At 44.8% G+C, this 70,125-nt stretch overlaps 4 protein-coding genes across 14 annotated transcripts in view; 3 read left to right on the forward strand and 1 right to left on the reverse strand.

The window, feature by feature from the left end:
- The first annotated feature begins 6,117 nt into the window (after positions 1 to 6,117).
- GLIPR2 (GLI pathogenesis related 2) lies at positions 6,118 to 25,314 on the forward strand. 3 transcript variants are annotated; one of them, XM_019729092.2, is made up of 5 exons: positions 6,118 to 6,249; positions 14,837 to 14,945; positions 15,293 to 15,396; positions 17,226 to 17,303; positions 23,809 to 25,314. In XM_019729092.2, the coding sequence occupies exons 1-5, from the start codon at positions 6,237 to 6,239 to the stop codon at positions 23,967 to 23,969; spliced, it is 465 nt and encodes a 154-aa protein (XP_019584651.1). In that variant the 5' UTR covers positions 6,118 to 6,236; the 3' UTR covers positions 23,970 to 25,314. The 3 variants fall into 3 exon arrangements, with proteins under 3 accessions (XP_019584651.1, XP_019584652.1, XP_019584650.1); XM_019729091.2 differs by lacking the exon at positions 6,118 to 6,249 and adding an exon at positions 12,155 to 12,240 and having other exon boundaries at positions 23,809 to 24,055; XM_019729093.2 differs by lacking the exons at positions 15,293 to 15,396; positions 17,226 to 17,303 and having other exon boundaries at positions 23,809 to 24,020.
- A 4,072-nt stretch (positions 25,315 to 29,386) lies between these two features.
- Positions 29,387 to 31,165, forward strand: CCIN (calicin). The gene has a single exon (XM_019729276.2). The coding sequence runs from the start codon at positions 29,387 to 29,389 to the stop codon at positions 31,163 to 31,165; it is 1,779 nt and encodes a 592-aa protein (XP_019584835.1).
- Positions 31,166 to 42,545: 11,380 nt separating this feature from the next.
- Positions 42,546 to 61,136, forward strand: CLTA (clathrin light chain A). Of its 7 annotated transcripts, none has more exons than XM_074330716.1 (7): positions 42,546 to 42,899; positions 48,498 to 48,535; positions 50,006 to 50,123; positions 54,113 to 54,224; positions 58,534 to 58,587; positions 59,728 to 59,763; positions 60,461 to 60,650. In XM_074330716.1, exons 1-7 carry the CDS (start codon positions 42,683 to 42,685, stop codon positions 60,564 to 60,566), a joined length of 681 nt encoding a protein of 226 aa, XP_074186817.1. In that variant the 5' UTR covers positions 42,546 to 42,682; the 3' UTR covers positions 60,567 to 60,650. The 7 variants fall into 7 exon arrangements, with proteins under 7 accessions (XP_074186817.1, XP_074186818.1, XP_019584664.1 ...); XM_019729105.2 differs by lacking the exon at positions 60,461 to 60,650 and adding an exon at positions 60,685 to 61,136 and having other exon boundaries at positions 42,547 to 42,899; XM_074330717.1 differs by lacking the exon at positions 58,534 to 58,587 and having other exon boundaries at positions 60,461 to 60,648.
- Positions 61,137 to 65,460: 4,324 nt separating this feature from the next.
- GNE (glucosamine (UDP-N-acetyl)-2-epimerase/N-acetylmannosamine kinase) overlaps positions 65,461 to 70,125 on the reverse strand; it is a 38,376-nt gene continuing 33,711 nt past the window's right edge. For all 3 annotated transcript variants that reach the window (XM_074330707.1, XM_019729094.2, XM_074330708.1), the window contains exons 11-12: positions 68,670 to 68,786; positions 65,461 to 68,107 (exon numbers count right to left, since the gene is read on the reverse strand). In XM_074330707.1, the coding sequence (XP_074186808.1) occupies positions 67,872 to 68,107; positions 68,670 to 68,786 (353 nt within the window). In that variant the 3' untranslated portion in view covers positions 65,461 to 67,871. The remainder of the gene's footprint in view (positions 68,108 to 68,669; positions 68,787 to 70,125) is intronic.

Raw genomic sequence — 70,125 nt, forward strand, 5'->3', positions numbered from 1 at the left:
TGAAATAAACAGGGGAGGTTTTCTACACTTTAGAGCATGTAAATAGTACCAGAATCATCTGTCTCTCTAAGGTTTGATAGAACTTGCCTGCAAACCTATCTGGGTCCAACTCTACTTAGGTAAGCAGTGATATTTTCCTTTTTTTATTTTTTTATTTTATGGCTATATCTGTTCATTTAGATTTTTTTCATCTTAAATAAATCTTAGTAATTTGTACTTCCCTAGAAAATTGCCCAATTCAGAAAAACTACTAGTAGAGAGTTGCAATACTTTCCTGAACACTCCTAAAAAGAGATTATATCCCTTTTTTATTACTAATGTGGTATATTTGAGTTTTCTCTCCTTTTAGACATTTTTTATTGATTTGATTTTGTAGAGATTTATCTACTTGATATGTCTTCCAACTCTAGGATGTATTTTTCAATTCTGCTCTTTTCTGTTTTCTAATGTATAATTTTCTGGTTTTATCTATATTAATTTCTTTATTCAAATAATTTTCTTTATTTCTTTTTTTCTTTTAATTTTCAAACACTTTATTATGGAAATTTCAAACCTACATACAATTTTAAAGTGACAATCCATATACTCACCTTCTAGATTCTACAATGAACATTTTGCTGTTTGCTTTGTCACTTTTACCCATCTCTCCTTCTACTATCCATCCATCTTACATGTGTTTCAAAGAAAGTTGAATTCATTTTTTTACGCATATCAAAGTAAGTTGTAAACATCAATACATTTCACCCCTAAACACTTGGGCATTCATTCATTAACTACAGTTCAATATTTGTTTATGGTTCTTTAATTTATGTTTTGTAATTTGTCTAGCTCCTTAAATCCAACACTTAGTTTCTTTTTCCCTTTTAACATAAGTAGTATAACAATATTTAAGATATATTGACTATCAATCGTGTTTCAAGCCACTTTAGGGTTTTGTTTTGTTTTTAATCAAAGATCAGGGACAGTCTTCTCCCTCCAGGCCCAAAATTGGGAAATAGATTATTTTTATTATGTCAGTACAGGTAAGATTTAGAATTCTAAGATATATGTCTTAGTCAGTTTGGGTTGCTATAACAAAATACAATAGACTGAGTGGCTTATAAATAGCAGAAATTTATGTCTCACAATTCTAGAGTCTAGAAGTCTGCGATGAGGATGCCCGCATGGTCAGGTTCTGGTGAGAACCCCCTTCTGGGTTGTAGACTGCCAACTTCTAGTTGTGTCCGCCCATGGTGGAAGGGGAGAGCGAGCTCTCTGGGGCCTCTTTTATAAGAGCACTAATCCCATTCATGAGGGCTCCATCCTCATGACCTAATCACCTCCTAAAGGCCCCATATCCAAAGACCATCATATTGGGGATTAGACTTCAACATGTGAATTTTAGGGGGACACAAACATTCAGTCTATAGCAATACACATACCAGTAAGAAGGGATTTTCATTAAAGTCCTTTATTTTCAAATCAAGGAAGTATTAAGTAATAATAAGTCACTATCTACACATTTTAACGGCCCTCTGATAGTGAAACTTCTGTCCTTACTGGTTTCTGAGCTCTGGGCGGAGTCAGATAAGCCTCCTTTCTTAGGAAGGGAACAATAAAAGGCTTATCGACAGTTCAGCTCTGTGTTCATGACCTCATGACAAGTTCTTTCCCTTCTACCTCTTGCTTATCCAAGATTAACAGTGATGTCACCTAACTACAGCTTTTATTTCTTATTTAGAGCTCTGAGAGATGAAGTTGGTCTGTACACTAACAGGAATAGTATACTACAAATCATCAAAATGTGACAGCTAGCAAACACTCCATGCTCAGTTATATCTGACATCTATTATCTCATGGGATTAGAACAGGCTGAACCTTGTGTTTCATTCTCTTTTACTGACAGCTCCCACTGGAACAATTGTCATGTGACAAATGGCCAATAATGACCAAGAAAGTTCCTGGACCACTTTTTCATGATAGTCCAAGGTTTCCTTTCATATAAGCATAGTATCAAGTTCTTTAAAAGCTCTGTCTCATGTAATTCTCACAACCTCTGTATGAAGCAAATAGTATTAACACTGTTTACAGTTGATGTAACTAAGTCTTAAAGAGATTAAATAATTTCTCCAAGGTTACATGGCTGATAAGTAGTAGAGCAGGGACAGTTTGAACCCAGGTCTAACTCAAAGCTTATGTTCATATTTATTATACAGTGTATTTGCCTCTGAGTACAGCTTTGGCTTCATCCCATATATTTTCCAACAACAGTAATAAAGAGAGCATAACCTGGTAAAATAAGGATATTTCTGCCAAGATTTTTTTCTCTTGCTTTTCTAGTCCTTCCATGTCCTTCTACTCATTGAGCTATTATGAATTTTTTTTATTCCAAAAAAACATCTGCAGATCAAGAGCGAGAACCTGAAGGGCTTCAAGCATACTTTGTACCTTAAACCATACTTTGGGGAAGAATTCGTAACGATAGAAGAGCTTAGAACATTCTGGGGAAATAGATACAGAATAGAAACAAAATTTCCCCTTCTGAAAAGGAAGACATGGTAAACATTTGCTGTGTTTTGGCTGTTCAGCATGTAGAGAAATCTGTATACAAGTGTAAAAGATCTTGTACCTAACTATGGATGGTGAAGGGGTGCAGACAGTCCTCTGTTCTCTTTCTGAAAGCTTATGTGACCCAGGATCAGCCAAACAGATGCTCCTACCCAAGAATCTGAGTCTGGAGGAGTTGACCCAGGGGTGTGGAGAGGAGCCGAGAAAGACTGTAGAATGCTTGAATATTTATCCCCAAGAGACTAAAGTAGATTTAATTGAGTTTCCTTCAATATGCAAGTTTAAGTTTTCTACCATCGGCCGAATTTTGCCTTGATCTATACAGAGGAACAAAGACAACTTTTTACATATATAAATTGTAACCGTGAAATATTACACAGACAAAAATAAGTGACATTTAAAGAGTGCTTTTTAAGTGTCATCTCATTTAATCTGAAAAAATATATATATCCTCCTCTAAGATAGGTACTACTGTCTTCATTTCAAGCACCTGGATCAGAATCACAGTTGGTAGACACCAGAGCCAGTACTTGGACCAGAGTCACATGACTTCAAGTCCATGCCCCATGCTCTTAACCGAGTATTCTAATTGTCGTGTAGTTCTGAATATCTGTTTCAACTTTGCCTTCATTTACATTGTTGATTCATGAACATTGGACTCAGGGCCAGCAGCACTATAACTCATGCCTGAACGAAGCTTATCTAACATATGTTTTCTCCAGAAGGCATACCTCAGGCTTCTTGCACTGAGGAACACGAAACAGCACTTCACTTGGGGGCCACTTTAAACAGTAAAATCACCACCACCACCACCACCACCAATAAAAAGCAAAATGCATGGCACTAGACTGTGAAGAGGACATTTATTTACAATATGAGAGCTAAAACAAGAAGAGTGTCTCCCTGTTCAGCTTCACCTGGGAACTTGTGTGTTGGGCAGCTGAAATTTTTTACTGCTCTGCACATGTCCTCAAATGACCGTGAAAGCATTGCAAGTGTTGATTTTAGGGTTACTAATAAATCTTAGTCAGTAGGTGGATTCGTAAATACAGAATACGTAAATAATGAGGAGCAATTGTATTGATTAGCCTCTAGAAGACGTAAATTACCAATACAGACAACAAAAGGATAACAAAATATTATCAAAAACTTTATGCCTATAAATTCCACCACTTAAATGAATGAAATGGACACATTCTTTATAAGATACAAGTTACCAAAGCTCACTCAAGAAGAAATAGATGATCTAAATGGTTCTGTATCTATTAATAAAGTTGAATCTGTAATTTAAAACCTTCCATCTCCCCCAAAAAATGAAAAACAAAAACACCTCAATGCCTAGATGAATTTGTTGATAATTTGTAGCAAATATTTAATAAAGAAATAATACTAATTTTATACAAACTCTTCCAGAAAATAGAGGAGAGAACCCTCCCCAACTTCTTTTATAAGACCAGCATCACCCTGTTGCTAAATCTGAGACATCATAAGAATAGAAAACTAAAAAAGAGCAACACCCCAAAAAACATACCTGAGAGAGATTAAAGGAAATTTAGATAAAAACAAAGATACACCATGCTGATGGGTCAGCAAACTCACTTTTGTTAGGAGATCAGTTCTCCCCAGATTTATTTATAAATTCCAGGCAATGCTAATGAAAATCCCAGCAGGCTTTTTGTTTGTTTTACAGTAATCAACAAGCTGATTCTAAAATTTACATGGAAATGCAAAGAATACAAAATGGACAAAACAACTTTGAAAAGAAAAAAAAGAGCAGGAGGATTTACACTACCTGATTTTAAGACTAACATAAAGCTGCAGTAATCTAGACAGTGTAGTACAAGTGTAAAAATACATGTGCAGATCAATGGAATGGAATAGACAGCCCACATATATTGGGCCAACTGGGAAAGAAAAATATTTTCAAGAAACAATACTGGATCAACTGGATAGTCATATGCCAAATAAGAAAAGAAAGAGAGTGTCAATCCTGACTTCATACCACACACTGTAACCAAAATGAATGTAAGAGCTAAAACTGTAAAACTTCTAGAAGAAAACAGAGAACCTTTTCATCATCTTGGAATAGGTAAAGAGTTCTTAAATAGGACATACAGCAAAGAAGAAATGATAACTTAGGTCAAATGCTCTTTGTGTCTGATCTTTGTTGCCGTCACTCTTGTCTTGGTCTGCTGCTTGGGCACCGGCTATGACCATCTGGGCAGTGACGCCCCCTCCAACCAGCCCACTGCCCTGTCGGGGGCAACTTTGACACTACCCTAACTCCATTCAGGACACTATACCTGCCATGTGCTGGCTGCGAAGGCCAGCTCTACGGCCCACAGACTCCAAAGATGCCACTAAGTTCAGATTTTGTCCTGCACCCACTCTGGGGCCTTCTCTCACCTCAGCCCTCACCTCTGTACAAGGAGATGTAAGTGCAACTTGGTTCCCAGATGGGCTTCCCTCTGCATGCAGTGAGTGGCTCCACTGTGCTCAGCTGTCTCCACCCATGCATGGCCTTGAAGTTTTGATTAAGTGGAAACTGCTTTCTAGAGATTCTAGAGGTGGTATGGAATTCTTCCACCTTGGTTCATTTGGTCATTTCAATAGGGATTTGTTGGCAAAATGGGAGAGGGAATTGAATATAAGGGGTTAGATCCCCACCCAGCACCAGAAGTTCCTTCTGATTCAGGATGGGCCACTCTTTCTAACCCTCTAACACTGAAAGTACTAAAATCTAGTAAGTGTGTTTGCCTGATGTAGTGGGAGGGAGTAGGCAGGGCAGTACCTAGCCTTACTGTTGCTTATAATCAGCAGGTCAGTTCACTTTGGTACCCATTTATTGAAAGGTCTTAAAATTAGCTTCCTCTAATAACCGTTTACTGAGCCCCTTTGCCGGTAAGGAGTTATTCTGAGGGTAACCCCACAGGTGACCCAGGCTATGCCTTCATGCCAGTGTTCTGCTCACACAGGGGCCAGACCATGACTGAGACCAAGTCTCCCCAGTGCCTGGTGTGTACTGACCACTGCCCCCAAGGTCAGGAAAGGCCAGGGCCTCTGTAGGTCGAGGATTCCAAGGCCTTGAGGGATGGGTGGGACTTCAAAGGGCAGAGATGAACCAGCATTCCATGTCCAACCTAGACTCGCACCAGAGGGTGTGTCCTGGGACATGCCCTTTGGAGCCCGGTATCACTGGGGAGGGGAAGGCGACACACTCGGGGCTGAGGCCGGGAGAGCACCGACCCCTGGTGATGGGGGGCGGAACTGTCTATCCGGCCGCCACACAGAAACTGCTGTCCGAGCAGTGCGTCAGCCGCTAAGTAGCTACTGGGAACATGATGGGAGGCGCGGGAAGGACACTGCTCCGGACTGAGATCGGACCTGGATCTGATCCCCGGCACCTGGAGATCCCCGGACAATCGCTGGGGTCCCTACACCGGCGAGTTCTCTGGAGCTGGGAGGGGAGGCTCGCCTAGCGCGGGATGCGCGGCGCCTCCTCCGGGTAGCCGGAGGGGTGGCTCCGGGCGCCTCTGCCAGCAGCTGCTGCTGCCTTATAAGGCGGGGGCCGGGCCGCTCCGGGGGAGGGGCTGCGGCCGCCCGGCCTCCTCCGCTATCCTAGCGGCGCGGGGCCGGCCAGAGAGCGCAGCGCAGCAGCAGCCGGAGCCGACGAGCGTGCGGAGCCGGCCATGGGCAAGTCAGGTGAGCCCACTGGGTCGGCGGAGTCGGGGTGCAGGGATGGCTCGGGAGCCCCGGGGCCTGGGATGCTCTCTGTCATCCTCCCGCGCGGCGGGCTGGATCCCCGGAGGAGGGGGGTGCCGCCGTTGCGCGAGGACAAGGCTCCCGGGGCGCTGCGGGACCCCGGGAGCAGGATGGAGCGGCGCACGGGGCGAAGCGCCAGGAGGCGCAGCGCGGGCAGTTTCCGGGGCAGCCAGGAAGCAGGGGTGGCCGTCGTGCCACCCGGGGAGAGGGAGGGAAGGCAAGACAGAGGGAGGGTCCCCCTGTCTGCGAGCCAGAGATTGCGTCAGGGAGGGCTTCCAGGCGCTGATGGGATTAGCGCTCGGCGTCCTGCCAAGGCGCGTCTTTTGCATTGTTTCAGGGCAGAGTTAGGAGTTGGAAAAAGCCACCAAACTGTGACAGCATCTCTCGCTGCAAAGTGGTGTGCTCCAATCGGCCTTCCTCAGGACACGTCGAGCATCCTTTTGTCGTTGTCCCATCGTTGTCCAGCGCCCCGTCTGTATGCCAGGCTGTCCGGTTCCACCCGTGTACAGACGCCCGCTTCCCCTTATCTCTAAACTTTGGAGGCTCATCCTCACCACTGTTGTCCCGAGTGAACTTTCTAAAATGCAGATGGTATCCTGTCACTCCCTAACACCTTCAGTTCCATTGTCTGCAGGGGGAAAAGTACACATGCTTCAGCCCCACCTTGGGTCCTCTGGGAGTTGGTCATCACACCTTATCTCCCCCTGCACTCACCGATCCTGAAGCTGGCACGCTGGTCCCTTCCCCTGGGCTCCCTTTCCCAGCACCCACTCTGCCTCTCTCACTTCTCTGAAGTTGAAAATCCTCCTGGTACTTCTAGGTTCAACTTCTGGGCTGGGAGCCCATCTCTGATTTCTATCCTCTGCCTCCCAGGGACGCTTCACCCAGTGTCTTCTTTGTTGTAGCCCTCCCAGCAGTCAGTTTGGGACTCTACCCAACCATAAACTTGTTTCCCACAGACACATCACTTCTGGTGGCCAGGAGCCATGTCTATCTCAACATAGTACCTGCTCACAGGAGGCTCTTAATGAATAGCTGTTGAACAGAGCTCAGAAGTCTTGATTCATGGGAAGTTGGGGTTGTTAGCCTCAGGTATGTGAGGCTGGGTCCCTTCTTGAATCTGTTCTCAAGATCTGGACTCATGAGGTACCAGTGCTGGGAGTAAGTGACTTTCCTTGGCATTGGTCTTAACCTGCCATAACTGTACTGATAGATAGGTCTGGCTTTCAGCCCTGGTTCTGTTAATCACTTGCTGTGTGATCTTGAGCAAGGCTCTTTCCCTCTCTGTGCCTTGGTTTTCCCATCTATACAATGAGGGTGGCCCATATGATCCCCATGATTCTTCACAGTATGGAAAGGTGACACAAGGAGTTGTCATAAAGTTAAAGAACAGGATGGTAGGTGGTGATGGGGCAAGAGCATGGCAGATGTGAGTGCATTTTGAGAAGTCAACTTCTTTTTCTATAAACAGATAATCCACAAATTCTCTGAAGCTATATTTTAGTCAGTTGTTTCTGGCTTCTTCCCTAAGAAACAGTTTTCCCGAACTGCTAATATTCAGCTTTGAACCCATTCTTCTGTCTGTTCATCCATCTATCCATTCATCCCTCCCTCCTTTCTTACTTCCTTCTCTTCCTTCCTTTCTTCCCTCCATTTCACCGTCTGTCAGCTCTGTATCATGCTGTTGACCCCGTGCTGTGGAGGACATGGCCCCTGTCCTGAGGAGTGTTCATTTGAATTGTGAAATGAATCAAAGCTGATCAGGGGTGGGTGGAGGCGGATAGACAGGCACCACATGGCTCCAATGAGAGGTGGGAAGTGACTCAAGCCACAAGATAGGTGCAGGTGAAGACCAGTGGGAGCTCAAGGGAGGGAGAGATCTCCGTTGGCAAAGAGGCCCATTGAATGCTCCTGGAGGAGGTCGTCAAATCCAGACAGTCTTGGAAATTTGGACTTTATCCCAGAGACCTGGGATGCCATTGAAAGGCATTGATCTGAACGTGTGCCTGAGTGGAAGGTAGATCAGGTGGGGAGAGAGTGGAGGTAGAGGGTGAGGAGGAGGTTGCTGCAGTTACTCAGGCAAGAGATGACAGAGGCATCCAAGGGACTGGAGAGGAAGAGGGGATGGATTTTGGAGATGGTACCCTCAAGCAGACTTGGTGTCTATTGTGAATGAGAGGGAAGAGTCAGAGGTGTGTCTAGGTGCAAGATGGTCGTGACACCTTCCAGGACTAGAAATGCAGAGTCCAGCAGGTTTCAGAGAAGGGACTGTGGGAGAAGGCAGGTTAGAGCTGGTTCAGGCAGGTGTCACCATCCCTCCACACACACACACACACACACATTCCCAGGGACCTTTTAGGACGCTGGCTCAAGCCTCTCCCTCATAGCCATATGCATCTTATTGGTCTCCCCCAAAGACTGTAAGTCCTTTGTAAGTCCACTGTAAGACAGTGTCTGGCTCCCTTAAGCGTCTCTAAGAGAAAGTAACTTTTCTGGGTGACCCAGGCGCGATGGGCCTTCCTTCAGCACAGGCCATCAGACTGAGATCTGCGCTGCAGGGTCTGGAGCACTCACAGATGTGTAGCCACACAGGGTCTTTATGTGGTTCCATAAAGACCATCATAAGGAGCCAGTCCCTGCTGCTTCTGGGCCTCAGTTTCCTCATCACTGCATAGGAGCCAGTCTTTTAACCTTTAACCTCAGGTATACCCCAGAGCAGCTTGGGGTAATAGACCTTGTTGAAAAACTGTCATGCACCTGACACAGCTTCAATTCCAGGAGATGCTTGGCCCAGTGTTCAGAGACTTCCAGTCCATCTCCCAGCCCTGGTCTCCCTGCTGGACTTCAGTTTGCAACAAGTGTGATGAGGGCAGAGAAAGACAGTGGCCTTGGGCTCAGTGGAAATCTCTGATCCCTAGTAATAGTTATCAATTATTAAGCTCCTAGTGCGTACCAGGCTTGGAGCTAGGTATTTCATATATATATTAGCAACTTTTGTAACAGCCCTGCAAGGCAGTTATTATCTGTTATGTAGATTTATAGAGGTTGAATACCTTAGTGGACAACTTGGGGTTTAAACACAGCTCTCTGACTTCCAGCTGTGGACTTTCCCCCTCTACTACACTGACCACTGGCTACCTGCTCCCTGCCTGCTTCTCAGCCTGGAATCTGGCTCAATAGGGACTTCTACAGGCCCTCTGATTATCTCTAAGAATCTTAGTGTTCCCTCTTCCCACATTTCCCAACACCAGAGGCTATCAGAGCAGTAAGGATTTTAGGAACCAACTAGCCCAGGAATTTTCTACCGAGCAGGGCCCTGACACCTCTGCAGGACACCTCTGTGTGGGCCAGGTCAGTCTCAGCATTCAATTTCATCTGTTGATTTTATTGGGAAAAAAGAAAAGTTCAAAGAAAGGGTTTCCCTGCTTTGAAGATATTTTGAAAACCGCAGAGGTCATCCTTCCTTCTCACACAGTTGGGAAACTGAGGTCCAGAGGGGCAAGGACTTGTCCAGTGCTCAAGGCAGGCCTGAGTGGCCACAGGCAGGACAAGAGAATGGACACTGGCTGCCATGGCTTCTTCACTCTCCCAATGACAGCTGTCTAACAGCACAGGGGCAGCCTGGGGTGGGTGCTCTGGGACACCCTTCTTCCTGTAAGCAGTTGAGCAACTCTTCATTGACCATCATTGTTGCTTAGGGAGAGGAAATGTATGTAATATGGAAAGTATGTGAGATTTGGGGCAGGGGCGGGGTGAAGGGAGGACTCTTCTTAGATCTGGCTTGAATGTGATTCACTGTGTGAAATTTTGCAATCCACACGTACTCCCAAAAGACCACAGTTTCCTCATCTGTAATGAGAAGTCTTCCATCCTAGTGGTGTCCCTTCCTAGTGCTGGTGTGAGGAGCTCATTCATTTGCTTCTTCACTCACTCATTTACTCAGCAAATACCCAAGCTCAGAGGCACTAAGAGAGGTTGTCAAAGACTGACTGAAATACCAGCAGCTCTGCTCCGATGCAAATCAGGGATGGGCAGTTTCTCCCAAAGCCAGAGGCTAAAGGGTCTCGGTCCAGTGCTAGTGACATAATCATAGTTGACCTTTCATAACTGTTCACTCTGTTCCAAAACTGTTCTAAAGCTTCATCATAGTTTAGTTCATCTAATTCTCACAATCCTGTGAGGTAGATACTGTTATCCCCACTTTTTATGTGGGGGAAATGAAGCAGAGAGTGATTAAGCAACTTGTCCAAGATCACACAGCTAGTAAAAGCCAGAGCTGGTCTTTACCTCTTGAATTTCTTGGAACCCAGGCTGAAAGAACAGGAGCTGCCCACCTGGAAGTCTTTCTTTTTTTCTTTCTTTTTATTTTTCCCCTCAACTTTTTATTCTTTCTTCCTGATAAACTAGCAAAACCAGTTTTACACCAAAGGTGGGACCAGGTCACTTTCCAGTGTTAAAGAACAACATTCAACGGAGTAAATTTGAAGCTCTAATTGGCTTTAATAAGTGATTCATGGGGTTTCATTGCTTCTAGCAACTAGAAGGGCCCTCCAATGAGTTGTACAAAATGGAAAATTTTTATCGGCAGAAAGAAGGTGAGACTAAGGAAGTTAAAAGAGTGGATTGTTTTAGGCAGGGTCACCTTCCCTTAGGGAAAAGCAGGGGGTCTTATTGGGTAGTTTATCTCACTACTGTGATCAGGAAAATCAAAACTGATTGGCTTAAAATTCCACACTAGGAGAGGCTGGAAATGTAATTAATTAAGTCATTAGGTTTGGATTTGGTGAGGTAGCTTAGCAAAAGTGACTCCATTTTGGCCTGTTGTTTCTTTTCCTTCCTTCTTTTCTTTCTTTTTTTCTTCTTTCCTTCCTTCCTTCCTTCCTTTCTTCCTTCCTTTCTTCCTTTCTTCCCTCCCTCCCTCCCTCCCTCCCTCCTTCCCTCCCTCCCTTCCTTCCTTTCTTCTTTCTTTCCTTCTTCACCAACCTCTTATTAAGGGGACAGAGGGGCCTGTCCACAACTTCTGCCCTGGCTTCTCACGGTCCTGGGCCTCTTTTGTGAGGCGTGTGGAGAGAAGTGAGGCAGGCTGGGCTCTGGGAGGCTTCAGAAGAGGACAGATGCCTAGGGAGGAGGCTGCCCTAGCCAACAGCCAGGTGGGAGGAGGGGCACAGACCTTCTCTGAGTCCTTATTGGCATTTAGAAGCCCAGGCCCCAAAGGACCTTCAAGAGCCCCCAGTTCAGTCCCACCTAAGATGCCCGGCTGCATCCCCCTCCCTGGCAGAGACAGCCCAGCCCTGCCACCTTCCCTCAGCCACAGGGAGCCATGACTGGGCAGTTTCTTCCACCTTTCAGCAGCTCTGACCTTAAGCCCCCTGGGGCTTCTATTCCTTCAGCCCCTGATTTTCCTTTGGGGCCCCTCAGGCCCATCCGTCCATAAGAAGCTCGGCACAGGAGGCTCTTGAGTAATCTTCGTTCTTTTCTTCCTTCCTCTTCTCTGCCCTCAGAAATTTGAAGGCAGGTGCCAACCTCACTGGGCCTGAACTTCCGCCTATGTCTGGTCAACCCTTTTGTCTCTCTGATTTTCTTTTGTCTCGAGATCCTTGGGGGTGGTTTGGGGTTAAAGACAGTGTGTCCCTCCTTGTGGGCCTACCCCTGGACCCATTGTGGGAACGTGGGCAGATTATTTCCCTTCCTGAGCCTCAGTTTCCTCATATAAAAACATGGGTATAGTAGTGGAAGCTCCCATAAAAGGTGGTGAAAAGTAAATGAGATCACGTACAGGCCCAGCAATGGTTGGCCAACATGCAGAAAAAGAACCTCCCTCATTGCAGGCTGGCACCCTGAGTCTCAAAGTACGCTCCAGTGAGGACATAATCCCGCCCCTCCCCATGGTGGGGTGGCTTAGAGGGCTCTCCCTGCCTAATTCAGGGATGGGTGAGTTTACTTTCCTTAAGTATATCTTTGTTCTTGGGTTTTTCTACAGAAGGGTGGCTCTTGCTGGGTGTGGTAACCAGTGATATCTTGCCTCCCCAAGGCTGAGGCCCTGCCCAGAGCCACTTGGGCTGGGACTGGCTGCTGTGGCGGGAGAGGCCCCTTGAGCCTAGCTAGAGGTGTGGGGGTTGGGGGGTGGCCATGCTTCCCAGCAGGGGTGGGGAGAGACGCTCCCCTCCTGATTACCAAAACATTCTCCTGACCTCCTTCCTGGGAACCCTGGGCACCCAGCACTGACCCATCTGGGCACAATGCCTGGCTTCGGCTTCCAGGCACCAGGCTGAGGTAGAGCACAGGAACTTTCGCTTTTGTTTCTCTTTACTTCCCATTTTCTGGGAGTGCAGTGACCTAGTTTTTAGCAGCCTTGTATGTGCCTCTTTGCCAAGGAGATTGCAGGGCCTACAGCACAGGCCCAGTGCAACCTGGCCCCAGCACTCAGGGCTGGCTGCCTTTAAACTGGCTTTACCTTAGTTACCCACCCACTCCTTATCTCCACCTCCTCCCCACAGCCCTGGGATAAGTCAGATCCCATCCACCCTGGCCCTTTGCCTCCTTACCACCTCCTCCAGGAAGCCTTCCCCGATACACCAATGGTCACCCTTGCGAGTGCCACTCAGTCCCATGCATCTCCTGTGGTGTCCCATCATGGCCTTCCTGGGACATGGGATCTAGAAAGGATGTTAGTATGGGCTTCCCCATCTCTGCCTGTCGACCCAAACCTCCAAATCCTGGCATTCGACCCCATCCCCCCACATCCCCGCCCCGACCCACATTACTGTGACCAGACCTCATTGGACTGCCCTGCTGGGCCCCACAGCCCTCAAGGTCATTACCACTCACTCTTCAGTTTATCAGAAACCCCTGGACAGCTCGACCACCACTGACATGACCTGCAGTTACCTTCATCTCCCCTGGGTCTGCATCTAGCCCCAAGCTCCTGAGGGCAAGTTCTGATCTTGTTTCCCTCATGTCCGCTCAGAAGCCCAACAGGATTTGATTTAAGGCTCGGGAGACATGGGGGATCTGGCTGAGGGAGGGCAAGAGGACTCCCTGCTGGGTCATCTCCTCAGCCTCTGGGGTGAAAAAAGAGCAGAGGAGAAGGACAGCTGGTGAGTGTAACCTGGGACCGTGGAAGGAATAGGGCTTCTTTCCTTCTCCGGTTTACACTCTTCCTGTCCATGGCCAGGCCTCAGGGACAGGCTCCTGCCAGATAGGACTCACTCAGTTTCAGGGTCCTCTATGGCCCTGACTCCTAACCCACCCAACTCACCCCCATTTCCACAGAGGGGAATACCCAGATTCCTAAGGCGGGCACTCCATGACTTCACAATCTAAGCCTGGCTAACTGCTGTTCAGTTAGCCAGGCTTTGGGGCCTCAAATCAGGGGTCACCTTGTTCCTGATCCCCTAGACCATGTTCGGTTGTTTTTCAAGTTCCTGTTGCACCTGTGCTGGTCTCCACCTTGGCCATATCGCACTGCTTGCTATTGTCTGTTTACAGGCTGTTTCCCTTCTGGGTGTGAGCTCTTTGAAGACAGGGCGTGGCTGACATGTCTCTGCGCACCTAGCACAGAGTACGGGACCTAGCACAGAAGAGGTGCTCAGAGAGCAGATGGATGTATTGGGATTGGATGCTGCTGCTGGCTAGATGATAAATCCATGAATGGATAAATAGTGGAGAGATGGATGAAGGGTGTTGGATGGAAGGGTTTCCACTTCAGATCCAAGTTGATGTGACTTCTGTCCGCTATTGACCTTGCCTGGTCTTGGCTTCACCCGCCTATTCTCTCCCTAACCTCAGCCCCTTTCACCTTTCTGAAGTCATGACCCAGTTGGGCACAGGCTCTACCTCACCCCTTACAACTCTGGGCCCAGCTGATCAGCCTAACCCCACCCAACACTACCACCTTCTTTTCCACACTCTCCCCTCATTCTGCTTCCCCAGTGCTGTCCTTCCCTGGTCCTCTTTTCTTCATCTGTCCCTCTGTCTTCTCAATTTCACCCGCCCAGTGTGGCCACCCCTCCACCTGACCCAGGTGTGTTGTCTCTGGGCTCCCACCCCAGCCCTTCCCAGTCTCCCCCGTACACCATAGATCCAGTCTGAGATATACAGCCTCCTTTAACATTTTCCTTCAGAAATCCTGTCTTTCACTGGCCAGCCCCCCAGCATCTGCTTTGCACCCCTGGCCCATCCTCCACTCAACAGCCAGCAGGATCTCACCTGCTCATTCCCCTGCTTCCATCCAGTCAATTCCCATTGCCTTGACAAAGACCCAAATCCCCAGCATGGCCCATAAGACCCTGCGTAATCCATGTGGGTGCAGATGTGCAGAGACGTGGAAGGCATACTCAGGGATATAGACAGGATGAGCAAAGGTCTGGAGCAGGGCATTACGGTTGTCCGTCTGGCTGGGGTACTAAAGGAGAGTCTGTCCCTGTGGCCTGAGGTCTGAGCTGGGTGTCGTGCCGAAGCCTAACATCAGACTTTTGGCGGGTATTTTCTCTGCACTGAGACATTCTCCATTTTGAAATCATTGCAGCTTCCAAGCAGTTTAATAATGAGGTCCTGAAGGCCCACAACGAGTACCGGCAGCAACATGGCGTCCCTCCACTGAAGCTCTGCAAGAAGCTCAACCAGGAGGCTCAGCAGTGAGTCCCTCCAGCCCCCAGGGTGACACAGGCCTTTCATGGTGCTGCTGCAGTCGGGGGGCCCTGGGTACCTGGAGGGACACGGGTTTGGGAGGCAGACACAGCCAGGCTTCAATAACCACTCTGCCACTTACCTAGACAGATAGATCCCTTTGTTCCTCTGAGCCTCAGATTTGCTCCTCTGTAAAATGGGGTGAATGGGGGGGCTCAGAAGTGATGCAGGTGTGATGCTCCTGATTTCCTCAGCAAGCCTAGGGGAGGAAGTGTGGCCACACCAGTTTAGGGCTCACACTTTGGGGCGTTTCTGGGCTGCACCCACTCTGAGAAAGCACCACGGTCTCTGACAGGTATTCGGAGGCCTTGGCCAGCACGAGGATCCTCAAGCACAGCCCAGAGTCCAGTCGCGGCCAGTGTGGAGAGAACCTGGCCTGGGCATCCTACGATCAGACAGGTGGGTCACTTTCCTGGCTCCCCTGCCCTCTGCCTGCGCTGGGCCTAGGACAGCCAACATTCAGGCCCCTTTGGCCCCAGTGCCTTTTGTGGTGTATCCATGTGGCAGCCACGGGTCCAGAGAAAGAAAGGAACCCCAGAGCTCTGCCTGCTCCAGGGCTGACTGCAGCTCATCACAAGGTCTCTGATGGCCGGCTCAGGGCCAGGTCTGTGTGCCAGGAACACAGAGATGAGTCAGACTGCCCAGACCCCCCATCGCGGCCATTCGCGGCCCCTCTGTTTTGGAAGAGCTCCCAGCTGAGAAGTGGGGTGGGGGAGACAGACCAGTTCTGTGCAGAGTCTCAGCTTGACCCGGCAGGCACTGAAGCATCCCCAGCTACAGAAGAATTTTACTTTTTGTCACTTTTTTTTTTTTTTACACACTTAACTTTTTTCATCAGAAAAGCGCAATAGAGCCTTTTCCGTGTTGGAAAAAATAATGGGAACGACAATTCCACATCCAAGGTTGCAGCCTAGAGTGGTGATCTCACCACACTGACCAGACATTCTTGAGCTGCCTGGCTCTGACAGCCCAGTTGTGGCTTTTTAGGAAAAATGTTGAAGAGGCTACCTCCCCTTCTGAAGCTTTCTTCAAACCCCAGCGGGAGAATGACTCACCCTCCCTGGCCTCACATTCCTGGGAGCTCCCCGGGGAGACCCAAGGGCCCTCTTGTTTCTCCAGCTCTGTGGCCCTCCAGAGAAGTGTGCACATGCCCTGAGGAAGGCAGGAGGCAGAAGCCTGCAGCTGCCTCCCCAGGCCTGGTTTTGGGCCTGGTGAGCCCCAGGGAGAAGGCAGAAGGATGGGAAGGAGCTGGCAGGAGACGTGGTTCCAACCTGGCCTTGCACTGGCTCCCTGTGGAGCTTTGAGCAAGTCTCTATCCTCTTTGGACCAAGTTTCCCCATCCACATAGAGAGGGGGTTGGGTAGGTGGTCTCTAAGGCACTGGTTCCCCACCCTGGCTGCACATTGAGATCTTTTGTGGTGCTTTTTAAAAATACCAGTGGCAGAGATGCCACTACAATCAGTCTGTGTCAGGCCCCAGGCATCAGCCACTTTTAAATGCTCCGGGGGGGGGGGGGGGGGCAGTGTGTAGCCACTGCTATGGCCTTGCCATTCAAGGTGTTGTCTGCAGACCAGCAGCAGCATCTGAGAACTTGTTAGAAATGCAGACTCATAGGCTCCACCCTAAACCTACTGAAATCAGAATCTGCATTTTAACAAGAGCACCAGGTGATTTGTGCACACACTGAAGTTTGAGACTTACTGCCCTGAGGTCAGTAACTCCCAGGGAAATGCTGTGGGTTTCTCCTATCAACACCTGCTGGGCCAGTGGATGCTCCAGGTGAGGACCCTTTTGCCTGCGATGGAGACCGTAGCCCACCAGGCCTTTCCTCCTGTGGATATTTCAGGAGCCAGAATTGGGGTGGGATGAGAACAGAGTCTTCAGGAAACTCAATGCATCGTTAGAAGCCCTTGGAGTATGTTGCATTCAACCCTCTTGTGCAGTGGCCCAGAAACGGGAAGGCCTTGCCTAGTATTACACAGAGTTAGTGTGGCAGGGTGCGGACACAGATGCAGGCGACCCCACACCAGGGCTCTTCTCAACCTCCAGCAAGGCCCTCTCTTCAGCCTGGGTGTGCTCGTGGGCAGAAGTCCCTATTTCAGCTCGTTGGTACTTTATCAGCTATTTAATTGTGGGATGGGTGATGTGGGGTTAATGGGAAAATATGGAAGAAATAGGGAGTGGGTTGATTTTGCTGCTGAGTTTTAAACAGTGTATTTTCAATACAGGAAAGGAGGTGGCTGATAGATGGTATAGTGAAATCAAGAACTACAACTTCCAGCAGCCTGGCTTCACCTCTGGGACTGGTAAGTGACAGGGTCACACCAGTGGCCTTGCTCTGGGTAGAGTTGCAGTTTGAGTGTCTGATTTCAGAGAGGAACTAACGCTCTGAAAATCAATCATGTCCCTTCTGTTTTACCTCTTCCATATTTTTCTGGTTTGACTTTGCCTAAAGGGTAAAACTTTCTTACATGCACACACACCTAAGAGCTTCTGAGCTGCTGATTCCTGCCCCACCAGTTCCAAGTTCTGGAGGCTGTGGATATTAAAAGCTGCTGAGTGCTTCTTTCCAGAAGTGGTGACTCAGCACTTTTAACCAGTCATCCTACCTCTAGTTTTGCTCCCCTCCAAAACAGCCAGCTCTCCAGCAGCGAGAATATTCTAAAACCCTCTCTGCCCATGTTGCTCTCTTGATTAAACTGCCAGTGGGTCCTGGGGCCGTCAGGAAAAGGGCCAAGCCACTCGCTCTTCTCTTGGTTTTAATTCCCTCCTTCTTCACACCCCCACATCCTTCCTGCCTCGTGCCCCACGTCTCGGCCTCCTGGGCATTCTCCCTTCACCTTTGTGCTGGAGTTTGTGGTTCAGATGAGCTTGGAATGCAGAAAGTCTGGAGCTAGTCTCAGCCCTATTAGTTTTGTGAACTTGGGCCACCTTCCTGTCCTTCCCTGTCCCCTAAAGAGAAGGACAGGGTGGTAGTCACTACAGGACATTCTGAGAGCTTGTGTTCAGATGCAGGGAGGAGCTGGCTGTGGGACTGCCCAGTCTTTCTCTAGGCCTCTACGGTGAGCACTAAACTCCTTTATCTTACTTACTAAAGACCCAGGCAGCCATCTGAGCGCTGGGCTCCCTCTTGCCCATCACCAGGCCTTACCAGGCTCCTGTCTTTCCTCAGAACCTACTCAGGTCCACCTGGGGCCCAGGATGGGTTGGAAGGGGCTGTGAGTTTCTCTGACCAGAGGCACGAGGGAAACTGAAAAAGGGGTTCTCTCCATACCCTCACCCCTCTACCCCACCCCATCCTACCCATGGGTGGAGCCACATATGGCCTCCCACCCTTGCCAGGGTTCTTCGGAAACAGGAAGTGACATGTTCTCAGAACACTTCACTGTTTCCTGTGGTTTTATGCTCACCCTTTGGGGCAGAGTTTCTTGCAACCGTGTGGGCAGGACTGTGAAGTAGAGGTAGCAGCATCTACTGAGGTGCTTCTCCCCTCAGCACTCAGGCCTGGAAGAAGGGAGCTGCTGTCAGGGCCCTGAGGGAGAATTGATGGTTCTGTGGCAATTAAATTTGAGGGATATGGGAAGGAATAGTAACAACCTCCTACCAGTGATTAAGGATGTGTAGGCAAAACCTGGTGTCCTTTTCATCAGTGTCCAGAAAACATTTGATGTTATAGTGTCTGGATCTGCTTCCTCCTGTGCGCAATATTTCATGAGCACTTGGACATGTAACAGAGCAAGTTATTAGCTTTGCTCCTGTGCCAGGCCATTGGACAGTTACAAAGCGCCTCCCCACCCACGACCACGTGAGCCTTGCAACACCATTTGAAAGTAGGGCTCCATTCCACCCATTTTGCAGAGGTGGACACAGGCCCAGAAAGAGGAAGCTTTATACCTTCTATCCTCAATCCGATGCTCTTTTCATGGCCCCTGCTCCAAGGCAGGAATCTTCCAAGTGTCAGAGCTGGGAATGGGACTCAGCTTTCCATGATCACTGACCGCCTGTCTCACCCGTTGCCCCACATCTCCCACCCCTAAGGAGGAAAACCCCAGAGCAACTAGCCCGTATGCTGGTGGGCAATGCCTGGTGACAAACAGAGCCCAATCCTAAAATAGGAGCACAGATTTGGATGGAGTTATAATTGGGGCTTGCAAGACCCTTAATGATCCTCAGGCCCACACCAGCACCTCAGCCTCCCCCAGAGCTGTACCATTATTCAGGGGTCCCTGGACCTCAGCCCATGGTGTAGGTGAAAGGGTCTTTGAAATATCCTATAATCTCTCCCCACGCACCTCAGCCCACCGTCAGCATCTTATGTGCTAAGTGGAGGGAACTGGTTTCTTTGTTATATTTTATTTCAATTCCTTTGTTATATTCTGTTTTAATGAGTAGGTTTGTTTGTTTATTCTGAATTAGTAATACTTTTGCATGACGTGGAATTTGCAAGCTATATAAGGTGAAAAGTCTTCCTTCCATCTCTGGCCTTCGGGACTTTCCCTCCCAACCTATGATAGTAGTTTCTTATGTATCATTCTAAGGTTGTTCTGAGTTTATACTAGCATTTGTGTAAATATGTTCTTTTTTTCCCTTTTTTATACTCTGGTGTCAGATACATGCCATGTTTTTCACTTGCTTTCTTCACACAGCAGATTGGCAGAGATTGTTCCATATCAATACAAAACGAGCTTTCTCATTCTTTCTTACTGTTGCACATTATTCCCTCACAAAAATATACTATAATTTATATAATGTGGTTTTCAAATGTATATTCTAGGGGGTTTGGGTCCATAGCAGGAAAGAGGATGTGATCCATTTAGGAAAAAAAGAAAAAGGAAGCTGTTAGTAATTTAGAGTTAGAAACCAGTGTGTATCTGATGGTTGCTAAGGAAGTCGTGTCCTTTAATTCATCGGTAAATACCCATACTTTATTATTTCTGTGCAGACAGAAACCTCCCCAACTAGAAGAAAGATTACTTAGGTTCATCTGTTTGAAAAGGCTTCCACAGGCATTCATGCTGCTGACGCTCATGTTGTATCCGTAATCATATTTTTGGCAACCAGTGGGTAAATGACAGCTCTTCCTTTTCTGGGTGACAGAAAGAATGGTGGGTCAATGGCCAAAGCATGTGGTCTTTTGAGAGAAATTGCTTATATGAAAAAGGATTTGAGCCTTAAGGAAAACACAGCCTATAGAAGCAGTGACACTTGGTAAAGCTGCTGAAAGCCTGGAACTGTGACTCAAAAGCATAAAGACCAAGGGTAAATTGGTAAAAAGTGTTTCTATTCCAAGGTGAAAATCAGAGTTTTTAAGCAATGGTTAACACAAACTTAAGGATAAGTTGGTAAAGATGCCTAATTGTACTTAAGATTTGTTTTAATTCTTGCTTTGATTGTATCACACCAACTTTACTGATTAGTGTTCACATTTGGTTATTTTCAGAAAAAAAAATCATTTTTTTGGATGTAGACAAAGAAATAAGCGATACCTAAAATTTAAAAATTATAAAAATGGAGTTCAACTGTAAGGGAAAAACACAATTTAATCAATGAACATTTATTCAGTCCTTACCCCATATGAGACACATGGGAGATATCAACTTTCTCTTCTCTGAAGGACTGGAAAAGTGTGGATACCAGACTGTCTTTCCTTCTTTTTTCTTTTCTTTGTTTTTCCTTTCCTTTCCCTTCCCTCCCTTCCTTCCTTCCTTCCTTCCTTCCTTCCTTCCTTCCTTCCTTCCTTCCTTCCTCCCTTCCTAATTTTGTGGTAAAATATACTTAACATAAAATTTACCATTTTAACCATTTTTAAGTGTATAGTTCAATGGGACTAAAACTACATTCACATTGTTGTGCAGCCATCACCACTATCCACGTCCAGAACTTCTTACTCATCCCAAATGGAAACTCTGAACCCATGAAACAACTGCCATCCCTTCCTACCCCCCACCCTAAGCCCTACTAACTACTATTCTACTTTATGTCTCTATGAATTTATATAGGTACCTTATATAAGTGGAGTCATGCAATAGTTATCCTTTTGTGTCTGGCTTATTTCACTTAGCATAATGTGCTCAAGGTTCATCTATGTTGTAGCATATGCTAGAATTTTATTTTTAAGGCTTAATAATATTTCATTGTATTTATCTATAAGATTTTATTTATTCCTCCATTGATGGACATTTTGGGTTTTTCCCCTTTTGGCTATTGTGAATAATGCTGCTATGATCATTGGTGTATAAATACCTAAGTTCCTGCTTTTAACTATTTATATCCTTAGAAGTGGATATATACTTAGAAATGGAATTATGATAATTCTATGTTTAACTTTTTGAGGAACTACCCTACTGCCTTCCACAGCAGCTGCACCATTTTACATTCTCATCAGCAATACGCAAGGGTTCCAATTTCTCCACATCCTCACAAACCTTTGGATTTTTTTTTTTTTAAGTAATGTCCATCCTAATGGGTGCAAAGTGGTTACCCTCTTTCTTTCTTAACCACTGTATGGGAAACTTAGCTTCTCTGATCATGATTGTTCTCCTTCCTTCTTCCCTCTGTCTCTTTCTTTTTCATCAGATATTTTTTGAGCATCTTCCATGTGCTAAACCCAGTGCTAAACACTGGGGATTTAGTGTTTGATAAAATAGATGTGGTCCCTGCCCTCCAGGAGGAAACATAATTTCTTCAGTGTTGTTTTAGCAAAGTAATGCCATCCTGTGACATGGAAGTAAATATCCCATCGACCTGTCAAAGGATCTCTGTGAGTCCTCAACAGTAAAGGTGGGAGAGATGAACTCCCTCCCAACTTTTACTCCCAGGAAATGAGAAGAATTTATGGTCATTTAGCAGAGTACCCTTACAACATCAGCTCTTTGACCCCAAAGTGGAAGGGAGGTGGAAGCTAAGCCATGTTAACAGCTTGAAAGGACCGATGAGTAAGGGGAAGGCAGCCTTAAGCAGTGGGAGACTGATGCTGAGACGCTTCAGCGTGTCACAGAAGTGTCTGGAGGGTCGGGCAGTAGTTTGAGAAGGAACTGGGCTGCTTGGCTCAGAACAGAGGGGACTGAAGGAGGCTCCACCTTACCAAGGCCTCAAAGAGCTCAGAACATGATAGAAGGCCTACACTTCCAGCCAGGGCAAAACCTGAGTCCAGGATGGTTCTTCCATGTGCCTTTCACGCATTCATTCCATTCATTCAGTGAAAGTTTTTTTACATTTTTCACGTGCCAGGCTGTACTGGATATACTTTGGTGAATAGAACAATTTGATCTTTACACATATGGGGCTCACAGCCTAGTGAAGGAGCCAAACAATAAACAAGTAAATGAATCATTGCAAATGGTACGAATATTAATACTATGAAGGGAAGAAACAGATAAGACTAACTTGGGAAGGAGGTGTTCAGGAAATAAGAGTGACTGTGAAAGACTTCTCTGAAACTAACATAAAATAATATTGAATGTCAATTGTAACTGAAAAAAACAAATCATTTGAAAAAGAAAGAAAGGCTTCTTTGAACAAGTGACATTAAGTCTGAGGCCTAAGGGACAAGAAGACGTTGGTCATCTGAAGAGCATTCCACACAGTGGCTCGTGTGTGCAAGGGCTCCATGGTGGGAAATACCATGGGGTTTTCCTGGGATTTTCAAGGAATGGAAAGGAGGCCGCTGGGGCCAAAACATTCACTTTCATTCTAGGTGCAATTGGAACCAATCAGAGGATTTTAAAGTAGAGAAGCCAACAGATATAATTTAGTCTCAGAATGATCACCCTGTCTACTTAAGCAGAAAGTGAATTAGAAGAAGCTAAGGTGAAAGCTGGGGAATCAGTCAAGCTATTGCAGTGGCCCATGTGAGAAAAGTTTGTGGTTGGGACCAAAGTTTTCAGAGTGGATGGACTTGAAATGTATTTTGGAGTTAGATTCATCAGAATTGAATGATGGTTTGTTGTGGAGAAATGAGGTAGAGGGAGGAATACGGACCAACTCCCTAGGATTGCGTGCATGGATAGAGGTGCCATTAATGGAAATGGGAGGGTAGGGAGAGGAGTAACTCTGGGCGGAACAAAATCAAGAGTGAGTTTAAATTTGAAATGCTGTGAGTCATCCAAGTGGAAATGTCAAGTAAGTAGTTGTGTCTGAAGCACAGAGGAGAGATTTGGGCTGGAGAAATAAATCTGGGAGCCAGGGAAAGATGAAATTGCCTAAAGAGTGCAGTAAGAAAAGAGAGCCCAGAACTGAGCCTTGGGACATGCAGGTCTTCCAACGTTTACAAGTGAGATCAAGAGGAGAAGGAAGAGGCAGTGAGATGGGAGGAATGCCAAGAGAGGTGGGATCATGGAAACCAAAAGAGGAGAGTGCTTTTAAAAGGGGCGGAGTCAACCCTATTACATGTTCCTGAGATGTCAAGTAAGATGAAGACAAAAAGTAACGATTGGAGAGGAGCTTGGAGATCATTGGTGACTTTGAAGAGTGCAGTTGGAGGGGGAGGGTCGGTGGCAGATGCCAGGTAGGGCAGCATCCTCACTGTTGGGGCCACAGGGCTTTGTCATGATCTCCGGGAGACCATGAAACTTTGGGGCATCAGAAAGTGGTGAGGTGAGTAGTCTCTGTGGCTGACTAAGGAGGACCTAAAGCTATAGAAAATTAGGCAGTCGGTATGTTTTGTGTCTCCTTCCTTTGATTGGTGTCTGTGAAGATCAAGCTTTCCCAAGCCTGGCAAGGTGGTGCAGGAGCTCAAGAATCCTTTGAAACATCCTTCTCCAGGCTCTGCTAACTAACCTGTTTCCCTTTCCCCCATCTGCTTCCCTGCAGGACACTTCACGGCCATGGTGTGGAAGAACACAAAGAAGATGGGCGTGGGGAAGGCATCTGCAAGTGATGGGTCCTCCTTCGTTGTGGCCAGATACTTCCCAGCAGGGAATGTCGTCAACCAGGGCTTCTTCGAAGAAAATGTCCTGCCTCCAAAGAAGTAACTTGTCAAATGTAATGGGAAGGTGGCAGACTTAAGAACGTGCCTATGAAGTGCCTAGAACAACAAAACACAGTTGTGTGTCTGTTCCTTGTGGGTGTGTTCCTTGTGTCTCTTGCACACACACTTGGATATACTGTTATGTGTGACCTCATTCTTATCAAAGGAATGAGCATATGAAGCCTTTACCCTGATGCTTCCCCAGACCACATTATTTGGACTTTGGGGGGAAAAATCAATTTTTAAACTTTTTAGGTTATTTTTTAAGCAGACTTCTTTTGTACTTTATAATATCCATCACTGGACTTTTTGTATTCCAAAAGTTTGCAGTACTGAGAAGTTCAATTTCTGTGATATGCATGGTAATCTACTTGTGGATATTTAAGACTATTAAACCCTCATTTAAATGTGACATAAAACACAACTTTAAACAGCCCTCATCAGAAACCTGGTGTAGGCAGGGGCTCCATTTCACAGAATTACTGAGATTTCTCAGTTATAAGATGTGATGTCATCTACATGCCTCCTGAAATTCTCTAATGGGATTGCCAAAGAACAAATGGAAAAGAAAGCTTTACTTCCTTGCATTTTTCTACCTTTAAATAGCAAAGTACCACTACCACCACCACCCTTTCCCTGCCCTCCATCTTTTTTGTTAAAACTCCCTGGCATAGCAGAGCTCAATATGTATACCCCGTGATATCTGGGGGATTGAGCCAGGCCTGAAACTCACCCCTCCCCCACCGCTGCTAGGTGGCCCAGGGCCTGTTCTGGAAGAGAGCCCCTCACACTGCCTGGGCTCTTGGCCAAGCGGCCTTGGATGGATGAAGTCAGTGAGTGTAGGGGTGAGGGTGAGCTCACGCAGGCCCCCAGAGGAAGCCCTCCAGCCTCTGCTCTCCCCCTGACACACAGGGTGGGAGCCCAGGCTGTTCCTGGCAGCTGTGGCTGCAGCTGTGCAGCTGTAGCCTCCTGGAATGTGTGACAGGCCCAAATGTTCCTGGGAAATAGCCCATGCGGGGGCTTAGAGTCACTAATTTGATTCTGTGTTTTGGCTCAAACTGCATAAAGTTCCCCTGAATAACAATTTCACATGAATCACGTGGGACGGACCAACCCCAGTGCCAAGCTGAGTATCCCTGAAACCATGGCATCTCCAGGTGGTAAGATAGCAGGGACAGGAGTTGGGGGGGGGGGGGGTTGTACCTGCTTAAAGACGAGCCTGAGCAGGCCAAACTCTGAAACATGCTCCTGAAGGTTTATGTTGCACTGTGAACGCCGTCTTATGCTGTGCCCTTCATTTTACCCAGGGATATTGACTAAGAACAATAAAATGTTTTTCTTTTGTGTAATATCTTCCTCCCCTGTGATTCATACCCAATTCTTTATTGGTCACTAAGGTAATCCATAACTCTGAGTTCCTGTCTTAGGTAACTCAAGCTTCTGAATACCTCCTTCTTGTCCCCTGTAGGCTGTGCTCATTAGGCAGCCATGTTTTAAACTATGTGACCTACTACCACACAGCTGATTGGACTAGAGTGGACATGAACCAGGAATTTGAGCTGAGAATCATGGAGAGAATTTACCAATGGAACTGAAAAAATTAAGTATGCCATGAGTTTGACTTAGGGCCATGGCAAGCCAAACCTATATGTTAGCCAAGTTATAAGTTGGAAGTACTGTATATTGACGTGAAAAAGGCAGTTAGAGGTACAAAAGAGTTGGAAATACTGAAAGACTGTTCTGACTTTTCTAATTCCAGGCCAGATCTGTGGATCTTTAAAACACACACCTCATTTTCTTCAGAGCTTCCCAATAAATTTATATATATATCTGATGGTCCCCAGAAGGTTAGAATATTAGGGTCCCCTCCCGTAGGGAATCTCCATGAACAAAAAATGCTGAGCTAGGCAGAACACTGAGGATAGGTGAGGGCCTTAGGCTGAGGCCTTTTTCTGGCCCTATCTGGGCAGCCACCATGAGCAACAGGGACTCAATAACCAGTCAGTGAACTTTCTGGTGGCTCCGAGGGACACACACACACACAACCAGTTGGTGGATGCTGGCATGCAGCCAGCCTCTTCAGGCTGGAGTCTTGTTTCCTCAGTTAGCTGAAATAAGGAAAAAGCTGACCAGGGGAGCTTTCCAGGCCAAAGAAAAGCTACACAATACAGCTAGTTGAGCAGGTGGGCACTAATCTCACTTCTTTAATGGATTTCTTAGAGATGGCAGCTCCCGTGAGTTCAGCAAACTCAGAAGACAAGCCAGATTCCAGCTCTCCTTTGTAGCCAGAGGGCAGAGGAAGGAGTCAGGAACTCGGGCTCCAAGTCCTAGCTCTGTGCACTCTGAGGGGAACAAGCCCCTTATCCTCTCTTGGCCCCAATTTGTCCAGCTGTACAAGGTCTGGCACATGGAGTTAGGTCTATTGGATCCTCTCAGGTCTACGTGACACCTCCTAGGCCCAACTTTCTTATCTAGATGGAAGCATCTCATGAGAGACCTTCCCGCCCTGGTGTTCTGGGGCCTAAAACAAAAGCAAAGGGAGCATTGCCACCTCCTCTACCAAAATGCCCCCAAAACTGAAGGGTGTTGGGGCAAGGGAGCAGTTGAAGCAGCAGGACCTGACCCACTCAACCCCTGCTCCTGGGTGGAGGGGTCCCAGGAGGTGACGTCTGCCAGCCTCTCATCAGGGCAGGCCTGGAGGCCAATGGGAGTGAAAAGGTGTTTGGCATCAACACCAACAAGCCTCATCCTCTGCCCAATTCGCTGCCGCTTCTCAAGAGCAGGGCTGGAGAAGTCGTTAGAGCTCAATTGTTCTCGTAGGGAAAGAAAGGAGCCAGGAGGAACTCACCTAAGGCCCACAGCTAGTCTGTGGCAGAGCAGCTGAAATCTAAGCCTTTTTCCCAGGAGGAAAACAGAAGTTCTTAGCCTTGTACAGACAGCTATCTCTAGACAATGAATGCCTCAATCCCATTCAGGCATCACGGTGAAAGGATTCAGCATTCAAAGGTTAGGTACTTTTAAATCATTTTCAAATTATCAAATGTCAAGTAAAGAAAAATCCAGGTCTGGAATGCAAGGATGAGGGAGAGACAGTGAATAATAATGAGGGAAAGAGGTGGTCGCTCACATTCCAAGGCTCCGGGTGACACTGTTTTCCTAGTAGGGTCGCGAGGGACGTACTGAGGGTCAAGAGTAGGGCTTTGAGCCCAGGTTAGAGGAAATGGGGTGGGAGTACCTCTGCACCATCTCCCAATGCCGCAGGGGCCTGCATGTTGAGCCCCTTCCTGGGAGCCCCACAGCCTGGTCTGGGTGGGGCCCGCAGGAGCCAGCCCCCCTCCGTGGGGGGCTCTGCCTGGCCCTTACCCTTCCTTGGCACAGACACTACGGGATACCTGCAGCCTTACACCCCACGGGGGCGGGGTTGCTGAGCTGTCCGAGCCCGCAAGTATCCCGCACGGCGGGGGACCGAGGGTGAGGGGATCCCTGATTTGAGATGGTTCCTTTCTGGCCCCCGGGTCCTGCACAGCCCGTCTGGGGCTTATTGCCCCATCTGTAAAGTAGACACAGGTGTGTTTGTGGTGATCTTGGGAGGCCCTGACATTTGGATTTCAAGGTTATAGCAGCTAGACCTGTGCTGTCTCCTTTGCCCCAGGGGATGCAGGCGTGTGGCAGGCTATCAGAAAAAGGGAAACCCCGCGGCTCTCCGCATCCGGGAAAGGGGTGCAGCCGGGTGAGGGCGGAGGCGGCGCGCTGGGGTCCACCGGCTGGCTACCCCGCGGTAGATAGCTCTCCAGCCCCATCGCGTGGTGGGAAGAAATATAGGGAGCCTGACCAGAGGGGACCTGGGGTTCCAGACTTCCCAACTGTTAGGCCATATTTAGACCAGGAGCAGAAACCTTCTTATCTTAAAAGCCATCTTGTCTTGCTTTGGACCTTGTACCTGCTGGCTTGTGTTTGTCTCCTAGGAACTTTTTCTCAGCCGGCCTGGGTGGTCCAGAAGGGCGCCTGAGGGCTAGAAAGTGGAACCCAGAGCTTGGTCATGCCCGGAAACCCTTTGTTGCCAGAGACAATGCAACAAAACCCCCCTGAAGCATTGAAGGGGAAACAGCCTCATTTACCCCCTCCTACTTACCCCTTCCATGCTCCTTTATACTGGGGAGGTTATGGTCTTTTCTAGCCTGATCTCCCACAGCTCAAACACACCAAATAAATTCTAATAGACCAATTTTGGTCTCCTGCGACTCATTCTTCCGACCGTGCCTAACACCAATGGCCACAAATGGAGAACCACGCTTGCAAATATTTATGAAGGGAGCAGCCAGGAACACCAGCTCTTGGTGAACTAATGTAATATTAATAAAGTAACGGCAGCTAGCATTTACTGAACGTTTGCTACCAGCCAAACATGGTACTTAACATTCTCCAGTCATTTTCTTATATAAATTCTTAATAATCTTTGAAGCAGGTACTATTATTCCCATCTCACTAAGAAAACTGAGGTTTAGAGAGAATGAGCAACTGGTCCACGTCCACAGTTAATGGAGAGAGCTGAACCACCACAGCCCCCAACATTTTACAACTAGAGACTTGAGAACATGGAGGGAAGGTCCCAGTTTGCTGTGAAACTGAAGTAATCAGGGCTTCAGAGGCACTCCCATCCGCTGTGTGGCTAACTGCTGCATTCCTGCTCCAATGAGTGGTTTCCACCTCTCCCTCTATTTTAAAGAATAGTATCTGTGGCCACAAAGGTCAGAAGCCAAAGGACAGAGCTCTCCTTTTCAAAAGGCTCTAAGAATCAGAGACTGGGGAAAGCTGAGTAGTTAGGAGCTTCCTGGAAGGGTGGAAACAGTCCTGAGTCACAGAAGGCTTGGGTTCCAGGCCTTGCTCTAGTTCTAACTGTCTATGTGATCTTGGGCAAGTCCTGTCTCTTCTCTGGGCTTCAGTTTCCTTCCTGTACAATGGAAGAATTCTTCTAGATGATCTAATAGTCCCTTTCCTTGCCCCACCCCCCGGCCTCCCTTCATCCCTCCCTATGATACCCGCACCCAAACTGGCTCTGACATTCCAAAAGCAGCCTTGAACTGAGGTTTAAAGGTCTCAGGTAGGAATCGCAACCCATCTCTGTGTTTCTTCCTAAGCTCTGGACCCTGTGCACTAGGTCCTGGTAGGGTATCTGGCCTTGGCAGATTGGAGCCATCAGCGAGGAAAAAGGTCCTGTGCTTCTGAGATAGGCCTGGGGTGGGGGTGGGGGGCTGCATTGTGATGACCTCACCCACTCTATGACATCATCCTCTCTCCCACCCCCACTCCTCCCTGATCAGCTGCTCTGCAAACAACCATCAGTCTGAATCCCAAAGGCCTGAGAAAGTCTGTTCTCCAGTACCCGCTGCTGATATTCTGCCTCAGCCAGCAAGAAGCACCATGAAACTGGAATTCACCGAGAAAAACTACAACACCTTTGTGCTACAGAACCTGAACAAACAGAGGAAACGCAAAGAGTACTGGGACATGGCCCTGACTGTGGATCACCATGTCTTCTTTGCACATCGCAACGTGCTGGCTGCTGTCTCTCCATTGGTGAAAAGCCTCATCTCCAGCAACGACATGAAGACCACCGATGAGCTCTTTATCACCATTGACCCCAACTACCTGAGTCCAGCCACAGTGGACCAGCTCCTGGACTACTTCTACAGCGGCAAGGTGGTCATCTCAGAGCAGAATGTGGAGGAGCTCCTGCGTGGGGCCCAGTATTTCAGCACACCACGCCTTAGAATCCACTGCAGTGACTTCCTGATTAAGTCCATCCGCCGTGCCAACTGCTTGCGCTACCTCTTCTTGGCAGAGTTGTTTGAGCTCAAAGAGGTATCAGACTTGGCCTACTCTGGCATTCGCGACAACTTCCACTACTGGGCCAGTCCTGAGGGCTGCATGCACTTCATGCGCTGTCCACCTGTCATCTTTGGCCGCCTGCTCCGAGATGAAAACTTGCATGTGCTCAACGAAGATCAGGCTCTCAGTGCACTCATCAATTGGGTGTACTTCCGGAAGGAAGAGCGGGAAAAATATATCAAGAAGTTTTTCAGTTACATCAATCTTAATGCCGTCTCTAACAAGACACTGATGTTTGCCAGCAACAAATTGATGGGCATCGATAACAGCTCGGTCCACACAGCCCTGATTGAGAGTGTCCTTGTGGACCGCAAGCAGGAGAAGCCATCCAGCCTGCTGAGCTACCAGCGGAAAGGAGCCCTGCTTGATTCAGTGGTCATCCTCGGTGGCCAGAAGGCCCATGGCAAGTTCAACGATGGAGTGTTTGCCTATATCGTACAGGAGAACCTGTGGCTGAAGCTCTCAGAGATGCCCTATCGGGCAGCAGCACTTAGCGCCACCTCTGCTGGTCGTTACATCTACATCTCTGGTGGCACCACTGAGCAGATTTCAGGGCTGAAGACGGCTTGGCGGTATGACATGGATGAGAACTCCTGGACCAAGTTGCCTGACCTGCCAATTGGGCTTGTCTTCCACACCATGGTGACCTGCGGGGGGACCGTGTACTCAGTGGGTGGGAGCATTGCCCCAAGGCGGTATGTCTCTAACATCTATCGCTACGATGAGCGCAAGGAGGCCTGGTGCCTGGCAGGGAAGATGAGCATCCCTATGGATGGCACAGCTGTGATCACAAAGGGGGACCGGAACCTGTACATTGTCACTGGGCGGTGCTTGGTGAAAGGCTACATTTCCCGGGTCGGGGTGGTGGACTGCTTTGACACCAACACTGGGGACGTGGTCCAGTGTATCACTTTCCCCATTGAGTTCAACCACCGGCCCCTGCTCTCTTTCCATCAGGACAACATTCTCTGCGTGCACAGCCACCGGCAAAGCGTGGAAATCAACCTGCAGAAGGTCAAAGCCAGCAAGACGACTGCCTCAGTGCCCCTGTTGCCCAACAACTGCCCCTTGGATGTGTCCCATGCTATCTGCTCCATTGGAGACAGCAAAGTGTTCGTATGTGGGGGTGTCACCACAGCCAGTGATGTCCAGACAAAGGACTATACCATCAATCCAAATGCCTACTTGCTGGACCAAAAGACAGGCGAATGGAAGACCCTGGCTCCTCCCCCAGAGGCACTGGACTGCCCTGCCTGCTGTCTAGCCAAGCTTCCTTGCAAGATTCTTCAAAGGATTGAAACAACTTTTTAAGTGGAAGAATACGTAAATGCATTATTATTCACAATTTAAAGAGAGAGAGAGAAAGGAAGGAAGATGGCTTGTTGCTTCCTTCTTATGTTCCAGTCTGTGTTTGGCCCTGAAGGTGGAGGTCCTGAGCTAGGGCTGCTCCCAATAGGTAGAAATTCAGGGCTACTCTGTCACTGGTGGGATTTAAGCTGAGTCTGGGAAAGAGTTCCTGCCGGGGTGGATTGAGGCATTGCTCCCAGTGGGTGGAAATTCACAGCCACTCTGTCACTGGAGGGATCCAACCTGAGGCTGGAAAGAAGTCCCTGGTAGATGAGATTGAGTCATTCCCTGGGCACTAGCCAAGGTGATATCTGGAAAGTTCCCTATTCTATACCCCTGGAGTCACCTTGCAGACATCTGTTAGACTGACAGGTAAAGCATTTGCTGAGTTGTGAAGTCTCAGGCTCTTCCAACACTCACTTCCCTCATGTCGGCCCAGAAAGGCAGGGGAGGGCCAATCCCAGGTCTGGGAGAAGAGCCTCCTGGGCTGGGGAAGCAGAAGGTGGTGTGGGCCCTGCTCAAGGATGGTGCACAGGGAATGGGGTGGGGGGAGCAGCGTTACCTGGCCGTTGCATTTGACCACGCAGTTATGGTGTGTCTGTATCTCATTTGTGTGGACGTTGGGGATTTACTTACAATTGTTTCTGGCAAGCAATTTTCATTGATAACTTTCTCCAGGAATACGAGGTCTGAGGGACTCGGGTGGAAGAGATCAGTAAAGGGAGAAGAAAGGAACCTGTATCTATTGGATAGAAGCTTGGGGATGAGGCGAGATGACAGGATAAGAGAGACAGGATGGGGTAGTAGTTAGGGGTATGGATGCTGGGGACAGAGGCCTGGTTCGAAACCAGTCCCTTCACTTACTGGGTCATCCTGGGCAAGTTAAGTAGCATCTCTATGCCGTAGTTCCCTTACTTGTAAAAGGGAATAATAAGAGTGCTCGCCTCCCAGGGTGATATGAAGTTTAAAGGAGTTACTACACGGAAAATGCCTAGCACAGTCTTGGGCTTATATTAAGAAGTGCTACAGGAGGACTTTTTTGAAAAGGAAAATAAAGGGGTGAGGCACGGGTCCAGGTTCTTGGGCCCTTACATTGTTAGTTCCCCTAAAATTCTCGTTGAGACGCCCTACCTCAAAGCCTTGATGAGCTTTTCTCAATTCTAACTACCTCTGATTCTCTTTCATTCATCTGTGTACTCACATAGAATCCTCAACAACTTAGAAAACACTGACCAAGTCCTTGAACACCATATATAATCCTCATTCATCCATTCACTCATTCATCCATGACTTTACCTACTCCTTCATTCATCAATTCACACACACCATTCAGCGAGGCCTCTCTGTAGGTCCCTGTTCCAGGTGCTGGGGCCACAGGCACGACACAGACAATCCATGTCCCTGGGAGGGAGCATCTACACCAATGCCGTGCCACGTATGTAATTTAAACTTTTCTAGTAGCCATGTTAAAAAGGTAAAAAGAAACAGGTGAAATTAGTAATATATTTTATTTAACCCAATATACCCAAAATATTATTTAAAGAAGTAATCAATGTAAACATTTTTTAATGAGATGTTTAACTTTTTTTCATACTGTCTTTGCAGTCCAGTGTGTATTTATATCCACAGCACGGCTCAATTTGGACGAAGCACGGACATGAAGCCCCGCGAGGCTAGTTGCTCCTGTACTGTGCAATGCAGGAGACTTCAGATACCCTCATGGTTCAAATCTGCTCCCTTCCCTTCCTTTTCCCACTCAGTGCTGCTCAACCTGCTCAGCACCAACTTCCTGACCTCCCTGTTTTGGTGGCCTTTTTCTGCAAAGCTCACCCCGCTGCCCAGGTTTTACTTTCTCCTTCTAGGCCAGGACCTTGGACTTCACGCTGTCTTTCTCTCCCCTGCAGCTTCTCCCACATTTCTCACTTTTCCAACCCTGGGCAGCTCCCACCTCTGCTCACCTCACTGCATCCCCCAGCTGGAAGAAGGGGGTCTTACAGATCCATGCAACTGAGCGCAGCTGCACCACCTCCACCCCACCAAGGTTTGCTGACCACTGAGTCACCTCTTACCGATTCCAGCTTCCATTCTCTACAGCTGATTCTCCAACTCTGCTGGTGTTCTGGGGCCCCACTCTTCTCCTCTCTTCTTTCTCAGCCACTTGCCTCTCATTCTGCCACTAGAAGTCCAGAGAAAAAGGTCACATGACCTGAGCTCCATAAACAACCCATGTCCACCAAATCCCTCTGCAGAGCTGCCAATTCTTTTCTGCGCCTCAGAGGAAGAGGTGCCCTTCCACGATTCAAAGCTGATCCCTCTTCCGTCTCTTCATTCTGTCCCCTCACGACTGCTCAGGCTCAATTCCCTCTCTCCACATTCCCTTCCTGATCTCTTCTCTTCATGCCGTAAAGGAGATCTTTAGCATAGCGGGGTTATAATTTGATATATTAACCAATGTGGCCCTTCCTTCCTCCTTTCCCACATTAAAATTTAGACCATGAGGCTGAAGCATCCAGGGCTTATCCCTTTGAGGAGGCTGGCTCAGCTGAATGTAGGACTCAGACTCAAATTCTTGGCTTTTGCTGCTAGGGAAGCTTTAGCAATTCATAGCAGAGATTATGGTCTTGAAAGACAAGGCTTTTGAACCACAACCCAGGTCTTCAAACTGGGGTACATGAAGTCTTTCCAATGGAAATTCAGACATGCATAGTTTCAAGGGAATCATTTTCTAGATCCTCAAGATTTTTCCTAAAATTGATCAACCTGAGAATTCACCTATGGTAGAAATTTCATTCTAGTTACCTTCTCCCACCTTCCCTTTCAAAATTAACTTTGAAACACTTAACACACACACCAATCTTTACCCATTGCAAGTCTTCCCAGCATGCACTGCCCAAGATGCCACAAAAGGATATAAAATGGTGTCAGTGACACATCAGTGAAGCCTCCTTTTATCGAGATACCAATGTCCAAAGGAGAGTTCGTTGTTGTTGTTTTATTCTTTTAAGGAGGGCGCAGCTCACATTGGCCCGGGATCGAACTGGTAACCTTGGTGCTACCAGCACCACGCTCTAACCAACTGAGCTAACCGGCCATCCCCCTGTTGCATTTTTCTGTCTTATTTTTACAGTGTTTCTGTTAAGGTGTAAAATTTGGTGTTAAAAACTGGGTACTTTGGTCCAAGTTGGTTTGTTTAGCATGTTAAAAAGCATGATGGAATGATGACTTCTAAAATATTTTTAAAGCTTTATTGAGATATAATTCATACACTATACAATTCACTCAAAGTGTACAGTTCAATGGATTTTACTATATCCACAGAGCTTTGTAATCATTACCACAATCAAGTTTAGGACATTGTCATTATACCAAAAAGAAACCGTGCACCCCTTAGCTGTCACCTTCTAACCCCCTCATCTTTCCCACCCTGGGCAACCACCAATCTTTCTGTCTCCATGGGTTAGCCTATTCTAGACATTTCATATAAGTGGAATCATATAATATCAGTTGTACATGTGGTAAATATCTTCTCTCCACGCAATATGAATCATAGCTCTAAATGTAAAACTACGAAACTTGCGGGAGAAAAATCTTTGTAACCTGGGGTTAAGCAGTTTTCTTAGATATGACACCAAAAAAAAATTTGATAAATTGGACTTCATCAAAATGAAAAATTTTGCGTTGTGACAGACACTGTTAAGAGAATGAAAAGACGAGTCACATATTAAAGAACATATTTGCAAATCACCTATTTGGCAAAGGATTTGTATCCAAAATATATAAAGAACTTTGTAATAATTTATTTGTAGATATTTTCATGTACACAATTATATCTTGTGTAAATAATTTGTTTTTTCTTTACAGAGGTTTCTATTTCAAGTTTGCAAAGAGGTTTTTTTTCCCTTTATCATGATAGATACTGAATGTTATCAGATACTGTTTCTGCATCTATTGAAATGAGCATGTTTTCACCTAGTAAGAGAACAAGTTACTTTTATTAATTTGTCAACATAAAAACCATCTGTCCATTCCTGGGATAAACTTAAATTACATATTATATATTTGTATATAAAATAGTATATCATTTTATATAATTATTAGACTCAGTAATTGCATATTTTTTCAAAAATATTACCGGATTCCATTTGCTATATATTCATTCAGATTTTTATTTGCAAAATTATCATATGGCGCTATTGTAAATAGTATTTTTTTAATTTCAGTTTCTAATTGCATATTGCTAGTGTATAGAAATATGATTGATTTTTGTGTGTTGGTCACATACCTTGTAACTTTGCTAAACTCACTTATTTAGGAGTTTTTTGGGTAGATTTCTTGAAACTTTCTATGTAGACAATTATGTTATCTGTAAATAGGGACAATTTTATTTCTTCCTTTCCAGTCTGCACGCCTTCTATTTCTTTTTCTTGCTGTACTGGCTAGGACTTCCAGTACAGTGTTGAATAGGAATCATGAGAGGAAACATCCTTGGTTTGTCCCTAATTTTAGGGGGAGAGCATTCAGTCTTTTATCATCAGCTATAATAGGTTTTCCATAGGTGTCCTTTATTAGCTGAGGAAGTTCTATTTCATTCCTAGCTTGCTGAGATTGTGTAAGTGGCTGTTGAATGTTGTCAAATCTTTTTTTTTCTGAATGAATTAATTATGTGGTTTTTCTTTGGTAGCCTGTGAATGTGGTAGATTATAGTGACTTATTTTTCAAATATTGAACTAGTCTCACATCCTGGGGTAAACTCCATTTTGTCATATATGCTGTTCTTTTTATATGTTGCTGGATTCAGTTTGGTAATCCTTTGGGGGGGTTTTGCATCTATGTTCTTAGGGGATATTGATCTATAGTTTTCATTTTTTGTACTCCCTTTGTCTAATTTTGGTATCAGAGTAATGCTTGCTTCATAAAATGAGTTCAGGTGCTCTCTCTCTCTCTCTCTCTCCCCCTCTCTCTCTCTCCCTACCTCCCTTTCTGGAGACATTGTGTAGAATTGGTGTTCCTTCTTTAAATATTTGGTAGAACTGGCCAGCAATACTGTCTGGTCCTGGGGATTTATTTTTGTGGAAAGTTTTAAGCTACAAATTCAATTTCTTAAATAGTCATAGGACTATTCAGATTATCTATTTTATCTTTGGTGAGTTTGGATAGTTTGTGGCTTTCAGGAATTTGTCCACTTGTCAAATTCATGTGTGTAGAGTTGTGCATTGTATTCTATTATCCTTTTAATATTTGCAGGGTCTTTCATTCCATAATACTGGTAACTGGTGTCTCCTCTCTTGTCAGTCTTGCTAGAGATTTATTTTATTGATTTTTTTGAAGGGCCAGCTTTTGATTTCATTAATTTTCTCTATTCTTTTCAATTTCATTTATTTATGCTCTTTTTGTAGTTTCTTACGGTGGAAGTTTATTTACTTGAGATCTTTCTTTTCCACTATAAGCATTTAATACTATAAATTTCATTCTAAGAACTACCTTATATCCCACATATTTTATATGTTGTATTTTCATTCATTCAGTTCAAAATATTTTCTAATCTCCCTTATTATTTCGTTTCTGACTCATGGATTACATTTAGAAATGTGTTAATTTCCAAAGGTTTGGAATTTTCCTAACATCTTTCTGTTCATGATATCTACTTTAATTCCATTATGGTTAAAGAACATACATAGTACATTTTTCCAATTCTTTTTAATTTGTTAATATTTGTTGTATGACTCAGGATATGGTCTATCTTGCTGAATGTCCCATGTGCACTTGGAAAAAATGTATATTTGGCTGTAGTTGGTTAGAGTGTCCCATAAATGTCAATTAGATACAGTCGTTTGATGGTGTTGTTCAGTCTGTCTATATCATTGTTGATTTTTTACTTAAGTTCTACAGATTTTTGTGATAGGAGTGTTAAAGTTCCCAACTACAATCTTTTTTCAGTTCTGTCAGTTTTTGTTTCATGTATTTTGAGGTCATTGTTGTTATTACATATATATTTAGGATTATAATGTTTTCTTGGTGAATTGATCCTTTTATCATTGTTATATCTTTACCCCTTGCAATTTTCCTTGCTTTGAGTCTGCTTTGATATTAGTGTTTCCACAGTATATCTTTTTCCATCATTTTACTTTTAACCTATCTATATCATCGTATTTGCAGTGAGCTTCTTGTGGGTTGAATATAATTGGTTCAGGTTTTGTTATTCATTCTAACCACGTTTATTTTTTATTAGTGTGTTTAAAACAATTACATTTAATGCAATTGTTGATATGTTTGGATTTAGTTCTACCATATTATTATTTGCTTTCCCCTTTTTCCCTCTTTTTTAGTCATGTGCCATCTTTCCTGACTTCCTTTGGGTTATTTGAATATTTAAAAAGTATTCCATTTCATATCGTGTTTCCACTGTATCACTTTGTATAAAGACTTAGTGGTTGTTTCGGGATTACAATATACATACTGAGCTTAATAGTATTTTTAAAATTAATATTTTACTAGGCTAAGTGGAATATAAAAGCCTAACTGCCATCTAGGTCCCTGTACCCTCCTGCCTTTATAATTGTCTTATATATTACCTCTACATACATTGAAAACCCCATCAGACACTGTTATATATTTTTTTGCTTTCAAACATCATGGATATTTTAAAGAACTCGGGGAAAAGAGTAATCTATTATATTTACCTAGATATTTATCATTTCTGTCACTCTGCCTTCATTCCTCATATTTCAGGTTTCCTTTTGGTGTCATTTCCCTCCTCTCTGAACATTTTCTTAGTAGTTCTTTTAGAAATTGTTGGCTGGCCATGAATTCTCTTACTTTTCCTTCTTCTAAGATACCTTCCTTTACTTCACCTTCATTACTGAAGGTTATTTTCATTGGATATAAAATTCTGACCTGAGAGTTCTTTTTTTCAACACATTAAAAATGTTGTGCCACCTTCCTCTGGCCTTCATGATTTCCGATGAGAATTCAATGTTCATTCAAATCATTGTTCCCATTAGTAATGTGTTATTTTTATCTGGCTGCTCTGAAGATTTATTTTTATTTTATTTAGTTTTCAGCAGATTTATTATGATGTGTCTGGATATAGATTTCTTTGGCTTTATTTTTGTTTGGGGTTCACTGAGCTTTTTTATTCTGTACATTTATGTCTTTTGCCAAATTTGGGATGTTTTCATTGTTATTACTTCAAATATTTTTCCAGCTTTGCATTTCTCCTCTTTGTGGAAGTCTGATGGAATAAATGGTGGCCTTTTGTTGTTGTTCCATAAGTCCCTGGGGCTTTTTTCTCCCCCCCCCTCACTGTTATTCAGACTAATTTCTACTAATTTTCATGTTCACTAATTCTTTCCTCTGTCATATCCATTTTACTTGGGGTCTATCCAGTGAGTTTTAAATTTTATTTCCATTTCTAACATTTCTATTTTGTTATTCCTTATATTTTCCATTTCTTTATTGAAACTTTCTATGATAGTTTTCCAATTGTTCCAAGGGTGTTTGCAATTATTTGTTAGAGCATTTTTATAATAGCTGCTTTAAAGACTTTGTCAGATAATCCTAGTGTCTAAGTCATTTTGGTATTGACGTGTGTTGTCTTTTTATTTGTGAGTTGAGATTTTCCTGGTTATTCCTATGCCAAGTAATTCCAGACTGTTATCTTAAACGTTTTGAATATTATGAGTCTCTGGGTCTATTTAAATCCTATAAAGAATGTGGATATTTTTTGCATTAGCATGCAACTGACTAACTTATTATGTTCAGGCCATAGGTTCCAAATGAACTTTTGTGGCAGTGGTTAGAATTTCATTTCAATTTTCAGAGACTGCAGTGAGATGCTGATCTGTCCCATGTGTGCGCCACCCAGTGGCTAGTCTGGGACCTGGATGATGGTAAATACAGTTTTCAAAGTTTTACATGCTGATGGAGAACAGGTCAACCTAAAGTTGTAAAGGTGCAAACTCCTAAGGGAGTTTCTAAGTAATTTTATGGGGTCACTTTCCCAAGCTTCTCCTTCTCTATGATCTCTCTTATGCTACTTAGTTCCTTGAGGTTCCCCTTTTACTTCTCCAGCGGGAAAGCTATATCTTTACTTAGCCCACTCTGCCACGTACTTTCATAGCCTTGCCCATGTCTAAGGCCAAGTGGCAGGAAGACCAGAGAATGAAAAATGGTGAACTCATTGCCAGTTCAGTGCTTCATATTTTGGTCTTCTTCCCCAATTCACCTGCCACTACTTACTTTTCAGAGTCTTCAAACAGCTTCTGCTTTCTGCATTCTGGCTAAGTGTTATGGCTGCACTCAGTGGGAAAGGCCAGGAGGAATGTGCTTACTCAATCCTACTCCCACTCAGGGTTTCTTTCAATTATATTCATGAATAACTTTGCCTGAAATTTTACTTTCTCTTAATTGTCTTTGTTGCGTTTTGTATTAAGATTATACTTCCCATGAAATGAGTTGAGGAGTTTATCCTCCTTTTTCAAATTCTCTGGAAGAATTTGTAAAGACTGGAATTTTCACTAATGAAGCCAAATAGAGTTTTCTTTGTGGAAAGGTTTTTAATTTATTAAATTGTTTTTGTTACTGTGTTTCCCCGAAAATAAGACATAGCCGGACCATCAGCTCTAATGCGTCTTTTGGAGCCAAAAATAGCTGATGGTCTGGCTAGGTCTTATTTTTGGGGAAACACAGTAGTTATAGGAATATTCAATTCTGTTTTCCTTGTGTTATTTTTAAGTTGTATTTTTCAAGGAATTCTTCTTTCATTTAAATTATCAAAGTCATTAACATACAATTGTTTATATATCCTCTTATGATCTTTATAATGTCTTTAGATTTTCAGTGACCCTATTTTTATTCCTGATTTTGAATTAAAAAAAAAAATGTATCAGTCTCACATGGGTGTAAGTCTTTATGGCTTTGAATAGGCAATGGTTTCTTAGATATTATTCCAAAACATAAGTAACCATCATTAAAATTAAAAACTTTTGTTCCTCAAAGGACACCATCAAAGTGAAAAGACACAAATTGAGAAAGTATTTGAAAAGTACATATCTGACAAGGGACTTGTATTGGAATATATCTTACAACTCAAAAATAAAAGGCAAAAATCCCAATTAAAAGACAGCCAAAGGATTTGAATAGACATTTCTTCAAACAAGAGACACACATGGCCAAAAGAACATGAAAAGATGGTCAATATCATTAGCCATCCGTGAAATGCACATCAAAACCACATTGAGGACCACCCAGTTGAGCCCTCCCAGATTCCTGACCTTCAGAAACTGTGTGAAATAATGAATATTTCTTATTTTAAGGTACTAAGTTCTAAGATAATTTATTACACAGCAATAGATAATACAAGCCCACCTACCTCTTTAAGATAGGAATTTCTAATAAAATTTTACTTTTTCTATTTAATAATTACTTATGAAAATTTCTGGTATATTTTATAGCTTACACTATTAATAATTATGATGTCAATCCAAAACAAAATTTTAACATTCAGAGCCTATGGTCATGGGATGTGTTTTAAAAGTCAATTATATTTATGTTACAAAATTTTGTTACAAAGCAGTATGGTAAGTTAATCAATAAAAGTGTTTGAAGCACAAAATTCTAATAGGATAGAATTTAGGAGCAAGTGTTGGAATGTTAATATATGTTCATGGAACAAAAGTAAGAATCCCAAATTTCTTAATGTTAATGAAAAGCTTTGTCATGTATTTTTTAATAGATGATATCAAACCACTAATGTCTTTAGAAGCCATTGGATATATTTAAAAGAACAATGCAACAATTTCATTTGGAAGGATCAATATTTACAATATATTAGATATTACATCCCTTGCTACTTATTATTATGAAAAAATTTAATTTCAATTTATTTACTTTTACACTTATTTTGACATTCAATATTATTTTATATTAATTTCAGGAGTGCTAGCTTCGGCAGCACATATACTAAAACTTCAGGTGAGGCATAGTGGTTAGACATTGATATAATTTAAGAAGTGATCCCGCTGATTAGTCTAATACCAGGCACTATAGATGTCAATTTAAGAGTGTCCAAGAGGCACGTAGATTTTAAAAAATTCTTTCAGGAAGGGTATTTTTATTTTGCTTGGAGTTTATGGTGATTCTTGAATCTCTAGCTTGATTTACGTAATCAATTTTGAGACATTCTTAGCTCTTTTCTAATATTTCTCCATTCCCTCTCTCTTCTCCTTCTAGCTAAAATTCATGTTTTTAAAACCTGTTCTTCATATTCCATATATTTGTTATGCTCTTTTCTGTTTTTTCATCCTTTTGATTCTGTGTTTCAGCCCGGATATTTTTCTGCTCAACCTTCTTGTTCACTAATTCTCTTTTCAGCTATGTCTAATCCACTATTAAAATCTATCCATTGAATTTTTAAAATCAGCTCCTGTGAATTTTAGTTCTCAAATTTTTAAACTGTTGAAATTCTCATTTCCTTTTAATTCCTTGAACTCATTAGTCATAGCTATTTTAAAGTCTAGATAACACGATTATCTGAATCCCCTGGAATTTCTATTATAGGTCTGTCCCTGAGAATGTTTCTGAGCATGTTTTGGTTTCCTCTTGACCACTGACTCCCTGTGACTGATCCTTTTCCATACAGGGCCTCGGTTTCCTTATGAACTAGGTGTTCCCTTTGGAATTTTCCAGTTCTAGAAACTTCTGTCTAGCTCTGAAAAGACGTACTAGCTGCAAAAGGACTTTGTAAAAGGACATATATTCACCTTTTTATAAAAATACTATGGGGGAGAAAAATCATAGTGGATTTGAATTATTTGAATCAATCACATTTAAGTCAGGCTGCTCTACAGGAGAAAATCCAGGCTAGACGAAGGACTTAAGAAATACAAAATTTTTTAATAATTTTTTAAAAGTATAAAGCCGTGCGAGGATTCAGTCTTCCCAACAGTCCTGGGAGGGAGGCAGTGCAGGATTCTCGTTCCCATTTTACAAGTGAGGAAACCGAGGTTCAGAAAGCCTAAGTAGCTTGCCTCTTGTGTAATCGACCAATCATCGCCGCCTTAACTTTACCTCTAATCTCCGGGTTCAGCACTGCCATCCCGGGTCGATACAGTCCCAAAGCCCAGGCGAGAAAAGCTGCTTTAAACCGAGCGCCACTTACACTTAGCTCTGACCCACTAGGCTCAACGCCCTCGCCCTCGGCACTGTCCGAGTCACGAGTTTTCCTCGGGGTCCCGCCCCTCCTCCTGCTGATTGGGTAGCTCGTGACTACTGCTGTTCTCTGATTGGTTGTTACGTGTTCGGCTCTCCAATACCGCCTAGATCGACCGGATATAGGGGCAGGGTTTCCGCTTCCTCCTTCTTCCTCCTTTCGCTTGCCCGCTGAGCGGAGACGCCACCACAGCTGCTGCTGCCTGGCGGGGTGTCGGTGGGTTGGTTAGCTTGTCTCTCAGCATCGGTGTACTTACCGTTGAACTGCCGGTCATGGCTGAGCTAGATCCGTTCGGCGCCCCCACCGGCGCTCCCGGAGGCCCCGCGCTGGGGAACGGGGTGGCTGGCGCGGGCGAGGAAGACCCGGCTGCGGCCTTCTTGGCACAGCAGGAGAGCGAGATTGCGGGCATCGAGAACGACGAGGCCTTCGCCATCCTGGACGGCGGCGCTCCTGGGCCCCAGCCGCACGGCGAGCCGCCGGGGGGTCCCGGTGAGAATGCGGGCTCGTTTGGGGTGGGAGGACTTGTCTGGAAACTCAGCCCAGAATGGGTCTGAGAGCTCTGTGTAACTCTTCTTCTTGCTGAACGTGAGGTTGAGGAGTGCAGAGAGGAAACGAGACCCCAGCCCAGTCATGCAGAAACCTAGGCTCGGGACGCCTTCTTGGTTCTGTGTGCTCGAGCGCTCCTGGGCGCGGATGGAGCGAGAAAGCAAAGAAATAGGGTGATAGGCTAAGGAGCCCGAAGAAGTCCATTCAATTCCGGAACTTTTCATTGAGCGCTTGGTATTTCATGAGCCTCGCCTCCGAAGCTCAGCCGCATTGGCGCAGTTTGGCCAGGCATACAGGCAAGTCTGAGCCCATCACAGGACCAGTGATTAGGCAATGAGGGCAGAAAAAAAATAGTACCGTTTTTGAGATATACAAACAAAAATGGCAATGCAATAATTTAAGTACTTAAGGGATACAGAATGTTGGGTTATGGGGAGGGAAGGAGGAGTGAATAAGGAACTCCAGGAGGATGGTCTGGCTCTCGAGAAAGAAACTCCGGCCCAAGAGGGATAAGTTTTACCATTTGTTGAACATATTGTTACTGGCTAGGATTCCCGAAACTACATCCTATGGGAACACCTTTGGTAGGCAGTGTTGCCTAAGCAGAACCTAGATTAGCTTGGACCGATCTTCCAAGAGGCATAGAGAGAAGGTACTATGGCCTTTTCCCAGCCAAACTCAAGCAAAAAGCAAAAAAGGCAGTAGAATGCCGGTTTGACCTTTAAATGCCTTATCTGCCTGTGATGTTTAGAATTGTGGAGGTGAGAGGGAAAAACGAGTGGAAGAGATCTTTTCAATAGTACAGGGAAGTAGTAAATTAGCTAGAAGAAATGTGATGTGGCTTTGCATTTACTTTAAAAGTTGTAATTAAGAAGAATAGGGAACTGGTGGGGCAGATGGGAATGTTTGTACTGTCCTAAACTCAAACCTTCAGGGGCTAGGTGGGTAACATAAATGAGAGCAACATACTGTGAGATGAGGCTTTGGTGCACTAGAGTAGTGCTCTTCAGAAAAGCATTCAGACTCAGAAATCGCAAATTACTATGCCAAGCCAAGCAGTACCTTTGTTAGGGTATTGGGACGTAGTGACTGCTAGTTTGCAGTCTCTGAGTTTTTATACTATACCATGCTGCCTCTTAAGCAAATCAGCCCCCCAGTAAGAACATGTAATAAACCTGAAAATTACATGTGAACGTGTAATATACCTGAAAATGCAATTTATAGCAAGCAGGTTGGACTGAACTGGGCTGTGGCTGGGAGATGAAGTTGGCTTTATGTGATAAGGGGTTTTTGTTGTTCTTGGCTGGTCTTTAACGTTTGCCTAAGAATCATAAAATGTACTTTTTAGGTCCTTAGTTTACCTCCCTCATTTAATAGAAAATTGAGTCCTGCAGAGAAACGACTTGCTTAAGAAAAAGAGCAATAGCTGAGCCCTGTTTCCCCGCCCTTGGACAGTTTTTATGTCTGTCTTGTAGTGGGGTAAGAGACTGTCATTTCTGAAAGGCAATTGTGGCTGCCCTGGGTAGGACAGAGTTGGGAGAATCGGGACCCATAGTTAGAAGACTGTCCTGATTCAAGGACAGAGGATACCTTGCTCACTGCTGTAGCCTGAGTACTTAGCAGGCTGTCTGGCACATAGTAGATACTCACAAAGGAATGGGCAAAAATGTCAGATCCAAGGGTCCTATGCAGAAGCAGCAAATCTTGGTGATTGTCGCTTTGGAGCGGTGAAAGGGAGAGAATAGTGTTGGACACATGGGTCCCGTGTGCATCAGGCTTTCAGCAAAGGGAAGGAAGGGATGATTGCTGACTTCGTTCCTAGGAAGGACTTTCTTAGTGAAGTAAGCGTTTAGTGATTAAAAGCCAAATCTCTGATAGTGTAGTCGGGGTTGGTAATAGTGCAGTGGTCAGAAGGAAAAAAATAGTGCAGTGGTCAGCACTTCCTTTGGAGATTAGAGAACTAGTTGGTCTCTCCCTCTCCGTGTCTTTCTCCCTCTGTCTCTCCTCTCCCTCCTTACCTCTCCTTCCCTCCCTTCCTCTCAAAATTCTGTGCTGTCCTAGGCTGCTTTAATGTGAGTTTAACTTTGTGGTCTCAGGCAACATATATAACCGCCACCAGCGCCACTGCCCTGCCTCAGTTTTTTCTTCTGATAAAGGTGCAACTATACACCACGTAGGGTTGCTAGGATTACATTAGAGAGCACCTGTAAAGTGCTTACATACAGAACCTGGTATTATGATTACTACACATACAGTAACTAGCTATTATTATTTCTTGGGAGTAGGGAGAGAAAGGTATTACGAGACCTATAGGTTTTTGTGGGGCGGGGGAATGTGTTGAGACAAATTTTAGGAGGGAGTTCTGTATAGGATGTGTTACTTTACAAAGATTTATAAGCAGGAGGCTCTAACAGAGATTGAGGAGAGAGGAACATAATCTAAACTCCCTCAGCCTTGGGGGAAATGCCCAGGGAGGATGGAGGCAGGCAAAAACCAGAGGAGTTAGACCTGAGCCCTGGTTGCCTCCCTCAGTTGTCAGGAGAGGTGGAGTCATAAGTTTAGATGTGGGAGGTAAGCAGCTGCGTGAAGTGGCTTGGGGGATTGGAGAACAAGTGGTCAGGAAAGAGGCAACCTGGTTCTAGAGCTGTTAAAAAGCTCAATCACGAGGGCTGAGGAGGGAGGAGAATAGAGGCGATTAAGGAGCGGTCAAGAGACTGGCAGTGAGGCACTGTTTCTTATGTTCCTGACGAGTCCTTTCTTGGGAGAGAAAGAGGAAGAGAAGTGTGTGAATTAAAGGCAAGCTTTCCGGGAAGAGTCATTTTCTTGGTAGCAGTAGTGGAGAGAAGTTGAAGGAAATGTCATGCATGGTCTTCAGTAGTACTGTCTGTTTCCTGTATGCCAGGTTCTCTCCATACTTTCAGATCCATGCAGTAAGTAAGTCTGCAGGCTGGGTGGTGGTGTCATCCTGTTTCAGATGAGAACTGATCGTGGAAGTTAAGCAGTGATCCTAAGGTAGCAAGCTAATACACGGCTCCGCTGGAATTCAGACCCAGGTCTGCTTGACTTTCAGTGGTGGGGGAACATGGGAGGTTGAAGGTGTGTTTGGGAGTCTTATCTCTGGAAACGGATTCTGCCCCTTGTTTCTGTCCTGAAATGCCCTAGCCAGTTTCCTTCTGGAGCATCAAGTTCCTTAGCTTAGTTGTCCTAATAAATCAAGGCGCCTTAGATGTCCTGTCTGCATGTTTCTGTAGCAACAGCCGATCCTTTGACTTGGGCCAGTTGAGTGTCAGTACAGTGGTCCGGTTACTAGAAGAGTTCAAGCATTTGCCAGGGGGTGTGGCTGAGTCTTCTGACCTAAAGGACAGGTAGCATGTGACTTAGAGGAGATACGGGATGAGAATTGCTTCTAGTTTCGTGATGGAGTAGTGATCAAAGTCTCTCCTATTGGGAATGGCCCTGGGCTGGAGTATAGGCACTGGATAGTTGGTGTGTTTTCTGTAATATATTAACCAGAATGTCGGCCTGGCCAGACTAGCCATTGTAGGCGCTAGGATTTAAAATTAATCTCACTCTTCTGTCTTACACAAAAATAAATTTTAGGTAGATTAAAGAGAAACTTTTTTTTAAGTACCAGAAGAAAAGTGAATATCTCGATAGGAAAGGCCTTCAGCATAAAAGCAGATATAAAAATCATAAAGGATAAATTGATAGTGACCACATACAAGTTAAGTACTTCTAGGTGTTAAGTGTCATAAATCATATAAAAAGTCAATGGGGAAGTATTTGCAGTACAAGAGAACAAATAATACAGAGAGAATACTTAGAGATCAAAAGATAGCAGAAAATGGGCAAAACTGAGACAATTCAGTAAAGGAAATGAAATGTCAGGTAAGTGATTACCTCACAGAAAACAAGATTGGCATAACAAAGCCACCTTAAGGTTTTTGTCCTGCTATCAAATTAGCAAACATTTTTAAAAATGGTAAAACTCAGTCTTTAGGTCTGAGAAATGGGACACTCGTGTACTGATAGTAGTCATATAAATGGTAGGCCAAAGGGAGGCAAGTGGTTGGTTTAGAAGTCTTTAAAATATGTATCCTGTGACCCCGCAGTTCTCCATCAAGGAATTTATTACTGAGGAGCAATTGAATATGCCTGCCCCAAGTACTTTTATTAGTTTTTTGGTAAACTTTGCATTTCTAAAACTTTATAGAGTACTTTAAAAATTACTTGTGTAGGTAATTTAAAGTAAGAAAATGTCAGTGACCAAAATTAGAGAAACTCATGTTTGTACTATCATAAGTAAAGCATAGGAGTAAAATTAGGGAAATTAAGTTAAGAAAGGATAAGAAATGTGTTGAAATTATCAAGATACATAGCCAGCAATTGAAACGTAGATCAAAGCTGAGGTGGGTTGGTAAATGCGTAGATCCTGCAGTTTGTATTTGTGTCAAATTATCAGATGATTATCAGATGTGACTTCCTGGCTTGCTCAGGTATTGCACCACTATTTAAAAGCTGCTTATCTCAATACGTGCATTTAATATTTTTCTTATATATCTTTAACATAAAAATAAATTTGAGAGAAAATATTGTCATCATTATCTGCCCCTTCAAGAACACCTTATTAACTTCCAGGAACCCTCCGTGTATTCTAAGGCTGGTCATTTGCAAAGTGCTGATATTTATAGGTTTGTTGTGAGGATTAGAACTTAATGTATATAAAGCGTTTAACACTGTGTCTGGCATGTTGGAAGGGATAAGTAGTAGATGTCTTCATATTAATAAAGTTGAGAGTTTAATACTATAGATGAATATGCATTTAACTAACAGGATAGAAACCAATGGGCTGAGTGATGAAATTACATGACATTTTCTTCTGTCTCCATTTACAGTTTTTAAAAACCAAGGTTTTGGTATCAGGGAGACACACTGGGGAAATGATGTATAAAATTTTCAATACTCCCCAAGTCAAGAGGATGGTAATTGGAAAAAGCAAGAGAACCAAAAGAATGGATAAAATGTTAGGGTTGACTTGGGAAATGGGCATTTGAAATTGGATTTATAGGCATACCTCAGAGATACTGTGGGTTTTGCTCCAGACCACCACAATAAAGGGAGTATAGCATTAAAGGGAGTAATCTTTTTGCTGGTGGAGGGTCTTGCCTTCAATTTGTTAAAAAACAAACAAACGAGAGAAAAAACATAACATTTGTGAAGCGCAATAAAACGAGGTATGCCTGTAATCAGTTAGGAACCAAGACCAGAGGAGTTGTTTGATGTGTTACCTCTAAGCCAGAAAACAGAATCTCAGAAGCTTTTGGGCTTGGGGCATATTTATCCACATTTTGGTGAAGTCATTTTGTATAAGCACATCTTGGTTTCATTAACTACAAAGTTGTTTATTGTTATATCTAGTACCGGGATGGCCTGGAGTAACTTAGAGTACCTACAACATACAATACTACATTACACTCTGTAACCCTTTGGCCCAGCATTTGACCAGCTATGATTGACAGACTGCAATCTTATGTCTTACAGATGCTGTTGAAGGAGTGATGAATGGCGAGTACTACCAGGTACAGAGTATTATGATTATATTGAATGATAGTGGGCGAGAGTTTTCCTTTCCTGTGATTTGAATTGACTGACCTGGAAAGGACCCTACTCCCTTGACATTTTGGATGTATTATTAGCTGGTATGTTACCTGCCAAAGTAGAAGGATTTGAAGGGAAGTGACACTGGTAGAGCATTCTTTTACAGTGTTATTGATCTGGGCCTGGTGTTACCATCTTTATTCTCAAGAAATCACCCTTCATGGTGGTGATGATGATGATGATGATGATGGTGAATTTAAACACTGTCACCCACCATGTCAAGCACTATTTATACTTTATCTTATTTAATTCTCAACAACCTGAGGGACCTGTGTTGTTATTCCTGTTTCATAGATGAATAACAGGCACACAGGTTAAATCAGTAGACAGGTAACAAAGGCAGTATGTGGTGGGGCTAGCATTTGAACCTTTTAGATTGTATTGGGGGGTTCGGGGGGCTGGTATTTGTAATGAATACCATTATTTTCGTCTGTACCTCTAAACTTCCTCAATTTGCTACCCCTGCTTGCATTGGCTTAAACATAGAGAACTTACGAGTTTATATAATTGAAAGAGCCTTGAGCTAGGTTAGGTGTCCTCAGACCAAACTCTGACTCAGTTCTTCTAGGACTCTGGCTCTGCCTGCCGAGTGTGCAGTTTCATACTCAGGCTTTTTTCATCGTGGTGAAATGGCTGCAGCACTTCCAGGCCTCACATGTGCATGTCTTGTTATCTAGAACAAGACAGAGGTTTCTCCTCTTCTCCCACCCACCTACTGCATTTCCCTCTGGACCAACCAAGTAGTCACTGTGGCCTGCGGGACTAGCCTGGTGCCTCGCTTATGCCTGGGTTTCTGCCCATCCCTCAACCAGTTAACTGGCAAGAAGGGTGAGATTAGTCTAATTGGTTTAAACCAAAGGTGAATTAACCTTTTCTGTAAAGGGGCAGATAGTAAACATATTAAGCTTTGTGGGTCATACGTTCTCTGTCATACTACTCTCTTGCTACAACACGAAAGTATCCATAGACAGTACATAAAGGAATGGGCATAGCTGTGCTGTGGTAAAATTTAATTTTATAAAAACAGGCGGCCGGCCTGGACTGTAGTTTCCAGTCCCTGGTTTAGAATTTGGCCTTTAGAGTGAGACAGAAAACTGATAACACTGTTTCCTAGTAAGTCCACTACTCACCTCCCCGACTTTCCTTATCTTGCGCTCATGTCCCATTTATTAACAGATAGGGTAACAACTATGCTGCCTCCTCCTGGGTTGTGAAGATTAAGTGCAGTAATACTGAAAGCGCCCTTGCAGCATGTAGGGTTGTGTTAATGCTGAGGTACCTTTAACATTTTACAGCTGTCAGTGCTGTACATAACCAGGGGTTCTAATTGGAAGTGCCTTTCAGGAAGGAGTTGTGGGTACTGATAGAGGACAATTGTGTTTTGTTTTAAGGAGAGTAATGGTCCAACAGACAGTTATGCAGCTATTTCACAAGTGGATCGATTGCAATCAGAGCCTGAAAGTATCCGTAAGTGGAGAGAAGAGCAAACGGAACGCTTGGAAGCCCTTGGTAAGGAATCCCTTTCTGTCTGTGGGTGTCTGTTTTCAGTGGAATAATTGATCTTGACTCTACTTTTATCCCTTTTTAACTTGAATTAGCCATAGTGTCCTTGTCTAGTCTTTGGGAAGATCTCCTCCTCGGCCTGAAGGTCACAAGGCTCCCCACATGGAGATGCTTAATCACAGGCAGTTATGTAAGGACTCGGGCAGCCCAGAGAGCCACCATGTGCATCCTCAGGAAGAGTGAGGCGGGGTGTGGAAAGGAGCCGTGGACTTGGGGGGAAAGACTGGGTGTAATGCCCAGCGTTAACTCTTACCAACTGTGGGCTCTTGCTTACCCAAACCTTGCAGAGTCGGTGTCTTCACCTGTGGAATAAGATCAATGTTACCAACCCCAAGGGTTTTCAGAGGTGGTATTTTTGAGAATGCTTTGGAAACTTGAAGGTGTTATATCCATGTCAGAGACTTAATAGTCCATTATCATTTGAAGGCTGAATTTAAGGTAACACTTAAGGGGAAAATGTGAGGTATGTTAGGAAACACGTACAGTTGGTTTGCTTACCCTACTATCCTTGGAAGGTAAGTTTTTACATTTTTATGGATGAGAAGAGTGAGAAGCATAGGTACACTAAGTTTTTGAATCACACAGCTAAGAAGTATGAGAGTCAGAATTTCAGCTTCAGTCTGCCCTGCTTCAGAGTCCGCACCCATCCTTTTAGCCACATGCATTTAGTGTATCCCATCTTGCCGGGCAGGCTGAGCCCTTGACCAGTGCCTGCCGCCAGCCTGGCCTTTGGTGTCAGCTGTTGTTCAGTCAATCAGGAGAGACTTGATATCTGTACATGCAAGTTGGAGAGGTATGGCAGAATGTGGGGATGATATCCACGAGTATTCTTTTCTCAACTTTTTATTAAAATTTCAAACAGAATAATAGAAAGAGTAAAATGAACATGTGTACCCTCTAGAATCAGTAATTAACATTTTGACGTATTGGTTTATCTTTATATAAATGAGGCATGTATGTGTATGTTTTATACACACACATGTGTATTATGACTATACACACAATTTTTTTCTGATCTCCTTTTAAGATACAGATATCACATACTTCGTGCCTAAATATTGTACACTTAGAAATTCGATGTTCTGCTATGTAACCACAATGTCAGCATTATTAGTCCTTCTTGGGAACCACTGAACTAGTGAAAACATGACTCCTATTTTTCAGAAGGGGTAACTGACACCTAGAAATAGGAAGGGACATGACCCGGATAACACAGCCAATTAGTGTAAAATCTGTTGTCTCTCCAGCCCAGCCTATGTGGCTTTCAGAGCATAGGGCACACTTGTTTGAACCTTTACAGCACTAACCAGTAGTTGTGTCAATGATGATGGAAATATGCTGTATCTGTGCTTTCCGGTATGGTAGCCACCAGTCACGTGTAGTTATTAAACACTTGAAATGTGTCGAGTATGACTGAGAAACTAATTTTCAGATTTCATTTAATTTTAATAAATAACCGCATGTGGCTAGTAGCTCCTATCGTGGATAGTGCAGCTTTAGAAAGATGAAATAGGTCTTCATGATGCTGGCAGCTTCAGTCCTTGCTTGTTCTTTGTATAGCTCTTCGTAATAGGCTTAGAGGCAAGATTTGGCTGGTATTAGTACTACTGGAATATTTTTCATGTTACAGAACTCAACTTGATCTTTCCCCAAAGTTTAGCAAAGTTGTCTTCTCCATGGAGAGAGTACACTTCGGTGTTTGGAAAAATTGTGGTTTCCTTTTCAATTATCACATTGGACACTTGTGTTCTGATTGTATCAGATTAAATTTGTCCATGAACTAGGTGTTTCTTCATGTTTACCTTTTTTTCCTTGCAAGAACTATGAGAAAGCACAAGATGCTAAGAATAGAGAACCAGTGCCAGTGGTTTTCAGCTTAGCTACTGGCTGTTCTCAGATAATTTTCTGTGAACAGTAATGCGGATGGCCAGAGGAGAAGATAGCTGTCAGTGTGCCCTGCTGTCTGAGGGGACTCTATATCCTTCCCTCCCACTTTTCCCTCCCAGATGCACAGAGATTATATTACAGTTTGGATCTTTGTATCATCAAGCTAAGCATTTAAGAGGTCTAAATTCTTATTGCCAGTGTCACTTCATAAATCTGTAAAAGCAAGAAGTCAGTATAAAGAAGACTGTTTTATGCAGTGTCTACAATTTGTGCAGGTGGATACAATTTTTATTTAAATAAAATTTTGAGAGATATTTTGTTCCTACTATATAATAACATTTAAAAAATTATCAGCCTACACAGAAAGAAAATACTCTTCAATCAAAAATAATTTTTTGGAAGTAATTTCACCACTGTTGAAAAGGAGACCTTGCATTTTAACTTTGGTATTTTTTAATTGTCCACATGTCACCATCAGCCCATGGTATCTCTTATTCCACATACACTTAATGTCATGGACAGACACACATCAGAAGTACACTCTGTATACTTGTCATCAATGGAGAGTCTGAGTAAAATAATTCTAGTGAGCGATAGGTCACCTTCTGATAAGTTAGATAACAGATAACGGTAAAAAGTTCTTTTATAATCTGGAACTGTGGGGGAGCTTCTGGATGCTAATGCTATTTCTAGTAGTTACAGACTGCTTCCTGCAGGTTGTTCTTATAAGACATTTCTTGCAAAGGCCCTAAAAACGCCCCAAAATGCTTAATTGCTTCTTCCAAGTGGTTCTTTTCCACCACCACTGCTCCCCCCCCCCCCCCCCCAGGACACTACTAACTACAGGCTCTGGCTGCACTGTCTAAACTGTGGTCAGGATCAGTGGTGACCACCTTCTAGTCACATCTTGTGGTTATTTCTAGTTATTTCTAGGCTTGCTTCCCTTTCGCCCCTGAGACAGCAGCATGAAGTAAGAACATGAGCTTCAGAGTTGGACCTCGGTTTGAATCTTGGCTTTGCCACTTACTGTAACCTTTACGAAGTCTTCGCATATTTTCTGAGCTGTAGTTTTTCTCACTGCTGAATATGATACGAGTTTACCTTCTTGGGATTGTAAACATTAAATGAGACATCTACAAAACACCTGCCAGAGAGAATGTCCCAAGAACATGTTTCAAGTGAAGTATCAGGGTAGCTTCAAGTGTCAGTTGCAGCAGTAGCTCTGACCTATATTTCTCTCGCACTATCTACTGACATGTCTCTGGCTAAATGTCTTAGGAAAACCCATATTTAGTCCTGAGAAACTTCCTGCTAGGTGTGCATTTTCTCCCTGTAACTTCTAGAACCTTGGGGTAACTGTTAATAGTGATCCCCCACGCCCTGCAATTCTCTCCATTGGAGTTTCTCTTTTCATTTTATCCAGCTCTGCCGCACACTCGCTCTGTATCTAAGCAGGAATAGATATTTTGTGGTCCCCTCAACTCAAACATCTCTATTCTGCCATCCCTGGTTGCTGAATCCTCTCTGCCACTGGTATTCCTAATAGCTCCCTGCTTCATAGAAGTGCTTCTCCCATATTTAGTTAAGAGAGTGTGTTTTACAAAACCATTCTCCACCTGGGTTGTGGAATAGTTTGTGAGAAGATTTTGTGAAAAGACTATGAATAGTCCACCCTGAACTAATATTGGTAGCATTATTAAAGAATCATCCATAATTGCCTTTTCCCCAGTTGGTGCCTCCAAAGGCTTTTTTTTATATTAAAAGTTAGTATTTCCACTCCCTCCCCACAAAATAAACACCCCAAAATAGTGATCCACTAAGGTGTCAGTGGACTGGGATAAGACGTGGTCAAACTCCTTGAGTAGAATCACTAAGATCAAGAGCTGGTTGTACAAATGGAAAACAGAATTTTATCTTCTGTCCCAACTATTCTCTCTCCAGCACACAAACCTGCACACAGCATAAACATGATACGACCAAAAGAGACTGATGAAATGAACTTGAATTTGTGTTGGTTTCATTTATATTTCTTTTACTTTTCTTCACAGATGCCAATTCTCGGAAGCAAGAAGCAGAGTGGAAAGAAAAAGCAATAAAGGAGCTGGAAGAATGGTATGCGCGGCAGGACGAGCAGCTACAGAAAACAAAAGCAAACAACAGGTCAGTCCATGGTGCTTCTAGCACAGCTTGTTTTCCGAGATTGAATCAAATCCACTTCCAACGGCCAGTGTAGTTTCTCAGCTGCTGACTCGTTTAGTATGAAATGTCTTTGAGGGTTTTTGAAAAAGTGCTTAAAACATAAGCATTGCAAGTCTTTTGAGTCTTGTGAGCATAATTCAGTCTTACAGCCATTCCAGTTATAGTGCGTTTAGCTCTTCAACTAAGAGTTTGGTTAATAGGCACCACCTGTAATTGTATGAGACAGCAAAAGGAAAAGTTACTTCATGGATCAAGTCCACACGTATAAGTGGAACCCTGAAATGAAAGGCTGCTTTCATGACTATACCAGGGTCTCCTCTGGGAGGGACTGATTATAGATTTGGTCATGTTGCGTCCCCTAAATACATCCCTGCCTTCTGAAAGCTGCCTGGAGAGGTCCTTTGGCAGGGAAATGTGCTTTGTAATTAGGTAGCCAAGGATGGTCGTCCAACACAGTGATTTCAGAATTAAGGGTTCTCTGGTACTTATCTATGTCTAAGAAAATCCCGAGTTGACTTATAAAATGCTCTTTTCAGAATTTATTCACTCACTGAAGGTTAAGTAGTTGTGGGAGAAAACATTCTCCCATCACCACTGATCAGAGGCTGTGGGCTTTAATGCTCCATGTTTTGAGTTCACTTGGAAGAAGCTCAGAAAGAGAGGCGGAGGCAATGCTGCCCGCCTTGGTGTAAGTCAGTGGGCTTGCTTTGCCTGCTGGACTCAGACTTTACTCCCTTCAGTGTAAAGACAGGCCAGACTGGTCTTGGGATAGTTTTGGTTTTCAGAGTAAAGAGACTTCGGTTCCTGTTCTCCGGGGTGGAAATGGGCTTAAGTGCCCTTGTCTCTGTCAGCAATATTAGCTGGAAATCTGCCAGAAAAGAGGGAGCTGACTGCTTTGCCAGCCCGCCCGTGCCCTGTGGGGCACCTGTGACAGAACAGATGGCTGTTTGTACAGCAGTCTGCAGCTCCCTGTCTCCTGTGGCCGCCCCTCATGCCAGGCTTGAGCGTCTGTCCTGGCCGCCTTCTGTGGAGGACGCATTCTCGTGTTTGTTGGGTTCCCTTTGAAGTTCTGTGCTAAGTACGGTGGGGACTGCTCTCAGGCTTGGGCCCTGACATACTGAGGGTAGGATTAGCTTCCGGGCTTCTGCTGAGCTTGTGGTCAGTTTGAAGTGCTGGCAGGTCCAGGCTCCTTTATCCTGTCCTCCCTCAAGATGGTTTCCCCCAGATGCAAGTTCACATCTCTCCAGAAAGATGAATGGGTGCTTCGTGCAAGCACCGCGTGAGGCCATTTCCCCTAGCGAGTTGCCTCAGCCCATGAGTCAGTCCACTTTGAAGTACTTGGTAAAACTGGGCTGACCCTCCCTCTTACGGGTCCCTGAGGCTTAAGTTGACATTCAGATACTTAGACTTAAAAAATGATTATGTTGGGAACAGGCTTCCCATTAGAGTTTTGCTAAACTGTATCCCTTCTGTCTGTATACAGAATCAGTTGTCCTTGAAGAGAGTAATTACACCATTTTTAGGAGCTGAGTCTTAAAGGTTTAGTCTCCCCAGGCATTGATTTAAGGGCTTCGTACCTTTCTTTATGTAGAATTATGGAATGTTGGGTTGGGTGGTTTCATAGATAAACCTCAGGTTTCAGAGAGGGGAAGAGACTTAAATTTACCACTTAATTGAGAATTTGAGCTGTTTAGAGACCAGGTCACTTGTGTTGTAGAAACCTTGTCTGACCCTGAATGTGTAAAGCTAGTGGCACACTAGCCACTGTCACTGGAGTTCCAAGACAGAGGGATGGTTTTTATTTACATTTTCTGCCAATGATTCTTGTGGGCGGAGGTAGAAGCCACTTTGGGTGACTTCTCCAGGGATTTTGACATTGTTGATGGCTCCCCCTGCCCATCCATGTTTGACTCAAACATTAGAGTCCCGCGGGACTAAAGGAGTAAGTCCCATTTTTATGTGTAAAGTGACTTATCTTTCTCATTGTCTGTCCACAGGTAAATAGTGAATATTTTGAGAAAAGAAAATGAGGGTGTTCATTTCAAGCGATGTCATTCTCCCTGGGTGACTCCTGTAGCAGGTGGTGTTTGAGGGGGACCACAAAGATAAGGCAGAAAGGCAGAGAAGTTCGAAAGAGGAGACTCGGAAAGCAAGGGCCTGCCTGTTTTTATGAGTGTCATCAGGCTTCCTGCCTTCCAGATGCTCTCAGCTGCAGCTGGCAGAGCACATCTGTGCCAGGCTCTGCTGTGCGGTGGGCGGACCACAGTCAGTAGATGTCGCTCTCGAGGCATCTCTAGTCTGGCGTCAGTCTTCAGGCTGCATTTCCCTTCTTTTACCCCAAGTAGTGGCCTAAACGTCTCTGCACAGGTGTCATGAATTATTAAGTGACAGCCTGTGGGAAAGAATTCTCTTTTCTTAGGAGCAAGTCAGGTGAGTTTAATCATCGAGAACCACTCGGAATATGTCCCTTTCCAATCCATAACAGAAACAGCTCCCCTTTTACCTCTTTCAAGGCTTGTAAAAGTTTGGGAACGCCAGATTCCCAGTGAAGGCAAACATTTTTTCCATGACAGCTCTGGGCTGTTTGTGTGTTGGCCTCCTGAGCGCCCTGTGGTCAGGCCGGAAGGCATTTCCCCTTCTCTTCCCTGCCAGTAGGCTTCCCTGAGCCCTTCCTCCCTTGCCCGAAGGCCACTCTGTCTGGTGGGTGAAGAACAAACAGGTTGGAGGGGCCGCCTGTGTTGACTGTGTGTGTTTCTTCCCTTTGTCCTGGTTCTGTAAGCGGCCGAGCTGTCACAGACAAGCTCTTTAGTCTTGGGGCTAAGCTGCAAAGGAGCAAAAGCCTAACATTCAAGCTTTTGTTGTCTTAGCCTTGACAGGAGTCATTAAACCTTTATTTTCTGTAGAAGCAAGTACACACTGAAATTGATTAGGTTTAGTCCTTTGTGTCAACTAAAAGGATTATGGGTTTACAAGCTGGCCTGCTTTTCCTTTCCCTCCCACTCATTCGGCCCACAAACAGCTGTTTTCCTGCTGACTCACTTTGAGTTACAATCAGGCTGTTTTTGCTTTCTTTAAATTTCCACAAAACACCTATGTAGAAACCAAAATGGTAAAGAAGGAAGGGTATGTGTGAGTTTAAAAATAAACTGAAATTAAAATTACTAGAATTTCCTTTCAAATAAATACGTGATCTTAGGTTAATAACCAGGCATGATTGTCCTTTAAAAAAAGGCCCTCCCACTCCTGTGCCTCGAACTAATCTGGCAAAGGACAGGGTAAGACTCCTTGAGGGAGGCGAGGTTGGTTCCCTGCCCTGCCCGCCCACCATGGACAAGGTAGGCAGCCTGGGGCCTCAGAGTCTAGCCAGCTTGTCCCCTGCAGTGTAAATTCCACTCAGCATGCCCTCCTCCCCTTTCCTTCTTGTCCCAGAGCCCTATCATTTTGCTCCGATCTGTGCAAGTTAAGGAGGGATGAAGTTCTGGCTTCTGGGCTGCACCTTGTCAAAGCAGTGAAGTCTGGCATGGACTGAGCGGACAGCCGTACTTCAGGGTACACAGTGCCAGAGCCAGAACTCTTGTCTGTAGTTCTTGCCACCAGACCACTTGCCTCCGGCTGCCTTTTTTCTAAGGTGGGAATTTGGAAATGACCATATGTGTTCCTAGGATACTGAAAATTGATCCCACTCAGCCAGTGTGGGAAGCAGTAGTTAGATAATCCAAGATAAAACTGGCTTTGGGACCTAATGCATCTGGTGTGTGGCAGCTCTGAGGTCCGGTGATAGTGACTGAGGCTGGCAGGAAGCTGGCATGGCGTCCTGGGCACTCCCCAGCCGGAGGAAGTATTACTGTGCAGTGAGAAGAGGCAGGCAGCTTGGTTGTGAGTTCTGCGGCCCCTGTTGGCACTGGCTGCTGAGCGAGATGCTTCATCTCAGCCTCTCCCCTCATCTGTGAAGTGCTGAGAACGCTCAGTGTCCGAGCTTGTTGGGGTTAAGACTGAACCAACACAATGGCTATAAAAGGGCTTAGCTCGTAAGTGGGTGCTTAGGAAATGCTTGTTGTGGCCCGGGGTGAACCCCCCTGGGGAAGGCCAGTGGGAAGCCTTGCCTACTGGTCTCCAGTGCTGGAAGCCTTGCTGGGTTAGGATGGAGCCTTGGGAACAGCTCCCCGGAGCACAGCTGCGCCTCTATTGTGGATTTGAGATGTTTCTGCTTCTCAATGTTCTCTCTTTTTTCCTGCCTGCTTGCCTGCCTTTTGGATCTCTTGCTGTCTAGGGTGGCAGATGAAGCTTTCTACAAACAACCCTTCGCTGACGTGATTGGTTATGTGTATGTTGCAAAACTAATTCCTTTTCTTGTTTTCTTTCTACTTTTCATTTAGAGTTAATGTTCCTTTTATGTCACAAGTTGCTTTGCTTTTTAAATGATTGCAAATTGGCACTGTGGGGGCTGCCTAAGACTTGATTAGCTGGGGGTACGATCCATTGATTGTCTTGCAGAATCATGATTCCCTGCAACTCGGCCATTTTTCGTATTGGGGTTTTGGAGGGAAGGAAGCTGACTTCCTTTCAGAATGTGGGTCATTTGTGATCTTGTCTGGGAAGGTTTGGGGAGTGGGGTGGGGTCTGAGCACTGCTGCTTCCCTATCCCAGGTAGGAAGGAGGGTGGACGTCCCAGGTTGGGGAGCCAGTGGGGGCAGCGTTTTCCACACTTGGTTCCTTCAAAGAACATAGAGTTGGTTGTCTCCCTTGGGCAGAAGAGTCCAGAACAGGGTGGTTGTCCCCAGTGGGGGCCTCTAACTGTGTCTCTGTGGTCTCGCATGTCGTTCTTTAGTGGCCCGCTTCTGATGCCCTGTCTCCTCACCCTTGCAGAGAGGCCCCAGCTTTGAAGCTGAGATAGCGAAAGCTATCTGGTACGGGCCACTTGGGCTTCCCCCCGAAAGAACACTGCATCTTCTCTGGAAAAGCTTATTTAAAAGAAGTTTTCTTTAAGATTCCTGTTATCACAGCAGTATTGCTGAGGACTTGGAAACAGTTCAGTTTGCTCCATCAACATTAGGACTAGCTTTTGATTAAAGAGAGATGAGGGTGGAATGGAGAAAGAGGAATTTGTGGGGAGGGTGGACCACAGGCTGAGGGCTTGTGACTGAGCTGTTCATCCCATTAGAAGACAGAACTGGGTTTCCTGGGCCCCCAGATGTATTTGCAATGAGACTTGTGAAATGCTGGACTTACAGGTGGTGTTGGATTTGATTTTTGCACATTCTCTCTGGAGTAGAAATGGAGACTGCAAAGGTCGAGTCTGGGTTTGCTGGGCAGCAGGGTGGCCCAGCAAAGCCAGCTGCACGTCCCCAAGCGTAAACAGAGCGGCAAGGGCATGTCTAGCTTACAGGCCATCTGCATTGAGCTCATTCTCATTTTCTATATCTGACCTAAAGTTTCTCTCCTTGTTTTTCTTTTCACCTTTAAGCACAAACATAAACCATCCTTGCTACAGCCTAGAACAGTTAAGTAAATCTTTCTCACTGCCCCTAACTGTGTGTGCCATGCAGTCGCAGTGTTGTAGTGGCTCTGGCTTCAGCGGTGTTTGCCACGGCCATCCCTGTGAGTGCCACCCTGTCCCCACAGACCAGCCATCTCCATCGCTTTTGCTTTGCCCGTGGTGCTTGTCGGAGTAGATGAACATAGTGCGTCTTCCCCCTTTTTACCACTGTCCTTTTGGGCTGTAGCTCCCACCAGCTGCTTCTCAACTGTGGGTGGGCCGACCTTGACTGAGAGAATGTTGGAGCAGCGTCCCACCACAAAGCACCTACCACTGACTGGCTCTCCAGCCATTGGGTGCCCACCGCTGCCACAGTGTGCCGGGTGGCCCAAGGCACCTGGCTGGAGGGAAAATGGCTGAACTGGAGAATGTCCCAACAAACCCCTTCCAGAATGGCTTTAGTCTCTAGTGCTTGCTAGCATGGGAGCTTGTCTTGAATTTCTTTGGATCTGCCCTGTTTCTCTCCAGCCTTACGAATAAATCCAGAGGCTATTGTGCAATGACCTGTGGGCTTTTTAGAAGTCTCTAAATTTACTTGAAACTTAGTACAGCCCAACATAAACTACTGTTCAAGTTCTTGACCAGCCTGCTGCTTTGCTCTTAGTAATGAAGACAGTGTAGCGGGCTGAGGACTTGCTTGTTTAATGCTCTGTATCAGCAGAGATGGACCAGAGCGAGAGCCTGAACCAAACACCTGTATTCCACCATTTTACACGGCAGTCCGGGCACCCGTGCCTAGGAGAGCTGACCACGGCCAGAGGCTGTGATCCTTTGGAACACCAGAATGCCAGGCATGAAGACACAGTCACTTCTGTAACAAGGCAGCCACCAGGTAGCTCACCGGAGGTTCTGCATTAAACCAACATATTTTGTTGTTGCTTCCAGGGCAGCAGAAGAAGCCTTTGTAAATGACATTGACGAATCGTCCCCAGGCACTGAGTGGGAACGGGTGGCCCGGCTCTGTGACTTTAACCCCAAGTCCAGCAAGCAGGCCAAAGACGTCTCCCGCATGCGCTCTGTGCTCATCTCCCTCAAGCAGGCCCCCCTGGTGCACTGAAGAGCCACCCTGTGGAAACACTACGTCTGCAGTATCTTAATCTTCCTCGGTGAAGCTCTTCACAAAATTGGATTAATTATGTTGAGTTCTTTTGGACCAAACCTTTGTCTTTAGAGTTGATCATTGTGATTGCATGTTTCTTCCTTCATCTGTGCTCTCCCTGGCATTCAGAGAGGAGGGGCGGAGGTGGCGGAGGAAGGGAGGGAAGCCTCCCAGCAGTAGCCTCGACCTGTGCTTCTGTGCATTATTCTGAGAATAAATTTCTGTTTCAAACAATAAACGTGAAGCTTCATTATTTACCTCAAGATACGCTGCAGTTTGGAGTGAGGTTTGAAGGGAGGAGGAATTTACTTCCATCATTTCTAGGGCTGAAGAGGCACAGCCCTTGGGCATCCACCCGTCTTGAACTAAAATGCTCCGAGTCTATAATAGGATTCCATGGGAGTTTCCATTTGAAAAGGGAGTTCCAGGGCTAAAGTGAACCCCATGTTGCCCACCTAGATAGAGCTCTGTGAATTCTCCTCACCAGCCTAAAGACATTTTCACCCAGATGGCTCGTGTTTGTCATTGTCCCTTACTTCAGGGTCTCGGATAGATTTCAGTGGGGGGGGTCTCTGGGGTCTACAGTGAGAACTTGACTCCTCTGCGTTACACCTGAGTCAGGATGGCATGAGAGTGTGGCTGGCCCCATTACTCCGGATTCCCCTAGTGCTCTGCTCATATCTCTATTGTCAAATCCTTTATCTACAGCTTGCTGGCCAGGACTGTAGCCACTAGGCACATGTGGCTATTTGAATCAAAATTAGTTAAAGTGAAAAATGACATTCTAGCCCTTATTACATTTCCTATGTTCTGGCCATGTGGTTAGGTATTATATGAATGGCAGAGCGTAGATCATAGAACATTTCTATCCTTTCAGAGACTAAAGCCGTGTGTCAGAAATCTTCTTATAGTTCCCTGATACTATTTCCAAGTTGGAGATTGATGTAAACTCCTGTAATACCACACTCGGGACAGGGGTGGGGTGGGGATGGGTAGGTCTTGCCATTGCCAAGAGGGAAAGTCCACCATCTCCTATGGTAATTGTGTCTGGAGGAAAGAGGAACCCTCATTACTTTTCCACCTATTTCCCTCCTTCCAAGTGTAGTTGGGCATTCGTTGATCTGGCCCCCAGTTCCGGTCTTGGCTCATTTCTCCCCTTTAGCCACCCCAGACTGCAATCAAGCAATCGCTGTTGTCCACCACCTATTTGTTACTTCTGGGCCATATTAATGCCATTCAAAATGTCAAAATCCAGTTTAAGAATTAGTTCAAAGGCCACCTGCACAGAGCCTTCCCTTAGTCCCTCCTCTGAGCTCCCACAGCTCTCCTGTGCAGGGCAGCTTACCTTTGGTATTATCTTGGTGGTGTCGTCTGGGTTGGTTTTTGCTTCTCACACCATATGGGCTTCTTGAGGGTGGATGAGGTTGTGAAATGTCAGTAAAGTCTGACATTCCTCAGATCAAGAGGTGACTGGATAATAGGACAAAAGTAAAGCTATGTGACTTCCCAGGCTAGGTCATAAAAGGCAATGCTGCTCACAGCTCGTCTGTTGGAACACCCAAGTTGGTAGTCCTTGAGCCACCACATTAAAAGCTCTACCACCCTGAAGCTGCCATGCTCTGAGGAAGCCCAAACCAGCCCACATCGCGATACCCTGAAACTACAAGCAGAGAGAGAGGCCTAGTCCCTAGTAAGCCAGCCTCCTGCTATTCCAGCTCCAGCCACTAAGTGCATCAGACACCTTGGATCAGAATTACCAAGTAGAGCCTTTCCCAAATTCCCGATGCACAGAAACCCTGAAAGAGAATGATCACTGTTGAAGGCTCTTAAATTTTGAGGCGGCTTGTTACACAGCAGTAGTAATGGGATCGCTGCTAAAGCCTACATTACCCACGTGGGGCTTCATGGGAAGGAGGGGGAGTTGGTCCCAGGAACTCAGTGAGTGCTCAACATTTAATTTCAAACCTCTTTCTTGGGGCCACTTTGCTTTTTATGCCATTTTAAGTATTTTTTAACATAGTGCTGGAAGTCCTAGCTAAAACAATTAGGCAAGAAAAAGAAAAGCCATCCACATTGGAAAGGAAAAGCAAACTCATTATTTGCAGGTGACATGGTGTTATATATAGAAAACTAAAGACTCCACAAGACGCTATTAGAATAAATGAATTCGGTAAAGTTGCAGGACACAAAATATACAGAAATCTGTTTCTGTACACTAATAACAAACTTATCAGAAAGAAAAGTTAAGAAAACAATCCCATTTACAACTGCCTCAAAAAGAATAAAATACCTAGGAATAAATTTAACCAAGGAGGTAAAAAACCTGTACACTGAAAACTATCAGACATTGGTGAAACCAAAGAGGACGTAAATAAATGGAAAGATATTCTGTACTCATGGACTGGAAGAATTAATATTGTTAAAATGTCCATACGACCCAAAGCGTTCTACAGATTCAGTGCAATCTCTATCAAAATTCCAATGGCATTTTTCATGGAAATATAGCAATTCTAAAATTTATATGGAACCACAAAAGGCCTGAATAGCCAAAGCAGTCCTGAGAGAGAACAAAGCTGGAGATATCACACTCCCTGATTTCAAACTATTAGACAAAGCTATGGTAATCAAAACTGTGGTATTGGCATAGAAACAGACACATCAATAGAACAGAACAGATTACCCAGAAATAAACCCACACAAACATGATCAATTAATTTATGACAAAAGAGCCAAGAATACGCAATTGAGGAAAGACAGTCTCTTCAGTAAATCATGTTGGGAAAACCAGACCACAATCTTAACACCATACGCAAAAATTAACTCAAAATGGATGAATGAATGTAAGACCTGAAACTACAGAAAAATTCCTAGAAAACAGGCAGCAAGCTGCTTGACATTGGTCTTGGCAATGATTTTTTGGATTTGACACCAAAAGCAAAGGCCACAAAAGCACAACTAAACAAGTGGGACTGCATCAAATGTAAACGCTTCCACACAGCAAAGGAAACCATCAACAAAATGAAAAGACACCCTCCTGAACGAGAGAAAATATTTGCAAATCATGTATCTGATAAGGAGTTAATATCCAAAATAATATAAAGAACTCATACAACTCAATAGAAAAACAAAACAAAACAATCATTAAAAAATGGGCAGAGGATCTGAATAGACATTTTTTCCAAAGAAAACAAACAGACAGGCACCAGGTACATTATTGATGCTCAACGTCACTAGTTATCAGGGAAATGCCCATGAAACTGCAATGAGATACCTCACACAGAATGGCTGTTACCAAAAAGACAAGAGATAACGTACTGGTAAGGATGTGGAGAAAGGGAAACCCTCGTGCACTGTTGGTGGGATTGTAAATTGGTGCAACCACAGTGGAAAACAGTACGGAAAAAATAAAAATAGAACTATCATAAGACCCAGCAATTCCACTCCTGGGTATTTATCTGAAGAAAACAGAAACACTAACTAGAAAATATATCTGCACCCGTGTTCATTGTATCATTATTTACAATAGCCAAGATAATGGAAACAACCTAAGTGTCTATCGAGAATAGATAAATTGTAGGCGGAGTGTGTGTGTGTATATGAATATTATTCCTCCGTAAAGAATGAAATCTTGCCATCTGCGACAACATGGATGGACCTTGAAGGCATTATGCTAAGTGAAATACGAGAAAGGAAAATACCGTTTGACCTCACATATGGAATCTTTTAAAAAAAACCCAAAAACCTCCTGGAGGACAGATTGGTGGTTGCCAGAGGTGAGGGGTAAGGAGTGGGTGAAATGGGTGAAGAAGGGGGCGGACAGGTGGCTTGGTTAGAGCGTGAGCTCTGGGCAACAGGGTTGCAGGTTCAATTCCCACATGGGCCAGCAAGCTGCGCCCTCGAAAACTAGACTGAAGACAATGAGCTGCCGCTGAGCTTCCAGAGAGGCGGCCGGATGGCTCAGTTGGCTGGAGCGTGGGCTCTCAACCACAAAGTTGCCTGTAGCGCGCTCTCCACAACTAAGATCGAAAGGACAACGACTTGGATGGGGGCTGATGAGTCCTGGGAAAAACACACTGTTCCCCAATAAAGTCCTGTTCCCCTTCCCCAATAAAATCTTTAAAAAACAAAAAAAGAAATGGGTGAAGAAAGCCAAAGGGTACAAACTTAAAGCTATAAAATAACTAAGACTTCCAGCTATAAAATAACTAAGTCATTGGGATGTAATGTACAGCATGACAAGTATAGTTACTACTATATCACATATTTGAAAGTTGCTGAGAGAGTAGATCTTAAGTTCTCATCACAAGAAAATTGTGTAACTGTGTGGTGACAGATGTTAACTAGATTTATTGGGATCATTTCACAATACATTTTAAAACTATTTACATAACAATGCTTTTTATTATCATTTTTTTCCTTTTGGTTAAGAAATCTATATTAGATGCCTTAAAGAAGTTATAGGACCTTCAAAAAGTAAGCAATGCAACAATATCAATCTATCCTGGGAAGGGAAATGCTTTTAGCTAGTGAGTTAATTAAGAAGAAAACAAAATACAAAAGTGTTAGGATTTCCACAAGGAAACATATTTATTTGTTTCTTTAGAATTTGGCTCAGAACAATATTGACAAAAATATTTACATTAAAATAAATTAAGATGTAAATAAGTATATGTACTATATAGAATATATTAGCCTACGAGTTAAAAAAAAACTATGATTTAGTTTTAGATTTAGTACCATCCTTCATATATTTAGGTAGCAATGCAATTGTCTGGTGTATAAAGTGGTTAGAGATTTCACCAAGGAACAATTGATGCCCCGTCAAAGTATAGCATCTTGCCCCAGACACTGATGGCTGAGCAAACTAACTTCCATCCCAGGAATCACTGTGGAATGTTTCAACAGTAACGACCACGTGGTCGAGTTCTAGGCATCAGACAACCTATCTTTTCACATTAACCCACCAGGAAGGAATTAGCCGATTCCTTCATTTTATTTTATATGCTTCTACCGAAACAATATATTGTAGAAACCTTCATGTTTTCCTAAAATAATAAAAGTCTGGGAAATGTATTCATACGCTTTTTTAGATCGTCCGAAAGTACCCATAAAACCTATCACTAGTCCAAATACTGTACCAGCAAAATTTACATAGCATAGAGGAATATTTGATTAAATCAAGTCATTACTAACGAAATATTCTTATTAAAGCTTTTGGTAACCTACAGTAAATTAGACTATATTTGCATTTTGAACGTTTTGGATATGAGAGGTTATATGGCTTAACAGAAAAAGCACAGAGGGACCTGGGATCAAACCCTGTCTCTAAGACACTAGCCACATAGCTTTAGGTATGCTTATACACTAAGGCGTAGTTTGGGGTTCTATAAAATGGGAATTAAAACATCTATGTCACAGTTTATGAGACGTTAGAATAATGTATATGAGGCACCTAGTTTGGAGCCTGACACACAGTAGGCACTTAATAAATGGTGGCTATTGGTATTTCTTCCAGGTTGTAATTGACAGCAAGAATCTTGGCCTTTGTACCTTGACAGGAATGAAAGCATGGAATCTTATTTAGCTGAAATCTAGATTCACAGATGTGGGTTCTAGGTATGACACAAACACTGCCTTCACAGACACTCCAGGGTCGTATTCAACATAGTGTGAAAAGTTACTGAGGGAGAGGTGTCTGCTGGTCAGGAGCAAAGATCCTTTTGGGATGGTTAGTCTCCTTTCAGAGGCTGTAAGTCCTAGTGGCTTCTGAGCTGTCCTTAAGAAGATAAGGACCAGGTCATTAAGGCCACTGTCATCAGATCCCTGGTCTAAAGTTGCTCGAGGTTCTGAGAGAGTAATGACTAACTTTTGTGGGTCACAGATACGTCCAGTATCACGATTGTGGTAGTAGTTTCATGGGTAAATACATATATTGAAGCTTATCAATTTGTGTACTTTAAAAAATGCCTCAATATAGCTGTTTTAAAAAGAATTTACTGAAGCCTTTCCTAGTGAGATTTCCTTCTATCCCCTGACTGGATCCCTTTCTGCAAACTAAGTTTAGGGTCAGAGGAGGAAGGATTAAAAATCCAAACTCTAGTATCAAGGTCACGTCCCAAGCAATACCTGCCAGTCTGAGTGGTGCATCTAGAAAGCAGAGGCCTACGGCTTCCTCTTCTAGTGTAGCTTCTTGGCACAAAAAACTGACTGGTACTCAGGGTTTGAGCTGAAGTGACCCAAGAAAGAGGATCTACAAAAATGGGGGTTGGGAAAAGTGACTTGGGAAGAGGAGACTAAAAGCAAAATCTTCTCTGCCAATGTCACCTGCCAAAACCAAATTGAAATACCAAATTTGCTTTTTAAGAAATACTCGTTGGGCCAGTGGACTCTCAACCACAAGGTTGCCAGTTCAATTCCTCAAGTCCCGCAAGGGATGGTGGGCTCTGCCCCCTGCAACTAAGATTGAACACAGCACCTTGAGCTGAGCTGCCTCCCGGATGGCTCAGTTGTTGGTTGGAGCGTGGGGTCTCAACCACAAGGTTGCCAGTTCAATTCCTCGACTCCCACAAGGGATGGTGGGCAGCGCCCCCTGCAACTAAGATTGAACATGGCACCTTGAGCTGAGCTGCCGCTGAGCTCCTGGATGGCTCAGTTGGTTGGAGCATGTCCTTTCAACCACAAGGTTGCCGGTTGGACTCCCGCAAGGGATGGTGGGCTGTGCCCCCTGCAACGAGAAAACGGCAACTGGACCTGGAGCTGAGCTGCGCCCTGCACAACTAAGACTGAAACAACAACTTGAAGCTGAACAAAACCCTCCACAACTAAGATTGAAAGGACAACAACTTGACTTGGAAAAAAGTCCTGAAGTACACACTGTTCCCCAATAAAGTCCTGTAAAAAAAAATACTCGTCTAAAAGACAACCTGATTCCTTGAAGGAGCGCTCGCTCGGGCCGTGCCCACTCCTGGGAGGCCTAGTAGATCCTGCGAGTCGTGTAGTCCAGGACCATGCTGGCAGCACCCAGCAGGGCAGGGTCCACCAAATCCGAAACCACCACGTCCACGTCCTGCACTGAGGACAAAGCCTGCTGGCGGATGACGTCTTTGACCGTGTGGATATAGTGACTGGCCAGGACTCCAGAGAGGATCACAAGGGAAGGATTCATAGTATGGAGGATGTTCACAACCCCAAGACCCAGCGCCGTTCCAGCTACGGGAAAACAAACAGGAAGTTTCGGTGGGAGAGCCAAATCACAGACGCCCAAGAGGAAGGTAGAAAAGAGCCAGCAACCAGGAGCAGGTAGTACGTTCACACTACGTGACAGGAAGCCGTACCTTTAAAACTGTTCACGATTTATTCTTAGTATGAGAAAATGATCATGGGATACTTTGAAATGAAAAGAGCTGGGTATAAATTTGTGTACTACATGATCTCAACTATGTAAAAAATAGAAAGACTGGAAGGAAATGTTACTGGTTGCTATCTCTGAGCAGTAAAACTCAGAGGGACACTTTCTTACTCTCCTGTATTTCTCGAAGTTTCCTAGAAAATGAAGTCATAGTTTCTTCATACTTGTAAAATTAAACAAAAAAACCTGTTTAAGAAGGCAGTGCTGCCAAGTACCTTGAAAACAGTTCCTTTTTGCGCTCTCAGTAAGCCGGAAAGATACCTCTAAACAGCCAGCGCTGGTCCTGAGGGCAGCGTGGTGTGCGGGAGCCCTGGGCGCCGAGGGCCTGGTCCTGCGGCAGAGCTGCCAGGCGCCCACACTCACCTGTCCGCAGGATGCTCTGGGCCTTGGCATTGCCGAGTTTCGCAGCTTGGATGAGATGGAGGGCACCCACGGCTTCATCCTTAGGCACCGACATGCCTTCCACCAAGAGCAGGTCTTCTGTTGGCACAGAGATGAGAAGGAGAAGCAGTCATTACTGAGCGGTGGCAGCGCTGTGGCGAGGCCAGTGTTTACCACTGCCGGTGGGCAGCAAGCCCCCAAGTGGGAAGACTGTTTTCTTTCCACAGTGGCAAAGCTTTTCATCATTTACAGATATCCACATACATCCCCCAGAGGCCTTTGCTGCTGGTTCTCCATCACCCAGGACTTCCCTGCCTGGAACAAGCCTCAACTCTGCCCGGAGCCTCCTACCCACCGCTCTTACTCCCTCACTTCTCACTTCCATATGAGGCAGAGTCCTTGAATTATCTGACTCCTCTGTCAGCATTCATCTCCTTCCTTAAGCAACCCAGATGCAACCTGGCATTGTTGCCAGTGCCTCATTCTCGGGCCGGGAGGCACAGCACTGAGGGGCAGACACAGACCTGGGCTCAGCTGCCAGCTCGGCCATTACTGGCCGCACACCCTGTCCACATCACGCCACCTCCATGTGTGCTGTTCTCTGTAAGGCTGGAGTAATACAGAAACCCCACCCAAGCAGGACTATTTTAGGGCTTACGTGAGATAACGGCCATAAAGGATGTAGTTAAGCGCGGGCCAGAGTAAATACTAACCAAACAGTAGGTATTTCTGTTGTTATCTATCATCCTTGTCTTTCTGACCCTCACTTTGCGGGTCACCAACCCAGGTCGAGCTGCCTCCTTCTCTATTATACTTGGGCTCTGATGGGAGAAAATCCGAATCGTGCAGACTGCTACCCACACACCAACCAGGCTCTCCGACCTTTGGGAGGCCCTCACAGCTGCCCTCTTCCATCCCTGCTCATTACTCTTCTGCTGAGCCTTCACCTCCTCAAACCCTGCCCTCCCACCCCCCACGACCAAGAGATTTCCGTATTTCTGCCCGCTCAGATAAAGCACAGCACCAGGCAGGAGTTCTCCTACTTGGCGGCCCCCACCTAGGAACCCGTCGGTATATGCACTTCGCTCCTTTTGCGCCCTGTGCCTGGGCTTTGTACCCATCTCTTCCCCCCTCTTACTGTAGGGACCAGTCCTTCTCTCGCGCATTCTCCACCTCTGCTTCCATTCCCACTGTCTCTTTCCATCATCACATGCTCACAAAGTCCATGTCCTCAAAGCACTTCTGCCCTCTACTCAGTGTAGTCAGTCTTCTGCGCCCCCCCCCCCCCCCCCACTGAACTGAACTTCGAGACATGCATTTGCCCCCAAGGGAGCAAAACAGTCTTACTCTTTCTGTACAGACAGTATATAATCATAAACAGATAAACAACCTATCTGTGGTATTCAAGTTTCATGGGGTGAGATTAGGAAAAAACATC

Source organism: Rhinolophus sinicus, linkage group LG04, assembly GCF_036562045.2.
Source record: "Rhinolophus sinicus isolate RSC01 linkage group LG04, ASM3656204v1, whole genome shotgun sequence".
Classification (NCBI taxonomy): domain Eukaryota; kingdom Metazoa; phylum Chordata; class Mammalia; order Chiroptera; family Rhinolophidae; genus Rhinolophus; species Rhinolophus sinicus.

Bases quoted from the DNA above. Each gene is read 5' to 3' on its own strand.
- GLIPR2 (XM_019729091.2), top strand. From the start codon at position 12,195: ATGGTGGGGTGGCTTAGAGGGCTCTCCCTGCCTAATTCAGGGATGG. The intron at 12,241-14,836 runs GTGAGTTTACTT...AAATCATTGCAG, and splicing joins CCTGCCTAATTCAGGGATGG to CTTCCAAGCAGTTTAATAAT. The intron at 17,304-23,808 runs GTAAGTGACAGG...GCTTCCCTGCAG, and splicing joins TGGCTTCACCTCTGGGACTG to GACACTTCACGGCCATGGTG.
- CLTA (XM_019729105.2), top strand. From the start codon at position 42,683: ATGGCTGAGCTAGATCCGTTCGGCGCCCCCACCGGCGCTCCCGGAGGC. The intron at 48,536-50,005 runs GTACAGAGTATT...TTTTGTTTTAAG, and splicing joins TGAATGGCGAGTACTACCAG to GAGAGTAATGGTCCAACAGA. The intron at 59,764-60,684 runs GTTAAGTAAATC...TGTTGCTTCCAG, and splicing joins CCTTGCTACAGCCTAGAACA to GGCAGCAGAAGAAGCCTTTG.
- CCIN (XM_019729276.2), top strand. From the start codon at position 29,387: ATGAAACTGGAATTCACCGAGAAAAACTACAACACCTTTGTGCTACAG.